The sequence below is a fragment of the Macaca fascicularis genome, chromosome 17, assembly GCF_037993035.2.
Source record: "Macaca fascicularis isolate 582-1 chromosome 17, T2T-MFA8v1.1".
In the NCBI taxonomy this organism is placed as follows: domain Eukaryota; kingdom Metazoa; phylum Chordata; class Mammalia; order Primates; family Cercopithecidae; genus Macaca; species Macaca fascicularis.
Window position 1 is genome coordinate 100,508,325 of NC_088391.1, and position 72,089 is coordinate 100,580,413.

General features: G+C 40.9%; 1 long non-coding RNA gene across 1 annotated transcript; it reads right to left on the bottom strand.

The window, feature by feature from the left end:
- Positions 1–8,013: 8,013 nt before the first annotated feature.
- Positions 8,014–37,368, bottom strand: LOC135968045 (uncharacterized). The gene is made up of 2 exons (XR_010582474.1): positions 37,186–37,368; positions 8,014–8,274 (listed from the first exon to the last, which is right to left on the bottom strand). It is a non-coding gene; the product is annotated as an uncharacterized lncRNA (long non-coding RNA).
- Between the last annotated feature and the right edge of the window lie 34,721 nt (positions 37,369–72,089).

Here is a 72,089-nt window from a genome sequence, read left to right on the forward strand (position 1 = left end):
ATCTGGTTGGCAGTAGTCATTAATGTTGAATCATTTTAACTTAATATCAGCTATAAATGTCCATTAATGTCGAAAAAGATGGTCAACCTCACTAACCTATATCTTCCGCAGTAGATTTTTTATATATTATAAACTCCATGTAAAATGAAAGTTATATTAACTCTAAATTTTGCAGGGACATAATTATTCAAGGATGCCTGGAAAACTACACAAGATTCTCACAGGATGAATATGTATTTATCCTGAAGATGCCCTTTTTATTAATGTCACATATAAAATTTTAGTCCAATTACATGCATAGCCACCTAACATGCAAGTGCAATATAAAAATCAAAGTTTATTTATAAATAAAAACATCAATAAGATAAATACGCTCCAACATTATGTTTGAATTTGTTTAGAATTTCAAAACTGTTTAATTATTCTTTTTTGGAACTGGGGTTACAGTTAAATAATGAAAGTGGTATGCAAATAACATATCATGTATTTTTCCTAATCTCTGTGTCCATAATTAAGGCAGATATAATTTACATTATTGTAATTTTTATGCAATTTACATTTAATTACATACACATGACATATGCTTGTAATTTACATACTATGCCAGTGACTTTTAAAATCTGTTTTAGTTATCTATTACTGTATGACAAATTACACCAAATTTAGTGATTTAATACAACAATAATCATTTATTATCTTTCATACTTTCTCAGGGTCAGCACTTGAGACACAGCACGTCTCCGCTCCATGATACCCCGGACTCATCTGGAGCTCGGAGGCTGGGGCTGCCATCACCGGAGGTTCCATTCCCTGGCAGGCAGGGTGGTGGGTACTGGCTGAGGCTGGGACACTGATTGGAGCCGTTGTCTGGGATGCCCACACATGGACCATCCACATGGTCTGGGCTTCCTCATGATAGAGTGACTGGGTTTTGCCTAGGTGGTAACTCATAGAAGAATCAGAGAGAAAAGTGAGCATATTGCCTCTTCTGACCTAGCCTCAGGATCATAGAAGAATCAGAGAGAAAAGTGAGCATATTGCCTCTTCTGACCTAGCCTCAGGATCATAGAAGAATCAGAGAGAAAAGTGAGCATATTGCCTCTTCTGACCTAGCTTCAGGAGAGACGGGGCATCACTGTCCCCAGAGTCTCCTGCCCGACGCACTGCGAACATGAGGGAAGGTCACTGAACTCCACCTCTCGGTGGAAAGTTGTCAAGAACACACTGTAAAGATTCGTGAAGCGGGATATATATTTGTGTGACCGTTTTGGAAAATACACTCAGCCATGAAGTCTACTTGGCTATTTACTAGCTTTAGTACAGTTACAGATGGAATGTTTGCGTCCCTCTCAAATTCACATGTTGTTGGCATCTTAACGCCCAAGGTGATGGAATTAGGAGGTAGGGCCTTTGGAAGGTGAGTAGCTCATGGGGTGGAGCCCTCATGAGTGGGATTGGTGTCCTTATAAAAGAGACGCAAAAAGGAGCCCTTGCCCTTCTACCACGTGTGAACACAGCAAGAAAATAATGTGTCTGAACTAGGAAGTGGCCCTCACCAAATCTGATGGCACCTTGATCTTGGCCTTCCCAGCCTCCAGAACTTGATAAATAAACTTCTGTTGTTAATATGCTACCCAGTTTGTGGTATTTTGTTACAGGAGCCTGAACAAAAACACACACAAATACTGAATAAGCTTTTTATCTTTTCCAATAATAATCAGAATTTAAAATCCTTCTTCCATTGTTTCGCAACGTATTTCTATTACCAAACCAACTAAGATTTATGATCTTTTCTATTCTGTAAAAATCCAGTTGTATAAAGGTTAATAAACAGTATTTCTGAATTAAACATGAAGTTCTTGCAGCAAAAAATTCAAAAAATTTCCAGAATCTAGCAAGTTAAATAAGCATATGTAGAGTGACTTTAGCCTAATTTTTTTTTTCCAAAGTAAAATGGAAAGGATTTAAAGTTATGTTATGGGAATCTGCAGCTGGTAGGTAAATGTACGGTTTGGGGAAGTGGTATGACACATTGTGGAAAAACCTAGAAAGAAATCTAGAATATTGCTAGAGAGAGAAGGGAACCCTTCTGATTGATAACAAATAGACTAGCAGGATGATGATTTTCTATGGTGTACAATACTCAAGAGTCCAGACAGTACTGGAAAAGAAAGCTGCCAGGAGCTTAAGATCAAATTAATGTCAGATGATTTCAAAAAGGAGGAAGAATCTTTACCTGAAATTCACACACCTTTAAAGGTACATAAAGAAAATGTTAGAAACTCTTCCAGAGTTTCTTGTGAAGTTTCTAATGTGATCTCTGTATGTTAGTTTGTAGTGAAGTTTCTCATGTGAAGATATCTGTATATTAGGTACCAGGGCTGTATTACAAATCACTTCACAACCTCTTCAGAGCAGGTCCTGAGTATTTGGTCGGGAGGCTGGCCAGCATGGCGCTGGACACGTACCCACTGGCCAGGAGTCCTACGTGGGTGCTCCAGCAAACACCCGCTTACCAGGATTCGATCTGAGAGTCAGAAGTGACCTCAGGCCAGGTACGGTGGCTCATGCCTGCAATCCCCGCACTTTGGGAGGCCAAGGTGGGTGGACCACTTGAGGCCAGGAGTTTGAGACCTGCCTGGCCAACATGGTGAAGCCCTGTCTTTACTAGAAATACAAAAAACAACAACAATAACAACAAACAAAATCAAAACAAAACAAAAACCAAACCAAACCAAACCAAACAAAAATAGCCAGGCATGGTGGTGGGCGCCTGTAATCCCAGCTACCAGGGAGGCTGAGGCAGGAGAATTGCTTGAACCCGGGAGGCGGAGGTTGCAGTGAGCCAAGACTGTGCCACTGCACTCCAGCCTGGGTGACAGAGTGAGACCCCGTCTCAAAAAAAAAAAAAAAAAAAAAAAAGGCTCTGCGCGGTGGCTCACGGCTGTAATCCCAGCACTCTGGGAGGCTGAGGCGGGTGGATCATGAGGTCAGGAGATTGAGACCAGTCTGGCTAACACGGTGAAACCCTCTCTCTACTAAAAATACAAAAAATTAGCCGGGCATTGTGGCACGTGCCTGTAGTCCCAGCTACTTGGGAGGCTGAGGCAAGAGAGTTGCTTGAACCCCGGGGGGGGGGCAGAGCTTGCAGTGAGCCAAGATTGTGCCACTGCACTCCAGCCTGGGAGACAGAGCGAGACTCCGTCTCAAAAAACAAAAAACAAAAACAACCGAAAAGAAATGACCTCAGTACATCACCGGCTCCAGTCCTGCCTGGATAGGTAGGTAGGGGATTCTTGGATTCACTTGCGCAACAAGGCGACCATGTATTAGAAGCATGAAGAGATGTGCTCAAAAATCCCACAGAAAAAGAAGTTGTAGAATCAAACCTATAACCCAGATCTGCTTCCTTCTGGTATTAATGCCATTCACTCCATTCATCATGCTTCAGTATAACGGAGACACGGTCCACTTCATTCCCCTGGCGTTTGGATAGAGGATGAGACGCCTTAAATTGCAGGTCAGCTCTGCCACCAGCACGCCACATGGCCAGAGGGCAGGGCAGCTCCTCACCCGTGGAAGGGAGACTCGTTAGGTTCACACCAAGGTTTCTTCTCAATTCTAAATTCATGAGCTCAGACACTACATCTTTTCCATAGAGTGGGTGCTAAGACAGACACGGCCACACCTAGAATGTTCAGGTAGAGAAGCCACAACAGCAAGATGGTCAGGAGCGCGGCAATGTCGTTGGTGATCTGCTTTGCTGCATTGGAGCTGTTGGGCGAGGCAGGGGCTGATCACACACGCAGCCAGGTCAAGCAGACACAGGGACAGCACGCTGACGCGAAGACCAATCACCCATCACAGCATTTTCACGGAAATGTGTCAGCTTGGCGTTTTGTGACCTCGTGTCACTGCGGCTGCTCACGCCATGGGAGCTCTCAGGGCCTCTGATCCCCAGTATGATGACGTGAGGGGCTGCGCAAGGAGGTGGCCGGGGTCAGCAAGCAGGTCACCAACAGGGGAGAGGACCCTGCCACTGGGGCTGGGTGTTTGATGGGTTCTAAACACAGATCGCAGGAAACAGCAGCAGCTGAGTGATCTAAGGCCGGTTTCCCTTCCCTGAAAGCTTCACGGCAGGTGTTATTTGAACGCCTCCAGCTACCACTCCGTGTGTGTTGTGGGCTGGTGTGGACGGAACTTTGCCCTCACGTGGTTATGTGTCCAGATCCTGGCAGCTTCTCTCACAGCCGCAGAATGTAAATCATGTGAGATACAGAACGTCACACAGAGCTCAGAATCCCTGGAGGAAAAAAGACATGGCCATCAGAAACCACTCAAAGAGAAGCCCCAGAGAAGGTGCCACGTGCAGGCGGCCATAAATGACACCCGTGAAGGGAGACGGAGCCTTTCTAAGCTTGGTCTAAAGGTCGGGGGTTGAAAATAGGACCAAGATTTCGAGTAAAGTTAGCTTAGTGGTTATGTCACATTCCTTCTCCCCGAGAAGGAGCAACAGGCATGACTAATGGGCGCTGGCAGATTAAACCAAGACGCGTTCCCAGCGCTGCCCACACCGCATCAGAACACGGCTCCACGCTGACTAAGCATGTCATTCTAGGTACATTTAAATAAAATTCAATTTATAGTAAATCTTCATCATACATCTATTTTAAAATGCTGATTCTTAAAAAAGAAAATAAGAATCTTCACTTCAACGTGTTCAGTGCTTCCCGATCTGTCCTATCTGTTCCCATTCTTGGTTAAACCAGGCTTTCTTCATAACCTGCACTCACCTTTGAAGTCAAGGCTCAAAATATTGTATATAAAAATGTTTTATTGGTGTTGCTCAATGTTAATCAAGCCATCAGTTAGAGATGCCAGGCACAAAATTAAAATGCCACCCCAAATAAAATACTTCAGAAGATTTTAATCTATCAAAGCGTGCGTTAAACATTTGTTACGTTCAAGACACCATGCAAAACACTGCAAGAAACGGAGGTGGAGGCGAAGTTCGCAGACTAAGGAGGTGAAATGAAGGCAAACCCAAGAGCTCCATATTGAAGCTGTATCATGCGCATTGGAGTTGTTCTTTCTTAAAGCTGCTTCTGTGGACAATGGGGTCACTGTGTCTCAGCTCCACATTTTACCCCAGGTAGGTCCTTCGAGTCCCTGTGGCTCTGAGCCATGTAGTAACTGCTCTTTTCCATGCCTGGGGGCAGCAGATTCCTTTTACCAGCAGAAAGAAACATGATGCTGGGGAAGCCTGTGCTCTAGAATGAGCCACGACCAGAAATCTGGGTGTTTGGGTCTATATTTCTACCCGGAGTGACCTCCGCTTCTCTCTACATGAAGGGCCAGCTGAGAGGCTGTCTTAGAGAATGTCGGCTGGAACATTCTCCAGGGGCTGCGTTTAGGCATGGCAAGGGCACGTGGAGAATTTCACACTGCAATGCCAGACCAGACCTGTGAGGCCACAGACTTTGAGTGGCTCTAAGGAAAACAGGTTACAAACACACAGCACAGGGTCCCTAGGAGTTCAGCTTTAAGTCCAGCTCAAATATTAGCAGCAAACAAGGTAGAGGCAGCAAAAGGATATTAGCAAGCAATATCACATAAGGGTGACCATTCATTGTCAAGCTTAGCTGAAGGTTACATATCCTTAGTTTTTATTTTAAGTGTTTGTGTCGGAGAGGGGAGCAGTGGGCGGTGGGGGACAACCCCGAACGCAGTTTGGAATGATACAGAGTGGAAATAAATGAATACAGAGATCTGTAGGTCATGGATCAGAAAGTATGAGCTAAGCTTTACATGGACTTAATGGGGCAGGGGTAGTGGAGCGGTGGTATTTCCATCCCCTCGCAGAAGTAATAGGCAGGCTGTCCTTCATGACACTGGGGTTTAGTATTATTTATCTAGATGTAATATTCAGCTGAAAAATGGGATAAACATACAAGTTGTATTCTGGTTTATTTTGAAACAGAAAAGTGCAGTGATGTTACAAAAATAGTCACTTTAATCAGGAGCTTTCATTTCCTTGCTAATGATGGGGTGTACTCAAATGCATGAATAAGAGATCTGTGAATTTATCATTTTGCTCCATGCCTCCCTCAGAGCCCATTATCTAAAATTGGTGCAGGAAGCAAACAGTGTCATGAAAATAGGTTAACCTAGTAAAATTTAGTTAACTGTACATCTCTTCTGAAACTTTGGCGTGTGCACACATGCCCTGGGGATCTGGTTAAATGCAGATTCTGCTTTTGTAAGTTTGGGTGGGGCTTAAGATTCGGTATCTCTAACAAATTTCCTGGAGATGCCAACGCCCTAGTCCATAGACCGCAGCTTAAAAAGCCAGGCAGTAAAAAGGTTGATGACTTCTGTTCCACAATCCCAGACTGCGCACTTACACTGCGGGGCAGGTGCTATGTTCAGATCTAGTACCACGAAGATAAGCAAGACCGGTTCCTGACCTCGAGGGACTCGAGGGGACAGTTTTGCTTTTGTGAGTTTCATGCTGGACACAGGTGCACAGAGGTCACTATGGCATGCAGGAGAGAATGGGCTGAGGTTTGTCTTGCACTTTGAAGAAGCATTTCCAGAGTGGGTTCAGAATGCAGTCAGTGACGGAAGGGGCGACTTAGTCTACGGTGTTTGTATTGACGGAGGCAGCCACTGAACTATCCTGAGATGCTCCCTTAAGCCTCTGCATGTTGATAAGAACTCGTCCAAGGCAGCCAAGGCCAATGCTGTGTCTCTTAAGTGGCTTTAAATGTCACAGATAGGATGTGATGGAGAGCTAGAATAGAGGCGCTATTAATAGAGAATGTGTCCTCGCATCAGTAGCTCAGTTCATGTGGTTCCAAATAGTTTTTTTTAAAGAAAGGATTCCAGCCCACACTCTCCTACTTACCAGGGTCTCAGGAATTGGGACTTGGAGACAAATGATTTACGCCCCCCACAAGCTGTGCTTCACAGAGGGGGGCACCCCTCTTCCTGGATCAGACCTATCTTCACCCCCCTGGGCTGCCTTTCACATCCTCCCCCACTTCTACGTTTCACTGGACAAAGCACATCAAAATGTGACATTTCTTCCCAATAGGAATAGAAGTTTGGCTTTGGAATTAATGTCACCATTATATCTCTTTTTTTACATATCCATTTTTTAACACAAATATTTTATAAACTGATTTTTGAGTGCTTATCAGTTCTCTTATAATTTTACAGTTATTATTGTTAGAATTTCAAAATAGTGAAAGCTTCGCTGCATATATACATAACTTAGGCTGACAAATTTACAAAAAATATGTCAAATATTGATGATAGGAAAACTGTAGCTAAGTAATTCTATTGATTCTACACATGAGGATGTTTTGTGTCTGGAAAACATAGGTTTGGAAACATGAAAACATCTCTTCATATAATGATAAACGTGAGAATGTCACGTTTTAAAAGAAAAATAAACATTTAGTGTCGGTGCTTTTTTTTTTTTTTTTGAGACAGTGTCTCGCTCTGTCGCCCAGGCTGGAGCACAGTGACCGGATCTCAGCTCACTGCAAGCTCCGCCCCCCGGGTTCCCGCCATTCCCCTGCCTCAGCCTCCCGAGTAGCTGGGACTACAGGCGCCCACCACCTCGCCTGGCTAGTTTTTTGTATTTTTTAGTAGAGACGGGGTTTCACCGTGTCAGCCAGGATGGTCTCGATCTCCACCTCGTGATCCGCCCGTCTCGGCCTCCCAAAGTGCTGGGATTACAGGCTTGAGCCACCGCGCCCGGCCTAGTGTCGGTGCTTTTTTAATGTAGATGATCAACGTGAAAAATCAACGTGGTGGCAAAAAATGTGGGATATCTGCAGATTGCAAAAAACATAGAGCATCCGTACTAAGGGGGCCATGGAAAATAAAGGGAAATTACTACAATACAAGACATACAAGTTAAAGCTGGGTCAGGGACTCAGCCATGACTCACTTTCAGGTTCATCCGCACACCTGTTGGGTATAAACTACAGCTTTAACTGTTGGTTGACTGCAGATTCAACATCAACACGGTTGCCCTTTTATTTCAAAGACTGAGGGGTAAACGGGCTTGAAGTGACACTTCGTGGGTCTGGGCCACCTCCCAGCTCTCAGAGGCTCCCTCCACCGTCCCCTCCCAGGCCCAAGGCCCACTAGGCTTCTCCCAGCACTGCCCATAGTAGACAGAGTCCCCACGGCCTCCCAGGGCTGTAGGCTGTCTTCACTGTCTGTCTCTCAGTGGGTTCTCCACAGCTTCAGTCCTTTACCCTGCAGGGAGAATAAAAATAGTCTGATGAACAAATCCAGTCTCATAACAATGATATAGTTGCTTCAATAAACATATCTTCCCAAGTACCATCTGCATTAAATTCTTCCTAGCTCTCAGGACAAGATTAAATATCATTTATATAAAATATATTGTATAATATGTTATATATTATTTTATATGATATTAAATGTAATAGAAGAATGGCAACAACAGCAGCTATCTATTAATCCAATGGTTCCTAAATAGGTACAGTTCAGAATCACCTGGTGTCTTTTAAAAGCTCTAAGAGTCAAACTGTAGGCTAGACCAATTACATCATAATCATGGGAGTGGTCTGAGACACCCTCCCTAGCATTTTCTGAAGATCCTCGGATGAGCTTGGGAATCAAGGCAGGAAGCATTTACCCCAGGGCCTTGGCGTGGTGTTATCTATACGCTTCCATTTGACTGGGGGTTTTGGTCAAGTTCACTGGGATGGTCAGAGATGACTTGGCCAGTCTGACTCCAAAGCCACACTCTCTGCTATCCTTGGGAGTAACATACGCTTAATGTAAAAGGTGGATTTGGCTGAGACCACTTCAAAGCAATCCAATGAATGGATGTTTTGGAATGAGGTTTGCTTTCTGGCCTGTCTCAACAATTTACAGTTCTTTCAACAAGACTTATTGGGAATTTATTGTGTGTCAGGTCTGACCCTGGAGAGACAATGATGAAGAAGACAGGATTGCTTCTCTCCAGCAGCTCATAGTTTACTAAGGAAGATAAAAATAATTAGAAAACAGCGTGCTTTGTGCTGTGTGCTGAGGCCCTGCGAGACATCCTTTATGGTTGTGCCGAAGACTGAATAGAAAGGCAGAGGCTTTGCAGGGCAAGAAGGATGAAGAGATGGGGAAGTCCAGACAGCAGAAATAGAACATATGTGAGGTTGTGTCCCCAGGCTCAGAAGACCGGAGTAATTCTTTGCAAAAGGAGATGGGACCACAGTCATGATTAGGCAAGGACTAGAAGTTTCTAGTCTTGGGCAAGAATGCAAAGGGCTTCATCCAAGGGGAAACTGGGAGACGTGAAATATTTTATGTTGTTTTACTTCTATGCAGAGCAACACTTTACTTAATGAGTTTTTACAAAGAAAACTTAAAACACGGGGCCTCTGTTGGTGGATGGAGTCAAGATGGAAGATGACAGAGGCAGGGAACGCTGAAGACCATGAATGCTAAGGGCCATGAACACTGAAGACAGACAGTGAATGCTGAGGATGGTGAATTGATTTTTTCTTATTCCTGATATGAGAGCAGCCCCACTGCTGGTGACAGCCATGGAAGATATTAGTGTCACAGATCAGCATGCAGTCTGTCAAAGTAGCTTATGCATCTAATCTAATCCTCCCAACAACCCTATAAGCTAGGTCTTATTATTATTATTGGTGTCTCTATTTTACAGATGAGGAAAGTGAGGCACACACTGGCTTGTCATGACTGCACAGCTAGCAAGAGGCAGTGGGATTTACAGTTATGCGCCTGATTCCAGAGTTTTGTGCTTCTGATCTTTACATTTATACAGTCTCTTGCTTTTGTCTGGAACGTGCTGCTTAAGCAGATAATGCTATCAAGATTTTAATGGCCTTTTAAAGAGAAGCCAGATTTTCCTTCTCACGTTTTTAGTTCTTTCCTTAATTATTCCCACAACATATATATATGTTCTATCATTTCTGATTAACAAGAGCTGGAAAGAATTTAATTCTCTGCACGGTAAAAATGACATCAGTTCTGAGGTTTTAACATCTATAGAGTACATAAAATTGCTGAGAAAAGTTTAATTCACTTCCCACTTAGTTCCTCTCAAAGATGAAGGATTTCTTGTATCATCGTATTTCCTTGTATTTCCTCAGAAATACATGATTTCACAGAAACCTTAAGGTTTTTTCCTTAAAATAAATTCAGACTTGATTATAACAATCTAAGTGCACAGTGGGGATTAAATAATATATTATTTCTGATGAGAAGATACGCTTTTCCTAGAAACATTTGAATTAAAATAGATTTTCAATTCCTATTTTCAAGAATTTTTAAAGGACTGACTAGTAAACATAAAAATTTATCTTTTTGTTTTTTGTACAATTTGATTCTTGGCTAAGAAGCGAGAACTTGAAGTTCTCGTGTTTCCTACTTCTTTAACTAGTGTAAGTTTAAGTAACCTCCTCCACATTAATTAAATGTTGAACATTAAATCTCAGCTTCTACTTTGCTCAACAGATGATCTCTAAGACCTCTTAGATGCTTTGAGTACATCTTTCTGTTCATAGACAAAACCTGTTACCAACAAAAATTAAGGAACACACCAAAAAAGACTGCTTTTTCCCCCAACTTTAGTTTTTTGTGCTAGGCTTAGGATAAATTGCGTACTATGGATAAATTGCATACTATCAATAGGTAGCATGATTCGTGATTAAAACTAAGAACAAAATATGTTAAGAAAACAGTCCTTTTAAAAGTAGGTGTTTGCTCACGGTCTCTGCCTAAAAGCTCCTTGATCTGATAAACAACTTCAGCAAAGCTTCAGGATACACAACTAATGTACAAAAATCAGCAGCAATCCTATACACCAACAACAGCCAAGTTGAGAGCTCTATCAAAAATTCAATCCCATTCACAGTAGCCTTAAAAAGAAAAAAACACCTAAGAACAGAGCTAACCAGGGAGGTGAAAGATCTCTAAAATGAGAATTAAAAAACACTGGGAATGGTGGCTCATGCCTGTAATCCTAGCACTTTGAAAGGCCAAGGCGGGCAGATCACGAAATTAGGAGTTCAAGACCAGCCTGACCAACATGGTGGAACCCTGTCTCTACTAAAAATGCAAAAATTAGCCAGGCGTGGTGGTGTGCACCTGTAATTCTAGCTACTCAGTAGGCTAAGGCAGGAGAATTGCTTGAACTCAGGAGGCAGAGGTTACAGTGAGCTGAGATGGTGCCACTGCACTCCAGCCTGGGCGACAGAGCAAGACTCTGTCTCAAAACAAAACAAAACAGCACTTGGGAAAGCAATCAGAGATGACACAAACAAATGGAAAAACATTCCATGCTCATGGATAGGAAGAATCAATATTGCTAGAATGGTCATACTGCCCAAAACAATTTATAGATTCAATGTAATTCCTATCAAACTACCTAACATTTTCCACAGAATTAGAAAAAGCTGTTTTAAAATCTATATGGAACCAAAAAAAGGGCCTGAATAGCCAAGAAAATCCTAAGCAAAAATAACAAAGCTGGAGGCATCACATTACCTGACTTCAAACTATACTACAAGACTATAGTAACCAAAACAACATGGTACTGGCACAAAAAAACAAACATATAGACCAATGGAACAGAATAGAAAGCCCAGAAACAAGGTCACACACCTATAATCATCTGATCTTAGATGACGTCAACAAAAACAAGCAGAAGGGAAAAGACTCCCTATTCAATAAATGATGCTGGGATAACTGGCTAGCCATATGCAGAAGACTGAAGCTGGACCCCTTCCTTACATCATATACAAAAAACAACTCAGGTGGATTAAAAACTTAAATGCAAAACCCAAAACTCTAAAAACCCTGGAAGACCACCTAGGCAATATCATTCTGGATGTAAGACCAGGCAAATATTTCATGACAAAGACACCAAAAGCAATTGCAACAAAAATAAAAATTGATAAATGGCACCTAACTAAATAGCTTCTGCATAGCAAAAGAAACCATCAACAGAGTAAACAGACAATCTACAGAATAGGAAAAATTACTTGCAAACTATGCAACCAACAAAGGTCTAATATTCAGAATCTATATAAAAAAAAAAACTTAAACAAATTTACAAGCAAAAAGCAAACAACCCCATTAAAAAGTGAACAAAGGTCATGAACCGACACTTTTCCTTTTTTTATTATTATATTTTTATTATACTTTATGTTCTAGGGTACATGTGCACAACATGCAGGTTTGTTACATACGTATACATGTGCCATGTTGGTGTGCTGCACCCATTAACTCGTCATTTACATTAGGTATATCTCCTAATGCTATCCCTCCCCTCTCCCCCCACCCCACAACAGGCCCTGGTGTGTGATGTTCCCCTTCCTGTGTCCAAGTGATCTCATTGTTCAATTCCCACCTATGAGTGAGAACATGCAGTGTTTGGTTTTCTGTTCTTGTGATAGTTTGCTGAGAATGATGGTTTCCAGCTGCATCCACGTCTCTACAAAGAACACGAATTCATCCTTTTTTATGGCTGCAGAGTATTCCATAATGCATGTATGCCACATTTTCTTAATCCAGTCTGTCACTGATGGACATTTGGGTTGGTTCCAAGTCTTTGCTATTGTGAATAGTGCCGCAATAAACATACATGTGCATGTGTCTTTATAGCAGCATGATTTATAATTCTTTGGGTCTATACCCAGTAATGGGATGGTGGGTCAAATGGTATTTCTAGTTCTAGATCCTTGAGGAATCACCACACTGTCTTTTACAATGGTTGAACTAGTTCACAGTCCCGCCAACAGTGTAAAAGTGTTCCTATTTCTCCACATCCTCTCCAGCACCTGTTATTTCCTGACTTTTTAATGATTGCGATTCTAACTGGTGTGAGATGGTATCTCATTGTGGTTCTGATTTGCATTTCTCTGATGGCCAGTGATGATGAGCATTTTTTCATGTGTCTGTTGGCTGCATAAATGTGTTCTTTTGAGAAGTGTCTGTTCATATTCTTTGCCCACTTTTTGATGGGTTGTTTGTTTTTTTCTTGTTTGTTTGAATTCTTTGTAGGTTCTGGATATTAGCCCTTTGTCAGATGAGTAGATTGCAAAAATTTTCTTCCATTCTGTAGGTTGCCAAACAGACACTTTTCAAAAGAAGACATACATGTGGTCAGCAACCATATGAAAATATGCACATCACTGATCATTAGAGAAATGCAAATTAAAACCTCAATGAGATACTATCTCACATTAGTTAGAATGGCCATTACTAAAAAGTTAAAAAGTAAAAGATGCTGGCGAGGTGGCAAAGTAAAAAAGCCTGCTTATACACTGCTGGTGGGAAAGTAAATTATTTCAGCCATTGTGGAAAGCAGTTTGGTGATTTCCAAAAGAACTTAGAATTATCATTTGACTAAACAATCTCATTATTGGATATATACCCAAAGGAATATAAATTGTTCTACCATAAAAACATATGCATGTGAATATTCATTGCAGCACTATTCATAATAGCAAAGACATGGAATCAACCTAAATGCCCATCAACAATAGATTGGATAAAGAAAATATGGTACATATACACCGTGAAATACTACACAGTCATAAAAAAGAATGAGCTCATGTCCTTTGCAGATACATGGATGGATCTGGAGGCCATTATCCTAAGTGAACTAACACAGGAACAGAAAACCAAATACTGCAAGTTCTCACTTACATGTAGAAGCCAAATGATGAGAACTCATGAACACAAAGAAGGGAACAACAGACACCTGGGTCTACTTCAGGGTGGGGGGTGGGAGGAGGGTGAGGATCAAAAAACTACCTATTGAGTACTAGGGTTAGTACCTGGGTGATGAGGTAAAACTACTTATTGAGTACTAGGCTTAGTAACTGGGTGATGAGGTAATCTGTACACCAAACCCCAACAACATGCAAATTTCCTGTATAACAAACCTGCACATAGATCCTGAATCTAAAGTAAAAGTTTTAAAAAAAGAAGTAGTCGGTTGCTTCTGTCAGGTAGTTTGAAAGCACCAGAAAGATATCCCTTACAAAACCCTCTTCCCAAACTGGAACCATTGTGAGAAGTATCATTGCTCCTTGGCAGGATGACACGGTAAACTAATTCACACAACTGTGTCAATGAATTTCCAAACACAGAATTCCCGATGGGAGAGGGCGTGGCGTACAGAAGTCCTCGTCCAATGAAGTGTACCCAAACCAGGAGGCTAAAGCAGATCAGAAGCACTGTTAGAAGTTTTTTGGTTTTCTTGGAACCATGATTCCACAGCCAGAAAAGCCAAGATCTGGACACGTTTAATCTCATCTGTAGACCCAGAAAATCTGACACAGGTCTCGGTTAATTTCGAAAGTTTATTTTGCCAAGGTTGAGGACGTGAGCCCGTGACACAGCCTCAGGAAGTCCTGATGACATGTGCCCAAGGTGGTTGGGGTGCAGCTTGGTTTTATACATTTTAGGGAGGCATGAGATATCAATCAAATACATTTAAGAAATACATTGGTTTGCTCCGGAGAGGGGGAACAACTCAAAGGCGGTGTGGTGGGAGGGTGGGGGCTGGGTGGGTGGCAGTGGGAAGTTGCTTCCAGGCTATTGGTAAACTTAAACATTTTCTGGTTGACAATTGGTTGAGTTTGTCTAAAGACCTGGGATCAATAGAAGAAAGGAATGTTTGGGTTGTAATAAGAGGTTGTGGAGATGAAAGTTTTATTGTGCAGATGAAGCTTTTAGCTAGCAGGCTTCAGAGAGAACATGATGTAAAATGTTTCTTAAAGTCTGTATTGATGTTAATGGCAGAGAGGCATAATGAGGCTTGTCCCACCCCCACTTCCCATCATGGCCTAAACCAGTCTTTCAATTTAAATTTTAAGAGCCATGGCTGATGAGGAAGTTCATTTAGATGGTCGAGGGACCTTAGAATTTTAATTTTGGTTTACACATTCAACAAAAATCTACTGAAGACCTACACTAAGCCAAGTGCTACTCTCCAAGTTCCAGGGGCTGGAAGTTGGATGATGAAGACAAATGGGGTCACATTGCCTAATGCTGCACCCTCACTCGGGTTGCTTATTGTATTAGTAAGGCAGGGTTCTCTAGAGGGACAGAACTAGTAGGATATATTTTTGTATATGTATATGTATATTAGTTCTCCTATATATATAGTTCTCATATATATACATATGTATATATCTATATATATGTATACACACATATATACATGTATACACATATATCCATATGTGTGTATATATATAAGAATTATATATAGGAGAACTAATAGGAGATATATATATCTCCTATAGTTTATGAAGTATTATTATTAAGTATTGTATATATACTCCTATATATAATAGGAGATTTTATATATATAAAACTAATAGGAGATGCACATATATATACTCCTATATATATTTTATATATATATGCCTATATATAATAGGAGATTATATATATAAAACTAATAGGAGATATATATATTTCATATTAGTTTATTAAGTATTATTAAGTATTATATCTCCTATTAGTTTATTAAGTTTATTAGTTTATTAAGTATTAACTCACAGCATCACAAGGTCCCACAATAGGTCATCTGCAAGCTGAGGAGCAAGGAGAGCCAGCCTGAGTTCCAAAACTGAAGAACTTGGAGTCTGACGTTTGAAGGCAGGAAGCATCCACCACAAGAGAAAGATGTAGCCTGGGAGGCTAGGCCGGTCTAACCTTTTCATGTTTTTCTGCCTGTTTCATATTCACTGGAAGCTGATTAGATGGTGCCCACCGAGATTAAGGGTGGGTCTGCCTTTCCCAGCCCACTGGCTCAAATGGTAGTCTCCTTTGGCAACACCCTCGCAGATACACCCAGGATCAATACTTTGCATCCTTCAATTCCATCGAGTGGACACTCAGTATTAACCATCATATCCATGCACCCCTGATGTTAGATATGGCCACGTGACAAATTTTGGGAAGGAACTGTCCATAGCTATAAGCTGTGTCCATTCTAAGGAAATGGATTTAAGGTCTGGAGCAGAATTCTCCATTTGGTGTCTTCTACTGCCGTGCCAGTGGCTTTCGGGTGGTGCAGGAGAAGACGCTGGAGCATCCGTCTGCCTGGATTGCTGCATCAAAGTCTGCAGGGCAGTGACTCTAAAGAGTCACCCAGATTCACGGAGGGCTTTTCCTGAGTGAAATAAGCACCTGTGGCATCCAGCACAGAGATTCTCAGGTGATACGTCCCTGCAGCGTTACCTAGACTGTAGCGCTGAAACTCCAGACGAAGTCCTGCCACACGAGGTCTACTGCCTAGTGTGAGACAGACGGTACAACGTCAATGAGACATGATGTCATATTATGAAGAAATAAGTGCCTTAGAAAGTGGAGGGAGGTGGCGGGCCAGGGAGACTCAGTGGGCTGTGTAGATATGATGTTGAGGGGGAGTTTTTTCAGTAGATGAGATATCTGAAAAACAAACAACAAAGAAGGTGCTTCACGAGAATAAAAAGCATTCCAGGGAGAAGAGCTAGTGAAAAGTCTCTGCATCTGGATTAGCTTGGCCGACGTGAGGGACAGAGGAAGGTGCAGGGCAGAACGAGGTGAGCCTGGGGCACTGTGAGATGAGGCAGGGATGAGGCGGCAGGACGTCGCGCAGGTGACGGTTGGAATTTTCATGGGATTCCAAGTACAGTGAAAAACCAGAGCGAGGTCTGCGCGGGGCACTGGGCCATCTTGGTTGTAGAGCTGTGACTGTGGTGTGGAATAGAGAGTTCAGGGAGCAAGAGTGTGAAGAAGGGGCCCCCAAGAGATCCGTGTGGATGTCTGCAGTGTTGGGAATCAGGAAAGCAGTAGTGGGAATTGTGGGAAGTGTTCAAATTCAGATACTATTCTGGAATTAAAGCCTTGCCAATGACTTAGATGTGGGGTGTGAGGGAAAAAAGAGAAATTAATATTGACTTGCAGTGTTTTGACCTAAGCAGTGTTTTGACCTCAGCAACTTGGAGAATGGAACTGGTATTTATTAAAATGGGAAAGATCTAGATCGAAACAGGTTTCGATGTTAGGGCTGGGGGAAAAGAGAAATCAAGAATTCTCCCTGAAATACATGCATGCCTATTTTAAGATATACATGTAGAATATCAATTGGACAGGTATTTGCACATATAGTTCAGAACTCAGACCAAGTGGTCAAAGATAGAGATAGAAAGACTTTTTTAAAAAAGGCTGGGTTTTGTGGCTCATGCCTGTAATCCCAGTACTTTGGGAGGCTCAAGTGGGAGGACTGCTTGAGCCCAGGAGTTCGAGACCAGTCTGGGCAACATAGTAAGGTCCCATCTCTACACAAAAACTTAAAAAATAAAATAAAATAAATTATCCAGGCATGGTGGCATGCACTTTTAGTCTCAGCTACTTGTGGGGCTGAGGTGGCAAAATGATTTGAGCCTGTGGCTGCAGTCAGCTGTGATCATGCCACTGCACTCCAGCCTGGGTGACAGTCTTAAAAAAAAAAAAAGAGGAAAGAAAGATAAAGAAAATAAAGAGGAATGAAAAGAGTGAGGGAGGATAGATAGGTGGCTAGGTTGAGGGATGGATAGGTGGATTACAGAACCTGTGGCATCTAAAGCCACAGGCATGGATGGGATTCCTACAATATACGTAGACAGAGAAAGTGAGAGAGAAGAGCATTGGGTCCCAGGGCGCTCTTAGGTGTGGACCTCAGGAGCAGGAGGTGATCCTGCAGGACAGATTGGAAAGCAATGAACAGGAAGGTAAGAAAAATACCCAGGTGAGTCTGTTGCTTTGAAAGAAAGCAAGGAAAACATTTCAAGAAGGAGAGAGTGATCAATTGTATCAGAGATGACCAATGGGTCAGTAAGATAAAGCAGAGAACGAAGCTTTGGAGGTGTGTGATGTCCTAGGAAGAACTCACCCATGGAATGTGAGGGATTAAAAACCTAACTGGGTGAGTTCAAGAGAGGCTGAGTGTTTGTTGTTGGGGTAGAAACACTTCAGTTTACTTCAGTTCAACCCAACACTTCGGAAAACTGTCTAATAGTTTCTTTAAAATGTTAAAATACACCTCTCGTGTAATCCAGCCATTCCATGCCTAGGTATTTACCCAACAGAAGTAAAAACATATGCTCACATAAAGAACTGTACACATATGTTCACAGCAAATATATTTGTAATAGACCCAAACTGGAAGCAACCCAAATGCCCCTCAGCGGGATAAGTGAATTGCAGCACAGTCAGCATCACTTAACCAGAGGGTAAGCTCTGGGAAATGGGTCATCAGGCGATTTTGCTGCTGTGCAAACGCCATAGAGTACGCTTACACAAACCTAGATGGTATAGCCTGATACACACCTAGGCTATAGGGCAGAGCCCATGGTTCCTGGGCTACAGACCTGTTGAGCGTGTGGCTGTACTGAATACTGTAGGCAACTGTAACACAACGGTATTTGTGTACCTAACCATAGAAAAGGAACAATAAAAACATAATATAAAAGACAAAAATGGTACATCTTTATAAGGCTTTTGCCATTAAGGGAACTCGCAGGACTGGAAATTGCTCTGGGGGAATCAGCGAGTGAGCGGTGGATGAACGTGGAGGCCTAGGACATTACTGTGCACTACTAGAGACTTAGAAAGACTGTGTACTCAGGCTACACTAAAGTTATTGAAAAACATTTTAATTTGTTGAGAGTAAGTTAACCTTAGTTCACAGTAGTTTTTTTTAACTTTCTAAATTTATTTATTTTTATTTATTTTTTTAGTTTTTGAGACAGTCTCGCTCTTTCACCCAGGCTGGAGTGAGTGCAGTGGTGCAATCTTGGCTCACTGCAACCTCCATCTCCCAGGCTCAAGTGATCCTCCTGCTTCCGCCTCCCTAGTAGCTCGGATTACAGGTGCGCACCACCACGCTCAGCTAAATTTTTTGTATTTTTGGTAGAGATGGGGTTTTACCATGTTGCCCAGGCTGGTCTCCCACTCCTGAGCTCAAGTGATCCGCCCACCTCAGCCTCCCAAAGTGCTGGGATTACAGGCATGAGCCACTGAGCCCGGCAGTATTTTTTTTTTTTTTTTTTTTTTTTTTTTTTTTTTTTTTGAGACGGAGTCTCGCTCTGTCACCCAGGCTGGAGTGCAGTGGCCGGATCTCAGCTCACTGCAAGCTCCGCCTCCCGGGTTCACGCCATTCTCCTGCCTCAGCCTCCCAAGTAGCTGGGACTACAGGCGCCCGCCACCTCGCCCGGCTAGTTTTTTGTAGTTTTAGTAGAGACGGGGTTTCACTGTGTTCACCAGGATGGTCTCGATCTCCTGACCTCGTGATCCACCCGTCTCGGCCTCCCAAAGTGCTGGGATTACAGGCTTGAGCCACCGCGCCCGGCCCCGGCAGTATTTTTAAACATTTTTTTGTCTCCTTTGTGATAACACTTAGCTTAAAACAAATTGTACATCTGTACAAAATATTTTCTTTCTTTATATCCTTATTCTATAAGCTTTTTTCCTATTTCAAACTTTTTTTTGAAAAATGTTTTGAATGTTTTTGTTAAAAACTAAGACACATACACACACACACACACACACACACACACACGTGAGCCTAGGCCTACAGAGGGTCAAGAGCATCAATATCCCTGTCTTTCACCTCCACAATTTGTCCCACTGGGAGTTTGTCAGGGGCAATGACAGGCATGGAGCTCTCATCTCCTCTGAGAACAATGCCTTTGTTTTTTGAAGGACTTGCTGGAGGCTGTCATACATTTAACTTTAAAAAAAAACCCGAGCAGACATACAGTCTAAATATGATAAAAAATATGGTATAGTTAATACACATGTCAGTAACAGTTTATTATCATTATCAAGTATTATATACTGTATATAACTGTATATGCTGTCCTTTTATGGGACTGGCAACACAGTAGGTCTGTTTACAGCAGCATCACCACAAACACATGAGGAAGGATGGCATTAGGACATTACGATGTCACCAGGGGATAGGAATTTTTCAGCTCCATTATCATCTTGCAGGACCTCCATTATATTTGCAGCCCATGATTGACTGAAACATGAGTGCATGACTGTATTGCCACACAATGGAATGCTACTTACAATAAAAAGGAATAAACCAATGATATGTACAACAATGTGGATGAACTTCCAAATAATTTTGCTGAGAAAAAAGCCAAACAGGCACAAAGGATTAAATACTGTGCATATATACAAAATTCTAGAAGACTTCAAGCCAATTTCTAATAAAATCAATAAGACATTGGTATCTGAGATAAAGAGAGGAATAGACTGCAAAGAAGCACAGGAAGCTAGAATTGTAGACATTCTGATTGGTGAGTATTGATAGCTCATTGTGGTTGTAGTTTGCATTTCCCTGATGACTAATCGTGTGGAACATTTTTTATATGCTTATTGGCTATTTGTATTCATTCTTTTGTAAAGTGTCTCTGCAAACTTGCTGGTATTTTTATTGGGTTGCTTACCTTCTTAATATCGAAACATAAACATTGCATTACATATTCATGCAATATTAATAGCACAGAAGTGTATTTCTTCAAAAAAAACAAAAAAAGTTTTCAAGAGCCAAACTTGCAACATTAGCTCTGTCTCCCAGACTCTTTGTCGGGTATCGAAATACTATTGCATTTAGGGTGTTTCCATATCAATAAACTCTTTCTAATTTCCCCTATAGATGTACATTATAAATATAAATATATGTTATATATAAATATATAATTAGATATATAAGATATAGAAATATAAATAAATATATTTTAACTATATAAATTTTCTTCAGGGACAATAAAACTTTTAATTGCAAGGTTTCCTTGCTTCCCTGGCACATTCACACTTGCTCATAGAGTATTGTATTTCAAATGCTCCTCAATTTTATTGGTTATTAAGTTCAATTTTTTGCTGATATTTATGTATTAGGCTAGCCTTCATTTATAGAGAGTGTGTGTGTGTGTGTGTGTGTGTGTGTGTGTGTGTGTGTGTGTGTGTATGAGCACACATGTGCACCAGGACAGTATCTTCCACAGGTTTTGATATTGTAGTTTTTGCCGAATTTTTTTTTTTTAAAGAACACTTGTTAAAGATCTGTAATGGCTTAAGTAGCACTGGAATTATTCTTGAAGGTTAAAAGGCATTCACCAGGGAAACTGTGTGGACATAGAATTTTTTCAAGGGGTAGCACATTTAATAGAGACAATCATGGAAACATGTATATTGGTAGGAGGTTTAAATAATGAAATAACGCAGGTAAAGCTATCATACTTCAGAGTGAATCCCAGTTCATATGTATCACAAGTTCAGAAAATCTCCCAGTGCTGGGAGCTACCTTTTGCCTTGCAAATAAATCAGAAAGATGGGAGATTAAGAAGAACGCTATGTCATCACACACTACACCGTTCTAAAAGTTTTATTGTTCTTGAGAAATTTTTAAGAACGAGGAAAGATTTAGTGGGAAATGATGGTATTGACAATTAGCCTTTGTTATGTTGTTCCTGGCTATCCTTTGCGATTGAGCTGATGACAGGGCCATCTCAAGCAGAAGCACTGTTCATATTTAGCTTTAAACAGAACATAAAATTAAATTGTGTATGACTTACTTTTTGTGACCTTCCATGATACAGCTGTATTTTTCTGAATTTTTAGTAATTCCTTAAGGCTTTTCCTCTCACAGCATCCTTCCTTCACCTCTCTAGGTTCTCGGTGCCTAACATTTATTTGGGTTTTATTCTCTAACTCTTTGTCATTACATATTTTTTATTACTAATGCCAAAGTCCTTTACTTGACCTAAAAAAACTCAAAGAAGCTGCCCACAGAGAGCCATCAGGGGAAATACAGAATCCCTTCCCTACCAGCTTTGTGGATACCTGCTATCCCCTCCAAAACTCATGTTGAAATTTAATTGTCACTGTAAGAGTATTGGGTGGTGGGATCTTGAAGAGCTGAATCGGTCGTGAGGACTCTGCCCTCACACATGTGGGTTAGTCATCTCTGGAGTTCAGCCTCCTTTTGCTCTGTCTTGGGTACTCACTTCCACCTTCCATCCTTGCACCATGGGATGACCCTCATCCGATGCTGGCACCATGCTTTTGAACTTCCCAGTCTCTACCACCATGAGCCAAATACATCTCTTTTATTTATAAATTACCTAGTCTTTGGTATTCTGTTAAAGCAGCAAAAAATGGACTAAGACAATAACATTGCTGAAAATAGACTGACCTAATAAACAGAGGAATTGAATTAGCAACTGACATAATTAGAACACATGCAGACACACACAACTCATTCCTTCTAGAAAATAACACTGGCCATTAACCTGTGATCCAGAATAAGCTTTAGTGACCTCAGACAGTAAACAACTCCAGTGTAGCAACACGAGTGACTGCCTGTGACTCTCTTATTTATTACAGCACAAGGGACAAGAGTGTGTCATGGTATAATTGAAAATGCTTTCCCATTGGGCATTCATCAACATGTTATTAAAATCTTGTTAAAATATTGTTAGCTTGTTTAAGTTTGTCAGGTTTTATAAGCTCCAGATTTGGGATTTGTCTAAGTGCAGTGGAATGTTCCCCCATTTATAATGAACAATCATGCTCCCAGTGCCTTGTGGATCCATGGTAAACTAAAATTAATCTTTGTCTAACAGCGTTAATTAGGATGGTATTTAGACTGATGTCTTTCAACACTCTTGGGACCATGACTTACTCATAGATCCTCTGGTTGACACAAAAAGCTATCAACTCACATTCCTTTACACTTTTTAAGTTTAAAGATAATGTCTGTGGCAGGTGAAAGATGCTGTGATTTTAGCATGTTACTTGTGAAAACTCACAGGATTTCCTAGATAGTACATAGATATCACCCTTCATAGCACTCCACGTTTACAATTGGAGGCATGACAGGCTTAGGGCCAAATTGAGCCGCTTTCCTAAAAATCCAATGTATGTCCAGAATCACATATAGGGCGATGGCAGACAATGTAACTCATTAGCACAAAGTCAAGGGTTACTTGGGAAAACAATGTTCCTGAAAGGAAAATTATACGTGATTCCACTCTTTCCTCTTCCCCATGTCAATGTACTTGCCTTTATTGGGTCAGAGTTCTGATGCATCCTCTGTTGTATCACTTAATAAGCTGGGTACTGAAAGCTATAGAAATGAGTAGCTATACCATAAAGAAAACAGAAGCATGCAAACACCCTTGGCTAGCCCAACTGCATGCTTGGAAGAGCATGGAGGAAGTAACTGCAGAGTACAACTAACGTTAATGTGGCCAAGTGTGGTGGCTCACGCCTGTAATCCCAACACTTGGGGAGGCCGAGATGCGCAGATTACCTGAGGTCAGGAGCTTGAGACCAGCCTGGCCAACATAGCGAAACCCACCTCTACTAAAAATACAAAAATTAGCCAGGTGTGGTGGAGCACGCCTGTAATCCCAGCTACTCGGGAGGCTGAGGCGGGAGAATCACTTAAACCCTTGGAGGCAGAGGTTGCAGTGAGCAGAGATCGTGCCACTCTACTCCAGCCTGGTCGACAGAGTGAGACTGTGTCTCAAAAAAAAAAAAAAAAAAAAGAAAGAAAAAGATAATTTAATGTAACAAATGAATTGTTTGGTGAAGGTGTCTGGCAGAAGAAGGGAATACACCAAAGAACAGCATAGGAATTATTACTGAAATACAGAAATGCTGTGGATTTTTGCCAACTTTCCAGAAACTTTATAAGCTGTGAGGTTTATAAAAAGCATAGTATGTCCTATGCTTCTAAATTTGTAACTAAACATATCAATAAAACTGTCCAGATAGAATTTGCATTCTTGCTATGGCTCTTAAATATAAAATATTAGCATAAATGCACATAAAATAAAATATACTTACCTTATTTTAAAGTCACATTTTCTTTTTCAGTCAGGACTTTTGCTGACATTAATCTACAGGTAGAAAATGCTCTGCTATTCATTCCATGCGTGTTTCTAATTATCTTACAGATATTGGAATCAGAAACTCAGACTTTCCTTCTTTCCTCCCTCCCTCCTCCTCTCCCCTCCTTCACCTGCCCTTTTTCCTTCCTTTCCTTTCGTTTCCTTTACTTTCCTTCCTTCTGTCCTTCCTTCCCCCTTCTCTTTATCCCTCCCTTTCTTCCTTCCCTCCTTCCCTTTTTTCCTCCTTCCCACCTTCCTTCCTTTCTTCCCTCCTTCTTTCTTTCCCTTTTCCTGTCAGTAAACCCACTCACATTTATTTAATACCAACCACAATGAGTGATTTCCTGACGTCAAGGTATTCATTAGACAACAAATTATTTTATGTTAGTTTTCAAGTAACCATTTCATGGAACCAATGTCATTTGATAACTATTTGACACTGAACAATGTTTAAGTATATGTCTAATGAAAGGCATTTATAATAGAAAATGGGATTTTCAGAAAATCTACCAGGATACATGTCATTAGGAATGAATTCTAGCTAGCAGTCTCTGAAACAGCCTTCCAAGACAGAGCAAAAGATGGCAAAGAATAACACTTATCACACATACCTAGGAAAAGAAATTCTATCCATAGAGTGCTAATCTGAGAAACCAAAATGAGATCTTCCCCACGCTTTCTTTCCTGCACGGAACAAAGCAAACTGCCAGACCAACAGCGATAAGGAGACCTTGTTCTCTCCTCCACTCCCTGCTCCCTGCTCCGAGAACAGGAAACATGGCAGCCAATCCTGTCCTGTAGGTGAGTGTTGTTTTGAAGTGACAAACACTGCACAGCTGCCTCCCACACCAACACAGCACCACAATCACTATTCTTCATATTCTTATTATGTCTGCATAAAAATAAGGAAAACAAAGACCCCATAACAGAACCCTAAGTTAGGAAGGAGCTTGGAGGTGTGGGCGTGCAGGGAAACCTACTCAATTTCCAAGGAGGAAAGTGCTAGCGGAGGAGCAGGGGCAGGGTTGAGAAATTCCAGTGGGAACGGAGCGTGTTCTGATGGTTCAGTTATTAGAGGACCCACTGAGGGACTGAGAAGACCCTCTCTACAGAGCACCCCCCATGAACACCTGGCCATTGTGGAAACAGAGCCGGCTCCACCAGCTCCCGCTGCTGGTGTGGAGGGCAGCACTCCTTCTCAGTCGGAGCTCAGTCTACACTGACTTCTGGCAAATCCTGGGTCTGAATAAACCGCTCTTCAGGATGAGTGCATGCGCATGCACTCACAAATAATACACGGGAATCACAGGAGACACAGAAATGGAGGCCACCCCCTAAACTGTCAGAGGAAAGACGTACTTCTGAAAATCTACCTACTATAACACCTAGAATAATGCTTGCTGTTTAATGACCTTAATAGCATGCAAGAAAGTTCTCCAAGAAACCAACGGAAACATTCATGAACAAGAAATGAAAAATTAAAATAATTCAAAAGTGTGACAAAGCCAAGTGCATCAGTATGAGGAAGAGTAACTGAATTGATACCATAGAAAATAAATCAGTGATGGGCCGGGCGCGGTGGCTCACGCCTGTAATCCCAGCACTTTGGGAGGCCGAGGCGGGCGGATCACAAGGTCAGGAGATCGAGACCACGGTGAAACCCCGTCTCTACTAAAAATACAAAAAATTAGCCGGGCGCGGTTGTGGGCGCCTGTAGTCCCAGCTACTCGGGAGGCTGAGGTAGGAGAATGGCGTGAACCCGGGAGGCGGAGCTTGCAGTGAGCCGAGATCGCGCCACTGCACTCCAGCCTGGGCGACAGAGCGAGACTCCGTCTCAAAAAAAAGAAAAAAAAAAAAAAAAAGAAAATAAATCAGTGATGAGTGATGTGGAACAAATTTGAAAACCTCTTCCAGAGTGCAGAAGAAAAAGGCAAAGCAATAAAGAATAACAAATATATTACCTTCGTGCAGGGCAGAGAATGAAAACATAATCAAAGAAAAAGGCTTGGAAGTATAGATTAAAATACAAAAAGAAAAATTAAAGAAAATAAATCTCTAGAAATATTGAATTTTTATTATAACATAAAGAAAATTGCCTTAAGCGTTCAGGTCATAAACAAGTTATTTTAAAAGGAAGAAATATCAAATTGAGCTTAGATTTCTTTTTTGCCAAGTGATGCATTTGAAGGCAATGGAGCATAGAGCTACAGAAGTGAGTAGCTACATCATAAAGAAAACAGAAGCATGCAAACACCCTTGCCTAGCCCAACCGCATGCTTGGAAGACCATGGAGTAACTGCAGAGCACAACTAACGTTAATGTGGCTGGGTGCAGTGGCTCACGCCTGTAATCCCAGCACTGTGGGAGGCCGAGGAGGTCAGGAGTTCAAGACCAGCCTGGCCATCATGGTGAAACCCTGTCTCTACTAAAAATACAAAAATTAGCCAAGTGTGGTGGCACACACCTGTAATTCCAGCTACTCAGGAGGCTGAAGCAGGAGAATTGCTTGAACCCAGGAGGCGTAGGTTGCCATGAGGCAAGATTGTGCCACTGCACTCCAACTGGGGCAACAGAGCAAGATTCTGCCTCAAAAACAAACAAACAAACAAACAAAAAACCCAAAAAAAACAGAGTATGTAATAAACTAATACTGAGGGTGGTAGAAATAAAACAATGGGTGAGAATTAAAGCAATTACAAAGGAAAGCAATGGTATAATGTAACACAATTTTGGGACATACAAAAAAAATCAAATGGGACTGAGGTTATTTAATATTGATAAAGGGAATAATCTAAACTGGAAATAGAAAAGCTATGAATTTTAATGCATCAGAAATATAATATCAAAACTTAAAGTAAGATCTGTTAGGAATTCAAGGAGAATGTAATATAACTATAAATATATATGTTAAGTTCACATGACTCTATATATTCTGACCATTTGAAAACTGGATATAATTAATAAAATATTACATTTAAAGTTCCAGCCTCTGAACCTGAATTGCCACAGGAACTCTGAAGAGCAGTTGGGCAATATTTATTAAAATTAGAAATGTTCATATCCATCAGTTTCACAATTTCACTTCTCAGTGCACACCTTAGGGAATACTTCTACATGTTCAAGAGAAGAGACACGTTAGAGGATCACTACAGCAGTGTTTACAGCAGGAAGAAAAAGTGGAAAACAACAGAAACAGCCCTCAGTAGGGAATGAATAAAATGCAGAATATGCTGGACTACTTACTGTGAAGAAATGTTAAAATACACAGATGACCTAAATTGGCATATACCTAACACATGCTACTGAGCTCTGGGTGTTAGAAGTTAGCAATCGAACTTCATGTAAGCATCAAAGGGGAAGGTGGCATTGCCTACAGGATTTAATTCTTGTTCTGTCTCTTATGCAGAATGTATACATCTATTACATGTGCAGTTATTAAAAATACTCATCACTATTTTTCATCCTGAATGATAGGAATATGCATGATGGTTTTATTATGTTTTATGTTTCCTTTTTGCAATATTCTCACTTATGAAAGCATACAACCGGTGATTAAACATTATAATAAGTAATTCTTAGACCAAAAGGAAATAAAAACTAGAGTTACAGATTATTCTGACAATAAAATATTGAGACTACAAGGTAGTAACATTTAAAAGTTGTGGCCAAAGCCGTTCCCTAAGGCAAAAATCTCACCCTTAAACGTTTCAGTTATTAAATGTTAAAGACACACAAATAGGCCGGGCGCTGTGGCCCAAGCCTGTAATCCCAGCACTTTGGGAGGCCGAGACGGGTGGATCACGAGGTCAGGAAATCGAGACCATCCTGGCTAACACGGTGAAACCCCGTCTCTACTAAAAAAATACAAAAAACTAGCCGGGGGAGGTGGCGGGCGCCTGTAGTCCCAGCTACTTGGGAGGCTGAGGCAGGAGAATGGCGTGAACCCAGGAGGCGGAGCTTGCAGTGAGCTGAGATCCGGCCACTGCACTCCAGCCTGGGCGACAGAGCGAGACTCCATCTCAAAAAAAAAAAAAAAAAAAAAAAGGAAGTATGACTGGGAAGCCTCAGGACACTTACAATCGTGGAGGAAGGCGAAGAGGAAGCAAGTATGTCTTAGTATGGTAGAGGAGAAAAGAGAGAGAGAATGGGGAAGTGCCACACACTTGAAACAACCAGATCTCCTGAGACCTCACTCATTATCATGAGAACAGCAAGGGGGATATCCACCCCCATGATCCAATCACCTTTCACCAGGCCCTTCCTCCAGCTCATTGTGAGATTTGGGTGGGGATATGAATCCAAACCTCATCAGGAGGCTTGCCCCATGGAGAGCGAAAAGCCTGAAGAGTAATATGTAACAGAGGGAGAGAGTTCCAAACACATTCAGTTGCTCAGCAACTGGACCTAATCCCGCTCCATAGCAGTGGCTCTCAACAGGGCTGATCTGGCAATGTCTGGAGACATTGTCACAATTGAGGGGCTTGCTGGTGGCGTTGAATGTGTACAGGCCAGGATGCTACAACACATCCCACGGTGCACAGGACAGACCCCACAACAGACATATCTCAAGCACCAGGTGTCGGCAATGCTGAGGCTGAGATGCCCTGATCTACAGGAGCACCAGACTGGCCCACCTTGGAGCGTGTCAGGGAGCATTCACCCTGACTGCTCCTCCTCAGATCATCTGCTCTCAGCAGCCTTAGCCTTCTGCCATTCACAGTTTGGCATAGAAGGAAGAATATATTATTTGGAGTCAAAAAAGCTATGCTTGAGCCCTGGATGAAATACCCAACACCTGGGCCTCTGTGTCTTCTCCTATGCGGGTAACCTAACATCTCAGATCCAGTTTCCCTCCCTGGCGACACAGACCCAAGCCCATTTAGCAACCAATGTTGCTGTGAGGAAAACACTTAGCTCCTTTATCCAATATGACATTTTTGGGGTTCAAACCCTAAGCAATCCTTGCTATCATAATTACAAGAGTCACATGTCTGGCTGTGTAACCTGGGGTCTATGGACTCTGAAGATGGAATTGCATTTTAATACAAGAAGGTGCTTCTCATCCTATATATCTTAACGTATGCATTTACAAACATTACCTGCAATGGGGTCTTTACTCATCACCAGAAAGTCAAAGGGAAGGCACAGCCCCCTCAAATTAAGAACTTTTGGATGCCTGCATAAATGTATTGTAGAGGTTTACTACTGGAGTAAACCTCTCCAGTTTCTGGGCCCGGAGTATAGTGTAGAAACACTACTTGTGTACTGTATGGGTACATACACGTAGTGGAGGGTTTCTACTCCAGGCCCAGACACTGGAGGTTCACAGAGACCACTGCCCAGTTCTTGGCAACTCAAACCTTGGCCCCTACCTTTCTCCACTTCCAGGTCTCTGACCCTGTTTGGCCCCACATCTCAGCTCCTGGTGACCTGTGGGTCCCCCTTGTTGAAACAGGTTGGGCTCACCTGGCTGCACCAATGTTGACAGCGTTTTCCAGTCACAGAGCTCAGTATTTGCCCAGAAGTGCCGTCTGCAGGAACACAGGCCATTGCTGCTTGCCTGGACACTCCATGACTGTCCAGCTGGGACTGGCTGCCTCCAGGCTGGCCTCTCCACTGGTGAGCAGTGTCTGCACCCCAGCATGATGTTGGGCACATGCTAGATGCTTCATAAGCATTGGTTCCCCATGTAACACCCACATATCCCAGTGCACTCGACTGGAATTGCTCTAGAATTCCAACCAATTCCAGCCTATCCTTCAGAAATTAAGCTTGAAATACTTTCATAACTTTCTAGTAACAATTCCTGTTTGCCTAGACTCAAAACTGGCAAAATTGGATCCCCTTTTAAAAGATGGATACCTACCTACACTATCTGATGGACTAGAAAACAACTAACAAAAAGTAAGTACACATTTGAGAGCAAGGTATAACCCAAAGGTAGGTGGAGGGAAAATGGGAGTCAGGTAGGTGCTGAAGGCCAGAAGAAGAGGCTTCAAAGCTTTCCTTGGAGAGGGAACCCCTGCCCCCTTCATGGGCATCGTCAATAACCAACAGCAGGTTTGACTTTAGCGTTGCCACACCTGCCCCATGCTCTTCTCCAAGGAGAAGCATGTGGCTGCCTGGAGCGCCAGGGTGCATGCCGTTTGACAATGTTCTCATTTCCCTTTTGGTGGCTGTGCTTTCAGCAGTGTCCCAGATCATAGGCTGACTTCCTCCAAAGTGCTGGAGGGGCCGCTTTGGACTTCTTTGATTTTTGTCTGGCTGCTTTCCACCTTATCTTACTCACAGGCTGCAGTTTCCAAAACTTTAGGCATTTTCTGTTCTGCTTCACTTGAAATATTTAGTCTGGTCTCTGAGAGTTATCGTCCCTGTACTGCTTCTTCAGTGCATGCTGATATCTTTGGCAGAACAGAAATCAACCATCCGATAGCTACAGATGATAACCAGATTGGTAGATCACTTTCTACATTGAGACTTTAAGCAACATTTTTTTTTTTCCTATTTCGTGATGCACTTTTGGATGTAGGTCTTTTTCCCAGTTCTGAAGGTAGCTAATTTGCCTTGGATCACCCCCAGTACCTAATTTCTGGAGTCATTCTTGCATTAGACTAGCAAATTATGAAAGGTCTAAGGAAATCATGTAGCTCTACACAAGAAAATAGTCACATAGTGTAGTGGCTAAAAGCATAGCCTCTGAAGTTAGATTGTGTTGGGTTTGACTCTGTATTGTGTAAAACTAAGTAAAATGTTTCCATTTTTTATGCCTCAATTTTCTCACAGAAAGTTGGAAATAATAATAGTCTGTATCATATAGGGCTGTTTTGAGAATTAATATTTGTAGAACACTTAAGATAATACCTGGCACACAGCAAGTACTATGGAAGTGTTTATTAAATGAGGCAAAACCAAAATGCATTAAAGAGAAAAAGACATTGCCGCTGGTTAGCGCTGCCTGAGGTCAGTGCAATGTCTGGGATGGCGGCTCCATTTAAAAAGGGAAGTGTTTCACGTCTGTCATCCCAGCACTTTGGGAGGCCGAGGCGGGCAGATCACAAGGTCAGGAGATCAAGACCATCCTGGCTAACATGGTGAAACGCTGTCTCTACTAAAAGTATAAAAAATTAGCCAGGGATGGTGGTGGGCACCTGTAGTCCCAGCTACTTGGGAGACTGAGGCAGGAGAATGGCGCGAACCCCGGAGGTGGAGCTTGCAGTGAGCAGAGATCTCGCCACTGCACTCCAGCCTGGGCAACAGAGTGGGATTCCGTCAGCTAAAAAAAAAAGAAAAGAAAAGAAAGGAAAGGAAAGGAAAGTGCTGCTGTGAGTCTCTTCTTTCATGTCAATGATAGGGTAGGTTTTTGATGTCTGTGAGTGATACAAACAACTGATAAATAACGTGCAGATGGAAGTATAAGATTTTCAGATACAACCACAAATGTGAGGGTCAATTCATAATAAAACTTTCCCCTTAATTGCCTTTAAATGCACTATGATATTATTAAGAACATTCAGGAGGCTATCTCTGAATGGAGTCAACTGCTTTCCCATATATTGCAATTGCAGTCTGTGTCGGCAGCCAGACCCATGGCCAAAGGGATGAAGAGAGAAAGTCTAGATCCCATCAGATATCTTTCATATTTCATTCCTGCCTTTAGCTGCAGTGGATTTCAGGGTGAGATCTTTGTACTATATGGGTACATTAGTTAAGCAAGATGTCAGTCTATATGATAATTTTAATTGGGGGTGGCCAGTGTATATTTTTACTTCTTTGTTTCCCTGTAGTGCATGCTATGGATGCTCAGTGAGTATTTGCTGATTGACTCACTGGCTGCAGTGAGTATATCCTCTAATTTATGAAATTCTACAAGATGCATTTATACATTATTCCAGCTAATGAAGACAATGAGGGCAAAAAGAGGCAGGGGAATTGTGGGGGAGAGCTGAGCATTGGCTGGGTCTTGGTCACTCTTTCTGCAAGCTCCAGTTCCCAGTGACTTCATCAAAGCAGGAATTTGTGTAAGTTTAACTTGCTGTTGGAGGGTGCACCATGAAGCTAAATGCCTCCTGCAAACAGGTGTGTGGCTCTGTCTTCATCTCCAGACATTTACTGAATGCTTTCTGTATACCTGCCTCTGAACACAGATGAGGCCCCTGTTCCCTCACACTGTGATATTGATCCTTCTGCATGGTACCCTTAAAAATGCTCAACAAGTCTTACACATAACTTGCCTTACATTCAACAATAGATATAAGAGAGTTTAAAAAATTAGTTATGATCTCAGTATCTATTGTTACAGCTTTTGTCAGATGTATTTGGTACCTAAATGTGATTGCTTTGCTTTACCAAGTACCTAACATAATAAATTTCAAAGGACAGCTCTTAAAGATGGCATGTGCTTAATTTGAAAGTAACAACTATTATGAATGTATCTTCTATTTGCATTCTAATTTCTTTAACATCTTTCAAAATACAGCTTTTGCATATATATGTATATATGTGCATATATTATATATGTATATGTATATATGATCAATGTGATAAGACTATTCGCCAAACACAAATCCCTTTGTTGAAATTATGGGTTCTTATTTATGAAATTCTAGAAAATGCATTTATGCATTATTCCAGATAATGAAGGCAATTAGATAACAAAAGGCTAAAGAATGAGAAAGCTGTTAAATCAACTCCTTAGATTAATGATCTGCAGCAGGATGCTTCCCAAGGGCCACATCAAAGCATAAGGAGACTTGGATAGATGAAAGATATATTTGCATATGATTTGTATGTAATTTGTATGTCATTAGCATATATGTGCTTGGCTCAAAAGTCTTGGGCAATTTTCAATTTAAAAATGTTCCTTAAGGTTGTCATCTCCTCTTTTCTATGCAGGCTCATCCAGTCATGGGTGCAACAGCCCTGTATGAATATTATATAGTGAAAAAGAAAGATACCGAATCAGCCAAAAAGGTAATGGAGGCAGCATTATCACTCAGAATTTTTTGCAAAGCCATTAATAGCCTGGAGTTTAGAGAACATCTTCTTAGATGAGTCAGAAGGAAGGAAATGATACCTCTAACTTTGCCTTGACCAAGGGTATCTAACATGGCCACCAAATCACTTATACCTACAGCACAAGGAAGGTCAAGATTTTGAGTTCAAAAGTTCAGGGATGGCCCCAGGAAACATGGAAAATCCGTGTTTATTGTCTCAGGGCACCCCTTCCATTTCAGTATCCCCATCCTTGCAGCCATCAGTTGCTTCCCTCCCACCTTTGTTAGACACCGACAACCCTTGCTCTCTCTGTAGCACTAACTCTTCACACAAGTAAAAACCTGACGTCATTCACTTGCACCTTATTATAAACTTGCTAACAGTTCGTCCATTCAAGGATATCTATGGAACACCTACCTTTTATTCACTCTCACTTATTCTGAGTGTTTAAAAGATATTTCTCCAAAGAGGATATACAAATGACTGGCGAGTGTATGAAAAGCTGCTCCATGTCACCAATTAGATGGAAAGTGTAAATAAAAGCCGCAATGAGGTATCACCTCACACCTGTCAGAATGGCTGTTACTTTTTTTTAAAGACATGTTTTGGCAGGGATGTGGAGAAACTGGAACCCTTGCACACAGTTGCTGGGAATGCAAAATGGCACAGCTGCTACAGAAAGCAGAATGGAAGTCCCTCCGAAAATTAAAAATTGAACCACAAATGATTCAGCAATCTATTTCTGGCTGTTATTTATCCAGAATAATTGAAATTGGGATCTCAAAGAGATATTAGCACTCCTACGTTCATTGCAGCCTTATTCACCATAGCCAAGATGCGGAAACAACCTAAAAGCCTGTCCACTGACAGACGAATGAAGAAAGAAAATGTAGCATATGCATACAGTGGAATACTATTCAGCCTTTAAAAAGAAAGAAATCTGGGGCTATGCAACAACACAGATGAACCTTGTGGACATTATGCCAAGTGAAATAAGTCAGTCACAGGAAGACAAATACTGCAAGGTTCCACTCATATGAAGAACCAAAAACAGTCAGACTCCTAGAACTGAAGAGTGGGTTGGTGGTGACCGTGGGCTGAGGGTCCGGGTAAATGGAGATTTACCAGTCAATGGGCATGAAGTCTCGGTTATGCAGGATGAAAAGCTCTAGAGATCTGCTGTTTACAACACTGTGCTTATAATGAGCAATACCGTATTGGATGCTTAAACATTTGTCAAGAGGGTAGATCTTCATACCAAAGTAAAATAAAATGTAATAGAAAGGAAAATATTCCAACAGCTATGCCAGAGGCAGAGACCAAATCTGAGGGGCTGGGGAAGGGCTGTGCTGGGGAAGGGAAAGAGAATGACGGCAACACAGTGGTTCACGGTGGTGTGCTGTGAGTGGATTGTGTTCTTCCACATTCACATGTGAAAGTCCTCACTCTCTGTACCCAGAATCTGGACGTGAGGGCGAGATCGCTGGGACATCTGTCTCCCCACTGATCACTAGGCTTGCTCAGCTGATCTGGCTGGCCAGGCGGGTATCCGTTTCCTCCCTCACTCTGTGTGCGTCCCTCCCAAAGCTGCACGCTCGGTCAAAGAGGACAACCATCCCCAACAGAGGAGGACCAGTCTTTGGTCAAGGGTTTACGAGTAGCTGCGCTCCCCTGCTAGAACCTCCAAACAAGCGCTCAGTACCCAGAATCTGATCTTATTTGAAGAGAGGGTCTTTACAGAGGTAATCAAGTTTAAATGAGGTCACGAGGATGAGCCCTCATCCAATCTGACTAATGTCCTTAGAAAAAGGGGAAATTTGGACACAGAGATATTCACAGAGGAAGAGAATTGAAGCCTCAGGGAGAATTGAAGCTTCAGGAAGAGACTTGAAGTCTACCAGCACAGGAGAGAGGCCTGGAACTAATCCTTCCCTCATGGTGCTCAGTAGGAACGAACTCTGCCAACACCTTGATGTTGAGCTTCTGGCCTCCAGGACTATGAGAAAATGGTTTCTGTTGTGTAAGCCACTTAGTTTGTGGTGTGTCGTTACAGCAGCCCTAGGAAGCTGACACAGCGAGTGAGCAGGGTTCTAGAGAAACAGGGAAAGCAACAGTTAACTGTCTTGGGGAATGAAAGAATGCTTCACTGAGAAATTCTGGAAAGAAGACACTATTATGCCCCAAATGCCGCTCCTTCTTGGATGTTATACTCATGCCTCTTAGGTAAAATGTCTGGATTTGATAAGCCAGTTATGGCAGTATTTACCAGAGAGGACAGAAGGCACAGAAGGTTCAGGGCTCGTCTGAGCCCCTGCACCACATTCTTACTTGGTGGTTTGTCTGTCTTTTTGGAAAAGCCTGTCTCTGCACGCACAGCTGATCCACGAGTCCTCGGCCTGGTGTTTGTGGTCCTCCTTCTTGTACCTCACAGGGCATCCTCCTGCTCACACTTTTCAGTGGGCATTCGGTGATCTGAAGCAGGGGTTTTCCCTGATCACGTGTTTAGTTTGGGTTCCCCTGGAATCGGATGCTGAGACAACAGTCTAGATGCAAGGGGCTATTGGACAGGTGCCCCAATTCTGCAGGAAAGGGGGAAATGGCACAGGAAGAGGGCTGAAGGGGGAGGAGTCCAAAGAAGCATGTTCTTATGGCCTTCACCACCATGGGTAACCCAGCCTTTGCTCCCCATGGAAACTCTGGGAAACGATGCAAGTCCCAGGCTTCAGGGTGACTCCACCTGAGGGACAGTGGAACTGGTATGTCACTGGGGTTTAGCATCATTGCTTCAGGGTGGGAGTAGGGAGGTAATTACCTAGCTTAGGATCAAAGCAGCTGTTTTGATCACAGAAGAAAACCTTCAGGCACAGAGATGCAGACATCATGGGAAGTCAGCTGGTGGCACTCACAAGGCAAAATGGTCACCAGTTCCTCACCCCTATTACTTGCCTTTAACTTTCATATTTCCTTATGTAAACCCATTTAAAATATGGGGTTTTTTGGCTAGATTTTTTCTGACACTTGGCTAATAAGCATTTTTATAAATAACATAAATATTAGCATATAAACGTAAATAATAGCTAGGATAAATCATGACAACTGGTAATGTGTTTATCAGAAGATTCAGAGGTCTTTCTTATTATCTGAATCCCATTCTTTTCCTACTTAAGGAGACCCATAAATATTGATTCCAGGTTCAGATGTTTGGGCCCTGCAACATAATAGTGAAATTAACCAGCTTCAGAAATAGTAGCTGCAATTTACAGTATAAATATCAGTCCCAAAACTCTGGTTTTGGGATTTACTGTAGTAGGGTCCTGAACCTCAGCAATGGGTGTACCCCAGTTCTCTTGATCAGGATGAGCAATGCTCTTGCACTGGAAGGCTAGCAATACTACTTAGCAATGCAGAGAAACTAAACACCAGTGCAATAATTCTCTCTTCAGTAGTGGTTACGTTTCTTCTATGTGCCAGGTAAAATGCGCTACCACTAGCATTACCAAAATGAGTAAGACACAGTGCCTATTTTCAAAGAACTCGTGCCCTAAAGAGAAAAACTACAAGAACTTTTCTGTCACAAAATTTGAAGTCATTCCAAAATATGCTACAGAAGGAGAGGAGCTAACTCATTAATTTAACCAACTGGAATGCTATTAAAATATTTTATTTCCCCATTCTTTTGTCAACTTGTGTCTTATCTAGAGGGTATAAACAAGCACAGAAAGGAGATTGAGTTCAAGTGGATTTTAGTTACATAACACATATGGGAGGGTGGAGAACAATACTGGAAAGCTCAGAAATTATATACATACGTATTTCTTTTCAATGCTGGGACTGGCCTGTTTGATAATTTTCATTTTGACTAGATTTTTAGTAAATTTGATTTCCCTTTAAGGGTTTGTAATCTTCATCGGTTTTGTTTCTCTAATTTTTATTTCTTAGATCAATTTTAAGAGAAATACTTCTGTATAAAAATACTGTACAAGTAAATTGAAATCATACTGTGCAACTTATTTTATAATCTATGATCAATCCACTGATAGCTGTTAGTAATCTTTGTGACTTTCAACATTCTGTTTAGTAGAAATGTCAAGCCTCTTTGTGTCCCGTCTATAAAAAATATTTTTTTTTCACAGTGGCAAAGGCAAGTATAATAAAAGGCCACTGAGAAGAATTGTTTCCACTCCAAAAAGTAGCGCACAAGAAGAAGAAATTGGGCATGACTAACCGGCCAACTGTCTCCTCCTCTGAGTGCCTCGCTTCTTCAAGGCCAGCTCTGCCCCTTGGGATCTGCCAGGTCCTGGCTCGGCTGTGCCCTGAAACTCTACCAGGCTTGCCAGGAAGCAAGCCTCCTACTGGAACATCCAGTAGAAGCTGAGCTACCCTCGTCTCACTGGGAGTGAGTTAGCTCACACATAATCCTCAGCGCCGTGTCTTTTCATCATGCCTGCAGCTGACTCCAGTGTGGCAACTGGCAGCCACGCCTCCCTGTTCCCTGGTGGCGCCCATCATCTGAGTCTGCATTTTCCCCAGAGCCACTCGCTTCACTCAGGCTCAGAGTGACACATCATGCTCTTGGGAGGTGCTCTGTCTCCCCCGCTGCCTGTGGACGCCGCGGGTGATTGCCGTGATGCTCACATCCTGGCTGCAGTTGTTCATAAACAGATTATAAACCAGCCCAATCATTCACAAGGCACTGGTGCAGATGGCTTTATGACTTAGAAGTGTGATCTTTAAAATACCCCAGAAGGCATGGAATTTGCATTCCTGATGTGGATTGGGGATATTAATGTGGTCGGGTCCAAATTCTCAGAGCAATGCCTGCAGTGCCCGATAGACGTGAGAAGAGGTTCTTACTTACTTCACGCCTACTGCATGGAGTAAGTCAAAGCACAAGTTTATCTGCAGTGTCAGAGGCCTTGGGCTTGGTTTATCACCTAGTTCATAGTGAAAACAAAATCTCAGTCAGGTAGTGTTTTTATTGCTAAATTAGGGAATTTCTAACTTAAGGCATTGGTGTTGCTCTGATGGGATATTTGGGAGTTCTGTTAGTCATTTTCTTATACTGTTCCCTCAAACATCTTAAGCTTGGACTTGTAATTCATACTGTACTTGCATAAACGTAAGACGGAAGTGCTCTAGGTTATACCCCAATGTAAAAGAACCAAGTATATTAAACTTCCTGTTTCAAAATACATAAAACTAGAAAAAAGCAAACATGAATTTCAAAGGCTCCACCACGGTCTCCCTTAAAATGTGAGCTCCTCATTTGTACTTAAAATGTAAGTTGGTTTCATAAGAAATTATTTGTCTACACGTTCAGTAATCTAGCTACAACATGAAGAACCTGACACACAAGTCGAAAAGAGAAATGCAGTCCAGTCGCGGTGGCTCACGGCTGTAATCCCAGCACTTTGGGAGGCCGAGGTGGGTGGATCACCTGAGGTTAGGAGTTCAAGACCAGCCTGGTCAATGTGGAGAAACCCTGTCTCTACTAAAAATACAAAAATCAGCCAGGCATGTGGTAATCTCAGCCATGCAGGAGGCTGGGGCAGTAGAATTGTTTGAACCCAGGAGACAGAGGTTGCAATGAGCCGAGATCACACCACTGCCCTCCAACCTGGGTGACAGAGCGAGACTCTGTCTCAAAATAAATTAAAAAAAAAAAATGAGAAATGCAAGTGTTCATGGCACTGCCTTGTTAGTCGGCCAGATAGTCAGTGCCGAGGAAAGGAAAGTGATCTATATTAAGAGAGATGTTTTGAGGGAGACAGCTGCTGCTCATATACACAAACATATAGCTCACAAGGACAGTGAAAACAAAACCAAAGCGGAAGAAAGAATTAAAGGCCAAATCACCAAGTCTAAACCCTTGAACCAACGAGCATCTTTCTCAGTGAGGTTTCTCAAAAGACTGCCACAATCTGACCTTTGGACGGGAGAAGGAGCTCTACCACGGAAGGGATGAGACCCAAGCTAGTGCTGCCATTTCTGTGTGGCTGTGACATCCTGCCTCTCAGAACCACATTGCAGGAGCTGATCCTCTCTGAGTTTATTGTCATGACCTCCTTTCCAATACCAACATCGCATCACCAGGAAGAAAATGACCTCTCACTTATTTTCCATTGAGAGTAATAGCCCATGCTTTATATTTTAAGGGAAAAGAATGCAAATTCAGTGAGTAGATGTGCCATGTAGCTCTTTAAGTAAAGTTGCTTTGAGTAATTTTATCCCAGCCCATCACATTCTGATGAACTGAAATAACAGACACATTATTTTCACCCTTTGCCAGAATTTTTGTGTGACAGAATGTGATAACAAAGAATGAAATGAATTAAGTTTACTTCTTGCTTTCAGGTTGGTGAAGGGAAGGAGAAGATGGAAACTCTTCCCCTTTGGTTTTTGTATAGGGGTTGATATACAGTGTGCTTAATGAATGTGTTCAGTTAATTAACTAATGAATGTGAAGTGGGATTTATCAAACTTGAGAACAATGATAGCCTGAGTTCTTCCACTTTCTCTGGTGCTGGGCTCATCATGGTAGAAGACTAATGACACCCTGGAAAACACACATCCGAGGAACCGTCCTTGGAGGAATTTAGTAAAGATGTGTTTGCTCTTTCTGTGGTCTTTCAGATACTGGATTTGTGCCACTAAGAATGTGACACTTCAGGCTATAGTCCTCAATGCCATAGATGTCGTGCCCCCTTTCTTTTGGTGCCCAGGTTTTTCTGCCTGATGCTGGCAGGGGCTCTCCCCACACCATGTGTTCCACCCCCAGCTTGGTGATCTTGCCTTCAGAGAGCTCCCAACGCAAACAGGGTAAGGTGCTGGACTTCTTGTTAAACCCACATTTCAGTAAAAGCCTTTATAACTCAGAGGAATGCATCTTTGGGGAAAGTCTTAAGTGAACGAAGGAAATATTGAGCCCTTGACTCACGTTCCACAGCCAGGTGTCCATCTCCCATAGCTGGAAACTTGGTCTGTCCAGTTGGCAACATGGGACATAGTTTCACAGGGATGAATGAACGGTTTTCTCAGTTCAGTTCCAAAGTGTTTCAGTAACACCAGGACATTATTTTGGAGGATTAGAAAAAGCTAAGTAGGAAACATGCTTTGTGTACTAATCATCAATTAATTAGTATTTGGTTCACTAAAGGATGTTCTGCTGCCTAGAAGAGTGTCTCACCACCAAGAAATAGGAAGAACAAACTATGGACTTGGTGTTTAAAAGAGGGAGGTACACGCAAACCTGGATTCTCTTATCTTCCTACCAATGTATTTGTACCTGGTAACCAAACTCGCCATACATTCATTTTAGAAGTTAGTTCATACTGACTTTTTTTTTTTTTTTTTTTTGGTGCGGGGATGGAGTCTCACTCTGTCATCCAGGCTGGAGTGCAGTGGCACAATCTCAGCTCACTGCAACCTCCGCCTCCCAGGTTCAAGCAATTCTCCTGTCTCAGCCTCCCAAGTAGCTGGGACTACAGGTACATGCCACCACACCCAGCTGATTTTTGTATTTTTAGTAGAGACGGGGTTTCACCATGTTAGTCAGGCTGGTCTCAAACTCCTGACCTCAGGTGATCCACCTGCGTCAGATTTCCAAAGTGCTGGGATTACAGGTGTGAGCCACTGTGCCCAGCCTGTAGTGACTTCTAATAACCGAAATTTAACAATGTCAGGCCTACACATTGGAGACTCCCAAAAGGACACATAGAAAGTAAGTACCTTGTAGCTGAGTGTATCACTATGTTTAAAAAATAACAATCTCAGGAATTAAGGACTATCAGTTTACTTGGGTACTAGAAAAACTGACTGAGATTTAGTTGGGGGCTGTGAAGCCCAACATTTGCAGGATCCTAATCTGAGAGTGTCAACAAGCCCAACTTCTAAGGACGAAAGAAAGTATTAGGTTGTTGCAAAAGTAACTGTGGTTTTTGCCATTAAAAGTAATTAATGGTGAAAACCGCAATTACTTCTGCAACGACCTACTACTGCAAGTTTAGTAAGAATTCTCTGCAGGGAATGTGAAAAAGACAGAGCCTTCTCAGTTTGCCATGGTCAAACTTATCTCCATTCATTTCCCTTATGTATAAGTTTTTCTACTTTTCAGATCACCTAAGAAAGACCTTAGATAATGTTTCTGACGATGGCAGGGGCAATGACAAGCTGAAACAAACTTCGACTGACCTTCGTTCAGTCCGTGGAACTTTCTAGCCTCCAAATCTTTGTCTAACAAAGACTGTCAACTTCAGGAGAGAGAACACACAAAGACAGTAAGAACAAGAAATATTGAAGTTAAGGGTGCCTTATTTCATCAGGGATAAAAATTGGCAGCCAGGCTAGAAAATGTGCTCTTCACCTTACAGTAAGAATATCCAAAACTGGTTAAAAAGTATGCTTAGAAATACCAATCTGCTGGCAAACATGCTGTCTAGATCCTTCTGATTCTTGGTAACAAGTGGGAATTTAGTGAACAACTTAATTCACCTGTGTCTCTGCGCCTGCCACTCCAAGGTTTTGATGAAAATGGAAAGCCCATGACAAGATAATCATATTTTATTTAAAATATTGCATTGGTAAAGGAGTACTGAAATTAACAACATCTCTTCATTCTCTAACATTTTCTGGTATTTTGAGTTAAAAAAAAAAATGCATGCCTCTGAGTGAAAGAGCCACAAGTATAATAATAGTGATTTGGTAATTCTTAGCAAAGCATTTTTGTGTCATATTCATAAATTTGCTAAGTATATGACTATAATGACGAGGTAATGAGTCACTTTGCAAGTCAGGATGCCACACTCTTTGCTATCAGCTAAACTGAAAAACGTCCTGATTGAGATGGGAGCTGATAGATAATTTAAAATAATTTGATGATAGATCACTATGTGATTTTTTGCATACAACTTGAAAAAGGTTTAAATAATTGAGTGAAATTTTCATAATAAAACTCCTTCCAATTCCAAGTACTAATTTATTTGAACAAAATATCTCAGTTCTTCAATCTGCGAAAGTGAAAATTAGGAATTGAATTAATGCCAAGCCCTGTTTCATTCTATCAACAAATAATATTCATCTGTGGTTATTTAGACTACTTGACAAAAAACCCAAGACATATTTCCAATACCTTTTACTTTTTATGTTTAATAGTGATACATAAAATTTTATATTTATGTTGTTTTGATCAATTTCTACAGTTATTAATTATAACTAACTCAACTCGGAATAAAATACAGAGCACTATGGTCACAGGAAATGTGCTAGAGAATATAGAGTTTTTAAAAATTTTATATATGGTTTTTAAAAGAAGTATATAAGCTGATCAATAAAACTTTAGATGAAGAAAAAAGTCTGTGGGAAAGTAAAATTGAAATAAATAACAGAATAATGAAACATATTCTATTTTCTATTATTAAAGAACTTGTTCATTTGCCTTTTAAGTGGCTTCTGGTGGGTATCAAATTACTGGGGCATTAAGATTCCACTGGGTTTATTTTTTTAATGATGTAACACTTTTATTTCAAAATGTTAACATTCACAATGAATCAGAAAGATAATTCTTCAAACAATTTAAACTTTTGAACAACATGTCTAGCTATCATCTTTAAAAAGAGATGTAATACAGAGTTTTTCAAACTTCTTTTATGGTTAGCAAGAAATGTTTAAAGTCACTACTTTGGAATATTGTGTGGTAAAAGGTAAGGAATTGAATCTTTACTAGGTTGTAGTTGATGTCTTTCTCTGTCTGAGGCATCACATTCGGCTGAGAATGTAGTATGATCTTAGAGTGCTATTCACTGAAGGAGAGGAAGTAGGAAGCTTTTATTTTCTTTTGAAGAAATTCTTTAAGAAACTGACTTTCATTTCTTATTGAGAGATTGCCTTGGCCTTAGGAATCAGGGTCTTTCGCCCAGGCTGTGACCTGCCGTGAAGAGGCTGCCCTTGCCTTCCTGGTCTCCACCACCCAGAACTACTCCCCGTGTGATTATCTCACACATTCTGTGAATGTAATCAGAGTTAACATCAGGAAAACAGGGCTCCTCTCGTGGCCATGGAACTCCATCGCAGCTAGCAAGCCATAGTCCGGACCTGGGGAGTGACATGTTCAGGGATACAATTTCCTCTACAGTGTGAAGGATGATGTTCTTTCTATTGTGTGAGCAGTATTTCCACTGAAGAAATGCATCCCTTTTATTAATGATTTTCTGCCATTTAATTCACAAGAAAAAAAGTCTCAAGATATAATAAGCCACCTTACATAGGCAGACTATATTCAGGTAGAGAACAAACAAACCATACAAACAATTGGAAGTTTGTTTCAAATAAAACACTCTTGGAGGTACAAGAAGAAATTTTAACACGTGTGAAAATAAAGTACAAGAAGAAATTCCAGTACAAAACCAGTTAATAAAATGTAAAGTGAAAAAAGATTTACCTTTGGTCATTAAGCTTAAGCAGCAGCTGTTATCTGGGGAGATTTTGCAAACGAGGCCTAAGCCCTTTAGCGTTACAATAAAAAGTGCTATAAATCACCCTTTGAAAACTTTAGTAATTATGTGGGGATTTTTTGTTTTTGCAATAGATGTTGACAGTTAAAGTAACACTGTTAGTACAGAAAGATGTTGTAAAACTTCATGTTTATAAAACAGTGACTTAGAGGTCAGATAAACAGCTGCCCACATTTATGAACTTGAAATCTCCGTACCAGGCAAGTCCTAAGATCTAATTATGTACAAAAGAAAACAAAAAACACAATTAGCATGTTTCTAGTACAGGTGCGTGAAGCTGTGTAATAATATTGTCTGATGCTAAGTGGTGAAGACAAAAGGATAACACAGAGTAAAGGGAGAGAGGATGACAAGGGTATTCCTGAGAAGTATTGGTCAGGAAGGTCTAACGGGAAAAGAGATAGAAGTCTCAGGTACAAATGGTGAAGTCATTTTTCATTTGGTTCTGAAACCTCAAACACAGTAAACAGAGGTAGATTAAAGTTGAATCTAAAGCCAAATGTTTTTGAAGGGATGTTGATACCTAATTTATTTGAAGTCTAATGGTCATTCAAGACAGAGGCTGACTCTGAGTTAAGAAATTAAAAATAAAAATACTGTTGAATAGATAGATCGATAGATGTGTGATAGGACAAGCATAGTAAAATGTCAATGGTGGGACATTAACATCCCCGTCATATCTGGGTGTTGGATATAGCGGCGTTCTCTATTAAATCCATTCAGCCTTTTGTATGTTCATTTTATAATGAACACTCATGTTAGAAAGACTTATATTTCTCAAGCTTAGAAACATATTTCAGGTCAGAACAAGTCATAATCATTAAAATAGTTACTAAAGTTTGTCAAATTTGCTTTAGTATTTACTTATTTAAATCTTATCTCACATAGTTATCATCTTTTAAACTAACTTAGTAATATTGCCTGTATTAAGTTCTGATTTTGTCTTAAAACAGTAATATGAGGTAAACAGTATGACATGAGTATGCTAAGGTCTCTTTCAGTTAAACACACGTATGAATAACACAGGGATACCTAGATTATGAAAATATCCATTATCTGTGTACTAGGTAGAAATATAATTTCATGGAAAGCACTTATAAAACAAAAACCACAAAAGTTTGAGTATTAAATGCTCATTTTATTTGTAAGTTAGTGACACAAGTATTAAAAGCCCTCTTCTTGAATATTCAATTAATTACGTAAATTTAACAAAATAATAACCAGTTGGGTTCAATAACACAGGCTGGCCCTGCCTTCGTGTTAAATAGCATAGCTCTAAAAGTCTCCCAAATATAGATCATTTCTGGAGCAAACAATATTCCTCCTCCAAAAAGAGATTAAACATTTAAGGTTGTGCATATTCTCGGCTATTCAGGAGATGACAAGACTAGAAAGTGAATAGGATCTTTCTAACTTTAGAGTAAGATAATGGCACTTTAAGAAAAATGACTCTCTGAATGTTACAACCAAAGCTGATTTGTATGAGAAACTTCCCTCATATTTCTTTTCAAATTCTCTTAAATGCAGCATGAAAAGTAAACAAAATATTTCAAAAAGAATGGGATGCAGAAATGTCAAGCTTTGCCAGACCAGAGAAGTAATTTCTAAGAATCAAAAGTTACATACAAAATGAATTACAATTTTATCATACAGAAAGGAATTGGGCAATTTCCCCTCCTCACCTCCCCTCTTGTATTTTTACTAGGGAAGAAAAGTCCTACAACAAAGAGCTCCTTTCTGAGGTATCTAGGACTATTTGTTTCCCCACAGCCTCACTCCACCCCATTGTGTCTATATTTACTCAATTGCTTCCATTTAGGCAATGATGGCTGTTGGAGAGCACTTTCCACTGTGGGTGTGAAGCTGGCAGAAAAAGGTGCTGGGTTTGGAAAGGCCACTGGAGCAGTGCCTTCTGGAATTGGTGCCATGTTAGTTCATTATTTCTAGCAAAAGTCTACCTCATATTAATCAAAAATAAATTCTCCTGCAGATTAAGATGACTGGCCTACAGAAATAGGAAAGCACACCTCAGTGAGGCAGAGAGTGGATGACTGACTGATAAACACCAGAGACTTGGCTAAGCAGTGTGGACGTATTAATCCAAAAATTTTAGGGAACTTAAAATTAAAACAAACAGAATGGTGTACAAATATTGTGCCCTAGTTAGTGAGTTTCTTTTTTATGGAAATGTGAGTTAGCAATTCTGAAACTAGTTTTTGTTCAAAGACTGAAGAAATAAGGAAATGTGTATATAAGTAATGACAGCCAGGACTCTGTCAGAGAAATGAGTTGCCAACGAAGAAAGGGGGAATGCTCAGATGAACCCCATCATATCTCATTGGAATCAAGGGCATGAACCACCACACACAATTTGAAAGGGCTCTCAATGTCAAATCTGGACTAATGTGAACAATAAAATTGGAAGCCTAATGTAATCATGTCAATGATTACATTAAATATAAATGGCCTAAAAGCACTAGTTAAAAAAGATTATCAGACTAAAGTTTTAAAAACCAACTGATTCTATGTTATCTATAAGAAACCTACTTCAAACATAATGATATAGATATATTCAAAGTGAAAAGATGGTAAAATGATGTGTCAAGTAAACACTAATTAAAAAATGAGAGTAGCTATAGTAATATCAGAAAAATTGAACTGCAGAACAAGGAAAATGGCTAAGGATAAAAATGAACATTATATAATCATGAAAAATAAATTAATCCAAAAGCAATAATACTCCTAAGTATGTATGCATCAAACAAGAAAGTTCCAGAATACATGAAGCAAAAACTAAATAAACAAAAAAATGGACAAATCTACGCTCATTCTTCAAGATATCAACAGTCTTCTTTCAGTGGTTGTTAAAACAAGTAGACAGAAAATCAGCAAGGATAAGAAGGGCCTGTACACTACTACTGAACAAATTTATCTCATTGACATGTATAGACTTTCCATTCAACAAGCAGAATATGTATTCTCTTTCAGAACACAGAGAACATTTATCAAAATATCATATTCTGGGCCATAAAATAAACCTTAACAACAATAAAAGAATTTAAATCATACAAAGTTTTTTGGCCATACATAATGAAGCTATAAATCATTAACAGAAGATACTTTGGAAACACTCAAATATCTAAAATTTTAGCATCACACTTTTAAGCCTTTGGGTCATGCAGAAAGCTTCAAGGGAAATTAGAAAATATTTCAAAATATATTTATTTGAAAATGCAACAGGTGGGATACAGCCAAATTATAGTTTAGAAAGAAATTTATAGCATAAAATGTTTATATTAGAAAAGTCCCTCATCAATTATCTGTGCATCTACCTTAAGAAATAAGAAAAAAGAGAAAATCAAACCAAAAGCTAGCAAAAGGAAAAGTGATAATAAAGTAAGGTGCAGAAACCATTGCAATAATAAAAACCTAAGAATAATAGAGAAAATCATTGAAAATAAAAGCTGTTTCTTTGGAAAAAAGAATAAAATTGATAAACTTCTAGACAGACTAAGCAAAGGGAAAAAGAGAAGACATGAGTCATCAGTATCGGAAACAAAAGCGATTATATCACTACGGACCTTACAGACATTAAAAAGATAATAAAGGAACGCATCAATCTGATAACTTAGATGAAATAGATCAACTCTTTGTAAAATATTACAAAAACTCACTAAAGAATAAATAAATAACCTAGTTAGTGTTATGTCTGTTAAACATATTTTATATAGTTAAAATTTTACAATAAAGAAAATCCCAGACCAAGGTAGTTTTAAAGGTAAACTCCACCAATCATGTAAGGATGAAATAATGCCAATTCTACAAAAATTCCTGTGGAAAATAGAAAAGGACACTTATAAACTCATTTTTTGAGGCAAGTATTACTCTGATACCAAAAGGAATCAAAGATATGAGAGAAGAAAATCATAGCCCAGTACTCCTCATGAACATAGACGCATACATATTCAACAAAATATTAAATCAAATTCAGTAATATATAAAAGGGATAATACACGTCTGTAAAACTCTGGTGCAAAAATATTTATAGCGATTTTCTCTATAATTGGCAATAACAGGAAACAACCCAGATATTTTCAAACGGTCAGTGGCTAAACAAATGATAGTACATCCATAAAGTAGATGTACTGTTCAGGATAAAGCAGAATAAACTGTCAGTGCATACAGCAATATTGATAAATCTTAAACTCGTTTTTGCTAAGTGAAAGAAGCCACATGCAAAAGGCTATATTGCATGTGCCTATTTATATGCCATTCTAGAAAGAGCAAAACTATAGGAATGGAAAACAGATCAATTGTTGGCAGGGTTAGGGGTCAGTGAAAGGCTTGACACTAAAGAGGGGCACAAAGGAAATTTTGGGGTGATGAAACTATTCAATATGGCACCAGAGTGATGGATACATTACTCCATGCATCTGTCTATACTCACAGAACTGCACATGAAAAAGTAAATTTTATGGTATGTACATATAAATTAAATAAAAATATAACCTATGACATACAGCTAGAGTAAGAAATATTCATAGTCTCAAAATTATGTCAATGGAAATTTAAAAACCAAAATTAAATACATTAAGCATTCAAGTAAAAGGGTTAGCAAAAAAAAAAAAATCAAAATTTATTGAAGGAACATGGATAAAAGCATAAAATAGAAAAAGAGTACAGCCAAAGAAAAAAATTAAAACTTCCCTGAAATTACAGTAATATTGATGAACCTCTCACCTAATCAGGGGAGAAAAAGAAGAGGAAACCATACAGACCAAAATTAGAAATGATTAAGAAGAAATAATCCTCGAAACAGAAAACTCTATTTTAGTCAAGAGAAGCTACTTATTGTTCCATAAATGTATTTTTAAAATTAGAAAGGTTGGCTATTTTACTGAGAAGTCCAAGCAGAACAATTTCCTTAGAAGAAATAAAGAAAAATTCCACCCATAAAGAAAATACCAAAACACTACAAAACAAAACAAAAGGCCTGGATTGTTATTCAGGAAAATTCTACCTAAACATTGAAGAGCAGATGATTCTAATGCCATTTAAGCTGTTCAAAACCATTAAACAAAGAAAAGAGTCTTTCAAATTATTTTCATAAACCCTGTAAGAAATTCACAAAAGATAAAGATCAATAACACTTACAAAGGCTGACAGAAACATTGTGAGTAAAATATTAACAAACAGAAATCAACACATGTTTAAAAATCATGAAACGTACATTTTATTATAAGAATGGCTGAATGCCTCTAATTAGGCAACCAATTAATATTCCTAATTTCCAATTAAGAAACCAATTAATATTACCACATGGATGGCTCAGCATTAGGAAGCATTAATATTGTCTTGCTAAAAACTCATTACTACAACGTTGGAAAAGCATTTGAAATTAAATTTCAAATTCCTAATTTTTAAAAAGACAGTTACACAGAAATCAACAGAAAATATCTAAACATAATTTATACATATACAAGTACGTAATATGAAATGTGTAGATCAAAGTCAGAAATGAGACAAGGTTGTCTACTGCCATCACTACTACTTAACTACTTTTTCTTTGTAACTTTTTATTGGAGGTCTTAACTAATGAAATTAGAAAAGGAAGTTAATTCTGGAACAGTTGAGAGACAGGGGAAAAAATTGTACAGGCATGCTCTATACGAGAAATGTCAAAAATTATCACTGAGTTTTAGGTATGAGAATGTTATTGTGGCTAAATGGAATTTTTTCCCCAAATTTTAAATGGATCCTGAAGTATTTTACAGCACAATGTCATGGTGTTTGTGACTTACTTTAAAGGATTTCATCACAAATGTGGAACAATAAACGCATAAAAATAAGTATATATATGTTAGTATATCCTTGATCTACATAAAACAATTCTGGAAGGATATATGAAAACTAATAATGGTGGCTACCCGTGGCAGCATGTTTTATCTTATCTTGTCTTGTCTTATTTTATTATTTTGTTTTGGTGAGGGGACTGAGGTGATGGAGAAAGGGTGTAACGAAATGTTCAAAGGTATACTTTTTCACACATTGATTTAAAATGTAGTGTTATTCAATAAAGTACACATTTTTGCTATTAAAATACAAAGAAAACTTCTTCAGTCTTTAACAGATCAAGAGGTAGAAAAAAATAAATTTTTAGCACACCTGGAAGATGTGTTATAATGGTAATTCAAATAATATTGTTCTAACTTTGTCCTCTATAAAAAACATGTATTCTTTTCGAGGGTACACAGAATATTTACAAAAATTAAGTATGCATCAGAGCACATGTTTAAAAAACCCTCACTGAATTTCAAAAGGCAGAAATTATACAGGCCAAATACTCTGACCACAGAAAAATAGAATGAAGCTGTGTTCAAAGACAGATTCATATCCGTAAAAGCTTTTATTATTACACAAGAAGAAATGAAAACAAATGAAAGCATTCACTTCAGGAAGTTAATATAAGGAAAACAAAGCAAGAGGAAGGAAATAATTTTTACAAAAAAAAAAATTGATGGCCAAAATAGAATAAAACCAGATTTGATATACACATCTAAGAGCCCTTTCATTGAGGCCAAAAAAGCTAATTAAAATGCCAAACATCTGGCCATCTCTTTAAGAAAAACGGGAAAATACAGATATACAAAATAAAGAATGAGAACACAGCTAGGTAGAAGATTCAATTAATAATATGGTAAAACCTCTCACAATAAAGGTGGTTAACTCCATGATAACACAGTTGAAAATCTTGCAGAAATGGGTGAATCACTAATAGGAAATGGCAATTTTCCAAACCTATTGAAGACTAAGTATACCATCTAAATGTACAATGATCACAGGGGAAAAATAAAATGAAGAATTATCCAAGCATTTCTTCCAAAAATGGTGCCAAGCCCACAGTTTTTTGGGCTAAGTTCTTTCCAACTTTCAAGGAACAGATAATTAGTACGCTATGTAAACTGCTGTAAAGCAGAGGAAATCGCAGGAAGCTTCCCAGCCCACTTAACAAAGCCAGCACAGATCCGATCCCAAAACCTGACAAAAGTGGCACAAAAAAGAAAATGACAGGCTATGAATAAGCTTATTAAAATTCTAAATAAAGCACTAGCAATTTCAGACCAAGTCTATATTAAAATGACAATAGTTCATGATCAAATAAAATTATTCAAGGAGCACAAGGATATTTTAATATATCACATTAATAGATTACAAAGAAAACCATATAATCATCTTTAAAATGCCCATAAAAAGGCATCTGAAAAAAAAAAATGCAATATCCATCCCTGGGTTAAAGAAAGAAAATTAAAAAGGACCAAAAAATCTTTAGGAGTCCAGGATCAAAACGCTGATTCTCTAATATTGTACCATTATGCAGACTTCCTTAAATTTCAGCCTACAAGCCACTTACATGAGAATTATCTGGGTGCTTGTTTAAAAGGTAGGTATATATGTAGCCTTTTCTGTTGAGTCACTTATCCATTGCCACAGACATCCTGTGTAACACACCACCCCCAAACAGTGGCTTAACACCATAAGCATTCATTTCTTTTGTGCTCTGTGAGTGGAATATTTAGGTGAGATGTTTCCTGTGACCCTGGCCTCCTGGCTTACAGGAGGAGGGCTCAGCTGGCTGTAGCTGATCTGGTGGTGCGGCTGCAGTGACCTGGGCTCCACACTCCTCCTTTTCACCCTGGGGACAGCCACCTCGCCTGGGCATCTTCTCGTGGGGATGGCAGAGATGCAGGATGGCAAGCACCTACCAGACATCTCTTTCAAGCCTGTGCTGCTACTACATCTTCTGACATCCGATGGGCCACAACACGTCACATGGCTAAGCCCAGTGTTAAGGGGCCGGGTCAAGCATGTACCTGGTCAAAGCCCATTTCAACTTGCAACAGGAAAGGGTATGGACAAAGGGGCAGAACATCAGGGCCATATCTGTGCTTTCCAGATTTTCTAACAATTCTCATGTTACTTTTGAAATAGTTTTTATTTAAAAAATTAAAAATTAAGTGCATAGGTTTGAGAGACATTATGTATGTGCTACTGTGGGAGAGACCACAGCCTGGCAAAGTATCTAATCTCAATGAGAGATAGAAAACAAATGTGGGTTTCTCTGTTCATCAAAAGGGAAAAAATACAAGAAAGAAAAAGAAATACCCCCCAGAGCCAAAGGGACTGGGGCAATTGCGACGTGTGCTGGGAGTGAAAAGTGAGCTAGAACAATATTTTTTACATTTCAGTTTGTCATTGACTATTGGATCAAGGTAACAATTTCGTGGGCCGTAGAAACTTTTTAAATTTTTTATTTTTTAAACTTTTATTTTAGGCTTGGGGGTACATAAGAAGTTTTGTTACACTGTTAAATGTGTGCCACGTGGGTTTGTTGTACATACTATTACATCACCCAGGTAATAAACTCAGTACCCCATAGTTATCTTTTCTGCTCCTCCAGCTCCTCCCACCCGCACCCCTCAAGAAGACCCCAGTGTCTGTTGTTTCCTTCTTTGTGTTCATAAGTTCTTATCATTTAGCTCCCACTTATAAGTGAGAACATGCGGTATTTGATTTTCTGTTCCTGCGTTAGTATGTTAAAGACCATAGCCTCCAGCTCCATCCATGTTACCACAAAACACATGATCTCATTCTTTCATATGGCAGCATAGTACTCCATGGTGTATATGTGCCACATTTTCTTTATCCAGTGTGTCCCTGATGGGCATTCAGGTTGATTCCATGTCTTTGCTATTGTGAACAGTCCTGCAATGCACATGTGTCTTCATGGTAGAATGCTTTATATTCCTCTGGGTATATACTCAGCAATGGGATTTCTGAGTCGAATGGTAGTTCTGCTTTTAGCTCTTTGAGGAATTGCCACGCTGCTTTCCACAATGGTTGAACCAATTTACACTCCCACCAACAGTATATAATGGTTTCCTTTTCTCTACAACTTTGCCAGCATCTGTTATTTTTTGGCTTTTGAATAGTAGCCATTCTGACTGCGGTGAGATGGTATCTCCTTGCGGTTTTGATTTGCATTTCTCTAATGATCTATGATATTGAGCTTTTTTTCATATGCTTATTGGCCACATGTATGGCTTCTTTTGAAAAGTGTCTGTTCATGTTATTTGCCTACTTTTTAACGGTGTTGTTTTCCTCTTGTAAATGTAAATTTCTTATAGATGCCGGATATTAGACCTTTGTCAGATGCATAGTTTGGAAATACTTCCTCCCATTCTTTAGGTTGTCTATTTACTCTGTTGATAGTTTTTTTTTGTTTTTTTTTTTTTTGTTTTGTTTTTTTACTGTGCAAAAACTCTTAAGTTTCAGTAGATCCCAATTGTTAACTTTTGCTTTTGTAGCAATAGCTTTTTGTGTCTTTCTCATGAAATCTTTACCCATTCCTATGGCTAGGATGGCATTGCCTAAGTTGTCTTCCAGGGTTTTTATAGTATTGGATTTTATATTTAAGTCTTCAATTCATCTCGAGTTGATTTTTGTATATGGCGTGAGAAAGGGGTCCAGCTTCAATCTTCTGCATATGGCTAGCCAGTTATCCCAGCATCATTTGTTGAATAAGGAGTCTTTTCCTCATTGCTCGTTTTTGTCAGCCTTGTCAAAGATCATATGGTCTTAGATGTGTGGCCTTACTTCTGGGTTCTCTATTCTATTCCATTGGTCTATGTCCTTGTTTTTGTACCAGTACCATGCTGTTTTTGGTCATTGTAGCCTTGTAGTATAGTTTGAAGTCAGATTACGTGATTCCTCCAGCTTTGTTCTTTTTGCTTAGGATTGCCTTGGCTACTCAGGCTCTTTTTTTGGTTCCATATAAATTTTAAAATAATTTTTTCTAGTTCTGTGAAGAACGTCATTAGTAGTTTGATAGGAATAGCATTGAATCTGTAAATTGCTTTGGGCAGTATAGCCATTTTAATGATATTGATTCTTCCTATCCATGAGCATGGCATGCTTTTCCATTTGTCATAAAAATATTTTTTAAATGAAGTAGAAAATAGTAGAAAATGTCAGAGTTTATTACAGAGTGGATGTAAATATCATAGTGAAATATCTTCAGTGATGCATTGTAAATATCTGCTTTCTTCTTAGAAAGACTTTGCAATAGAGGAGCCCTAAAAGTAGGTTCGGGAAAAGGAGATGAAAAGGCCACACTTAGGCTATGTGTAGGAAGATGTGGATAACATGACCTATGTCCTAGATTAAATCTGGTAGAGTTATCAAGGGAATTCCCTCTAATTCTCAAAAGTGTTCCAGTTTAGGCAATAAATTATACGGTCACCCTCAAGATACTCGGCTCAATTCAGCCAATGTTAGTAAGGGCTTTAGTGCCTATAGACAAGAGTCAGACTCAAAGATTTACCTAGAAGAGAGCCCCAGGAATGCGACGTGGGCTATGGATAAGGGTTTACACAGTCGTGTTATCCTGAAGTGCACGGCTATGATGTGTAGTCTTATGTGTCAACATGTCAGGCTCAGGTGCCCAGTTATTTAATCAAAATGAATCTAGGTGTTGTTGTAGAGGTATTTTGTAGATGTGGTTAACACCTATAGTCATCCTACTTTAAGTAAAGAAGATCACCCTCTATAATGTGAGTGGGCCTCATCCCATCAGTTGAAGGCCTTAAGAGTGAAAACTGATTTTTCAGAGAAAAAGGAATTCTGCCTCAAGGCTGCAGCATGAACTCCTGCCTGAGTTTGCAGTCTGCTCTCTGCCTTAAGGATGTTGGATTTGCCAGCCCCTACAACCAAGCGAGCCAATTCCTTAAAATAAAATCTCCATCTCAATTGATCTGCATGTCTTCCTCTCTGTCTATACATCTGTATCTATCTATTCACCTACATCTCTACATATCTAGATCTAATGCCTTCATATCTAAATCTATCATCTCCTATTTATTCTGTTTCTCTGAAGAACCAATATAATGGCTGAGAACCAAGGCATCACCTGGAGAAGAGGTCTGATCTTGCAGGGATTCAAGTGAAGAGAGTGAGCCCAGGCCTAGCTACGTTAAGAGGTGAATTAATGAGACTAGAGGATGGTCACTGGGGTCCCAAGGATGGAAGGGACATACCAGTTATCAGGCCTAGAGCTATTGTTTAACTCTTACAGGGCTAACAGCACTAACAAGATACAGTGCTGGCATGAAATCCACACTTGTGCTTCTTCGAGGTTCCATGTGGCCTGTACCCTGACAGTTTCTCATGCTATAGGCAACATGTTGAAAAGCTGGGTGTGCTATGTGTGAGAAATAAGGCATGATGGATGTGTGTATTAGCAAGGGTTCTCCAGAGAAACAGAGCCAGTAGGCGATGTGTGTGTGTGTGTCTGTGTGTGTGTGTGTGTGTATATATATATATATATATATATATATATATATATATATATGAGAGAGACAGAGAGATTTTAAGGAACTGTCTTGTGCAATTGTCAGGACTGGTAAGTCTGAAATCTGTAGAGTGGACCCACAAGCTGGAGATTCAGGTAAGAGTTGATCTTGCAGTCTCGAGTCCAAATTCCACAGGATGGCAGAACAGAAACTTAAATAGGATTTCTATGTCTCGGTCTTGAGGCAGAATTCCTTCTTTTTCAGGAAATCTCAGTCTTTGCTGTCAGGGTTTTCGACATTGACTGAGGCTCACCAGCATTATGGAGGGTCATCTACTTTACTCAAAGTCTACTGATCATAGATATTAAGCGCATCTACCAAATATCATCGTAGCCACATCCTGGCTTGGGTGAAGCTGACATGTGAAATTAACCATTTCAACATCACACGGACTTTGGACCTAGGCAGACCTGGAATATGTACATACTAGCTGGGTAATTTGGGCAAAGGTCACCTCTCTAAGCCTGACTCATCTCATCTCTAAAATGGGAGTAATAAGGCTGACCTAGAACAATGGTGGAAAGAATTCATTAGACGCTCAGTAGGTTTTGTTATGACTCCATTAACTGTGTTGAGGAAGGGCAAAGTGTTGGTGGAAGAGAAAGTAGGGAGAGCCTGTGAGCCCAGCAAGTAGCTCCAGGAGGAAGCTGTAGCATGAGAGTGGCTGCACAGACCCCAAGCTGGAAGATGGGGCACCTACTGAGACGTGCCCCTGGGGCCTGTCCTACTTGGTCACAATTCCACCAGCTACTAAACAAGTGCACGATTACCATCTGGAGTTGTCAGCCTCTGCCTGTAAAAGAAGGACTGCTCTCAATTGAGTCAGTTGAGGACACCAGGCTTCTCTCCTCTTTGGTGCCTCTCTCCTGTAATTCACACACACAGCCCTGTTGTTATTACCTCATCCCAGGGCATGTGCCTGACACTAAGGAGTACTGTTTAAGCCTTAATTCCTTTATAGGAATGGCCAGTTGTCTGAAACACAGTGTTTTCCTAGGAAAGTAGGCCTATGAAACAGGTCCTATTACAGCACCTCCAGCCCGGTGTGAATGAAAACCAACAGAATTCATAAAGCAAATGAAAAATGAAATTCAGCTGCTTCAACTCCCTCGGCTAGGATCGAAATACAGGTACAGATGAATTCCTCGGATGACGCACAGCCAAATGTGACTAGAGTGTTATGATGTGTTTCTTAGGTCATAGCTGACAGGTTGCCAGGATTGCATTTGTGAGAGCAAAGAGATCAGCATTAAATTTCTTTCCCGTTATGTAACTGCTTTCACTTAAAGGATTACTTGTTCCCATACAAGAATGAGCCATGTACCTCCTTATAAAGTGTCCATGCTATCCCGCAAAGTACAGACCTGACTATGGATTTCACATGGACGCATTAGCTGCTTTAATTGATGAAAGAAATGGGAAACTGCCTTCTCTTTCTGACTACATTCAAAGGCTCCCCTTTGCTTTTAGCTTTCTGGCCATTTCATTTGATTATAGAGTAATTCTGAGCCCCTAATAATACCATCAATCAACAACATGAAAGGCATGACTATAGATGACCATGGAGCCCCCTTTTAGTTCCCTGACACTGATTTTTCCTCTTCTAGCTAGTTGAAAATAATTCTTGAAAAAACATTTCAAAAGGAAATCTTTTTTTCCCCAAAGATTCCAAACAGGATGTTATTACTGCTTGTTCTGTTACATTAGAAAACTTTATTAAAACCACCTTTCTCTAGCCTTTTAAACAGAGAAGCATGGAGCAAATTTGGCAAACACAAAAATACTTCTGTAATGATGAACAGAAATACATGTGCATTTGTAACATGAAGCATGCTGTTGTGTTTCTAATATCGGACTCTCTTTCTATACATTATTCTCTTAGTTTCATGAAAAAATAGACCTTTCATCAAATTGAGATTTATCGCTAAACACTTGGAATTCTTGCATCAAAATCAAGGATTGACTTCACTTCCACCAGACAGCTTCCACCTTCCAGTCTGGGTGATTCAGTATCCACATTTGCTTTATTAAATCCTGTATTCACTAGTTTGGTGGCAAACAAGGACTAACTTACTTCACTAATTTGTAAATTGTGATTCCAGACTGTGTAACACGGCCTTGACTAGGCTTCCCAGGCTTAGAGCAGCCACGTACGTGGCCCCTCTCTGAGACCTCACATGAAATTCTTCATTTATTTTCCATGATTGCCACTTTATTTGAGCTCATAGCCCTGCCCTGAATGAGTCTTTGATATATTGAGAGTTAACCTAGTGTATCATTAATAACACTGAGTAGCAAGCAACCACAAAACCCAGCAAAATGCAAAAATACATTTTTTTTTAGCTCACAGTTCCATGGGGTTCTGTGATCTGGGCTGAGCACACCTGTGTGCTTCCTGTGTGGCCAGCTGGGGGTTGGCTCACCCAGGATGGCCTCCGCTGGATGACAGGGACTCGGCTCTGCTCCACGCATCTTTACTCCTCCAGAAGACCAGCTCAGACACAGACGCAGCAGCCAGGACAAGGGCCGTCCTAACCACCCAAGGCTTTTCAAGCCTCTGCTTATATGATGGTGGCTGACGTCCCACTGGCCAAGAGAAGTCACATGGCTGACTGAGAGTCAGAGGAGGAGAAAACTGCAAAGTGCATTGGGAAAAGACTTGGACACAGGGAGTGGGGAGAATTGGGGCCATTTTTGTAATCTACCACACTTGGTGCCTACAGTCAAGCTTAAGAAAAGAACAGAGTGATGTGCAGGCTCAGAGGAATGAGAGAAAACAATTTATGTCTCCCCCGAGCATCAGGGAAGGCTTCCTGGTGGAGGTCACAAGTTGGATACACATCACCACATCATAGATGCCATCCTCCAAGAGCTGGTCTCACTCTGAAATACTAAATGGCAAGACCCCTCCAAAGTCATGCCCTCACTTATGCTACACACACCCGCTGAGTTCACCCAGACTTCCCCACCTGATCGTTCAGCTTTCTCTTGTTTCTCTGCAACCTTGGGGCCCTCAACTCCCTCTTGGTCCATCCCTCTGATGCTCAGGTGCAGCAGAACCCTAGCTCAGGGTGAGTCCAATAATCTGCCTCCCCTAACTTGGACGCTTTGGCCTCCTGGAGAAAACTCAGAAAACCGAGGATGAAGTTAGGAATTACTGCTAGCCTGCAACGTCAGCCTGCCCCTAGGCCACATTTAACAATCCCTTTACTCATGTTGGGTCACTTCCCTGCCTACCCCAAGTGATTGTGGAAAACTTTCACTCACATGGCAAGCTCCCCACTGTTCTCTTTATTTACCTTCTTGACTGGCAAGGAAATGGGTAATCTATGTCAGCCTCATTGCAAATTCCCACCCGCCGCATACAACGTGAGGTAGCCCCTTCCTCCCTCGCTCCCCCCACCCCCGTCAGTCTCAGAAATCCAGACCCTTCTCTCATTCAAGAACAATCTTTTCAGCCTTCTGTGTCTTCAGAGATATTTGTTCATCAGTTACCCTGTGTCTCTCCTCTATCACTAATTTCCTCTTTTTTTCTTACTCCTGCCCCCCAATTTATAAACTGGCTCTCATCCTAACTAAACAAAATAAAATTATATGATTCTATGTCTGCTCCGTGGCTATTGCTGTCTCTTCCCTTCTTTTATTGGCCAATGTATTAAAACCCAGTCTACACTTTGTTTCCACTTGCTCCCTAGTCATTTACTCTTCAAACCTTGCAACCTGGAGCACACCTCACCTTTCCTTGGAACTCCTGCCGCAAAAGTTGTCAATGATCTCTTTATTTTCAAATCCCAGGGATGGTTTTCAGTTCTTATCTGTCTGGTCATATCTGCTCCTTCAATCCTGGGTACTTGGAATTTCCCTTGAACTTGAGAAATGAATTTCCTTTCATCTCCTTGAGGCTCGTGCCTGCTTTTTCTCTCCCTCCCTCCCTGATTGCTCTTTTCCTTGTGCTTTCCGGATCTGTCTCTGCTGATCCATTTACCTCTGGGGTTTTCTAGAGAGATCTCACCACGGCAGACTGCTTTTCACATTGCTTATGTGTTTCACAGGCGATCATTCATTGCTTATGAACAAAACTACTTGCAGTTTACTGTCATTTATATGTAGGTGACATTCACATTTCTATTTCTAGTTTAAACTTTCCCAAGTTCTATAACCTTGTCTGTTCAACTGTTGGCTTACTATACGGACAGAGAAGCCACAAGAGTCTTGCCGTCTATACATCCACAACTGAACTCTTCATCTCAGTTCACCTCCTGCTCCTCCTCCTCCTCTTCCTTCTTCTCCCCATGCTTCATCCTGCCTCTCTTTCTCTTTCTCTTCCTCCTCACACTCCTCCTCATCTTCTTCTACCTGCCCTTGGTCTTCCTCCTTCTCCTTTTTCTGTGGTTACAACTAAAATGCAAATCTCATTGTCCTCTTTCAGCCATATAATTTAATTCTAAATTAACGTGCTTTGAATGGAGAAGAAATTTTAATGATTTTGAAAGTTAATCCTCGGTCGTTGAACCTTTCTGAACATCTCTCTAAAGCAGCAAGTTCGCATCAGTGTTGTTAAGGATGATTAACCATCCACATGTGCTGTGTCTTGATTGCATGAAAACCAGCTAGACCTATTTCCTATTCACCATAAGATTACAATTAAAGAGAGACAAAGTTGATAAAACTATGCATAACATTTAAGTGACTACACCATCAACACCAAATGGAAATGAAGAAACTGAATTGTATAATCATTTTTGCATTATTAATTCCTGTGTGGTCAAAAGTACAGGCGAAGCTAGACGAGGTGGCTCACGCCTGTAATCCTAGCATTTTGGGAGGCCAAGGCAGGCAGATCACTTGAGGCTAAAACTTGGAGACCAGCCTGGCCAACATGGCAAAAACCTGCCTCTACTAAAAAGACAAAATAATTAGCCAGGCATTGTGGCACACCCTTGTTATCCCAGCTACTTGGGAGACTGAGGCTAAAATCAGCAGCTTCAAAGTTTTGCTGAAAATATATTTTAATCAAGTCCATGGGGGGCTTTCCAACCTGTAGACTGGGGATGAGGAGAAAATAACCCAGAGGCTTTAACATACAGGTGCAGACCTAGGTGAAGAGCCTCAGGAAAGTTAATTCTATACACAAAGGATCCCCTGACTTAGGCTTTTAGCAAGATGAGAAATTCATGGGAATGGGCTCATTGACCCCAGGTGATGGTAAACCCCTTATTTCCTTACTTGCCTTCTGTCAAGAAGATTATTCATCAGATTGGAAGGATAGAAATGACCAAAGTGAAAGGAGAGTCCAAGCCTCAGAAATGGGCTGGAGGAGGCCTTTGTTGGTCGGAAGAAGCACTGGGGCTGTCAGTAGGATTCGGGGAAGTCTCAGAAAACACTGTGATCATGGAAACCCTAAGACAACCTTTGAGACAGCTTAGAGAAGAAGAGATACCAAGAAGACTGGATTTGAATGAATGTTCTTCCAGTTTTCACAAAGAAGAGGTGGGCTCTGCAACTTGTAGTCCAGAACAATCGGCTTTTGTGTTGTGTGCGGTCCTAGGATAGGTGTTGGGGACCAGGAAGCATCTGCTGAAAGGCATGTGAGGAGGGCCATGCTGATGAAAGCAGGAAGGGAGAGTGAGCCCAGCCATGGTCATCCTGGCCTGGGAGAGCCTAGCCAATGATGGCTCTGATCCCACTGTCCAGGGGAAGCTGGCATCAGTGTCTAACAGACCCATTCTTCTGGACAGATCAAATACAGAGAACAATGATGGCATTGCCCAAGCCAGTGTCTGTCTGCTTTGAGGCACGTTACCAAGCCAGTACAGAAAATACTGAAATGGATAGGCATTTTTCAACCCGTTATTCAAGCTTTTTTTTTTTTTAAATCACAAGTCTCTCTTCCAGTTCTTTCAACAAACTGGAATATAAATTAGAAAGCTAGGTATAGGTCCCCATGGAAGATATGAAGGGAGGCTTCAGTGTGATTACATGGATATTCAGAGTCTCAAGCTAGAAGTCTTTTGTAAGGATCATTTCAGATATCACTCAGACAGATATTCTAAAAGACTTAATTCTATAATCCAGCTACTTGGCAGCACTTGAGGTTAAGTACTAGGACTGCAGCTTTTGAGTCCATAAAAATCAAGATCAAGGCCCCAGCATGTTCTCTGTCTGGTGAGGGCTTGCTCTCTAGTGGTATTTTCTAGTTGCATCTCACAGGGTAAGAGGGGCAAACAAACTCCCTCAGGCCATTAATCCCATTTGTGAGGGTTCTACCTTCATAACCTAATCATCTCATAGACTCCACCTATTAACACTATCACGTTGGGGGTTCAGTTCGTATGAATTTTTGGGGGACACCAAATTTCAGACCATGGTAGGTAAGTGGAAAGCTGGGTGGATGGACAACAGATAGACAACAGCTGGAGCCCTGGAGAGAGGTGTCTAGTGGAACGGCATAAGACTCCGTCACAAGCACTGTCCTGGTCGCTAGGGACGTTTTACATTTTTCTTGTCTTGGATGTTGACCAAGACAAGAATGGTGTAATGAAAGGATGGTGGCTAATGAAAATTTTAGATAAAGTTCTGGAAGGAGAAGCCAATATTCTGAGTCAATAATCCAGAAAGGCTAACATCGTTGACGAAATATCAGACAAAATTAAAACAAGATAAATATAAAAATCATGCATTAGAAGTTGAAGATTAAGAAAGCCATTGGAAAAAAGAGAGATAGGAAATATTTGGATTAACAAAAGTTCAAAGTTCAAATGAAGAAGAACTGATTCAATTTTATTGAATTTCAAATAATCCAATGCTATATTCATAGCTGTCAAAATAAATAATTGTGTTGAAACACATGTTAAGAAACATCATGGGCTGTAATAGAAGAAAAAAGACCTCATTTAAAAGAGCAATACAGCAAAGATAATGCCTAAGAATGTGAAAGATCTATATTAGAAAAATTTTTAAGCAAGTCTGAATTACACAAATAGAAATATGAACAGATGCAAAGGTTTACCTTGTAGAAATCTCAATATCAGAAATGTGCTGTTTCTTCCTAAGTTAATTAAAACCCTTAACAGAATATCAATACAATACCAAATATCAATATTTGAAATAGACTATATAATTCTTAATTTCATATTGAATAATAATACACATGAACAGTCATGGAAACTGAAAAGACAAAAGACAAATTTGAATTATAAAAACAGAATCAAGGCCCTTCAATTTCCAGACTTTAGCCAGTTTACAGACCCAGAACCTCTTAAATGAAAGGGAGGCCAGACCCCCTTGAGGAAGGACCCCACTTCATTACTGACAGTTTATACAGTGAATCTTTCTCCCTTCCTTCCCCAAAGAGACCTCCGGCCTTTTATCAGAGTAACTGTGCATTAGGAAAAGGGAAATGATCAGACATTTCGGGGACTCCTGGACACTGCCTCTGAGCTGACGTTGATTCCAGGGTACCCAAAATCTCATTGTGGTTCTCCAGTTAAAATAGGGCCTTATGGAAGTCAGGTCATCTATGGAGTTTTAGCTCAGATCTGACTTACAGTGCATCCAGTGGGTCCCTGGACTCATCCTGTGGTCATTCCCCCAGGGCCAGAATGCATAATTGGCATAGACATACTTAGCTGGCAGAACTTCCACATTGCTCCCCTGACTGTTAGGGTGAGGGTTATTACGGTGAGAAATGCCAAATGGATGCAACTAGAGCTGCCTCTACTTAGGAAAACATTAAATCTAAAACAATATCGCATCCCTGGAGGGACTGTGGAGATTAGTGCCACCACGAAAGACTTGAAAAACACAGAGGTGGTGATTCCCACCACATCCCCCTTCAACTCTCCCATTTGGTCTGTGCAGAAGACAGATGGATCTTGGAGAACAATGGTGGATTATTATAAGCTTAACCAAGTGATGACTCCAATTGCAGCTGCTGTACCACATGTGGTTTCATTGCTTGAACAAATTAACACACCTCCTAGTACCTGGTATGCAGCCATTGACTTGGCAAATGCCTTTTTCTCCATTCCTGTCCATAAAGCCCACCAGAAGTAATTTTCCTTTAGCTGGCAAGGCCAGCAATATACTTTTACTCTCCTACCTTAGGAGTATATCAACTTTCTGGCTTTGTGTCATAAACTTATTTGGAGAGAACTTGATCACTTTTTGCTTCCACAAGATATCACACTGGACTATTAACATTGATGAGGTTATGCTGATTGGATCCAGTGAACAAGAAGTAGCAAATACACTGGACTTGTTGGTGAGACATTTATGTGCCAGAGGATGGGAAATAAATCTGACTAAAATTCAGGGACCTTCTACTTCAGCAAAATTTCTAGATCTGTGAAGCCTGTCAAGATCTTCTTTCTAAGGTGAAGAATAAGTTGCTGCATTTGGCCTCTCCTACAACCAAGAAAGAGGCACAATGCCTAGTGGACCTATTTGGATTTTGGAGGGAACACATTCCTGAACGTTTGACTGTGGGTCGTCAAGTCACAATACGACCTGAACCGCTTATCATGAACTGAGTGCTTTCTGACCCATTTAGCCATAAAGTGGGTCATGTACAGCAGCATTCCATCATCAGATGGAAGTGGTATAGGCTCGAGTGATTAGGCTCGAGCAGGTCATGAAGGCACAAGTAAGTTACTTGAGGAAATGGCTCAAATGCCCATGGTCTCCACTCATGCCATCCTGCCTTCTCTCCCCCAGCCTGCACTAACGGCCTTATGGGGAGTTCCGTATGATCAGTTGACTGAGGAGAAGACTCGGGCCTGGTTCACAGATAGTTCTGCACAATATGCAGGCACCACCGAAAAGTAGACAGCTGCAGCACTGCAGGCCCTTTCTAGGACATCTCTGAAGGACAGTGGTGAAGGTAAATCTTCCCAATGGGCAGAACTTTGAGCAGTGCACCTGGCTGTGCACCTTGCATGGAGGGAGAAATGGCCAGATGTGTGATTATATACTGATTCATGGGCTGTAGTCAGTGGTTTGGCTGGATGGTCAGGAACTTGGAAGAAACATGTTTGGAAAACTGGTGACAAAGAAATTTGAGGAAGAGGCATGTGGATGAGCTTCTCTGAGTGATCAAAAACCGTGAAGGTATTTGTATTCCATGCGAGTGCTCACCAATGGGTGACCTCAGCAAGGGAGGATTTTAATAATCAAGTGGATAGGATGACCCATTCTGTGGACATCACTCAGCCTCTTTCCCAGCCACCCCTGTCATGGTGCAACGGACCCATAAACGAAGTGGCCATGGTAGTGGGTATGGAGGTTACACATGGGCTCAGCAACATGGACTTTCACTCACCAAGGCTGACCTGGCTATGGCCACTGCTGAGTGCCCAATTTGCTAGCAGCAGAGACCAACTCTGAGCCTTCGATATGGCACCATTCCTTGGGGTGATCAGCCAGCTACCTGGTGGCCGGTTGATTACACTGGACGACTTCCATCATGGAAATGGCAGAGATTTGTCCTCACTGAAATAGACATTTACTCCAGATATGGGTTTGCCTATCCTGCACGCAATACTTCTGCCAAGACTACAATCTGTGGACTCACAGAATGCCTTATCCACCATCATACTATTACATACAGCATTGCCTCTGACAAAGGCTAAAGAAGTGCATCAGTGGGCTCAGGCTCAAGGAATTCATTGGTCTTACCATGTTCCCTATCATCCCAAAGCAGCTGGTTTGATAGAACAGTGGAATGGCCTTTTGAAGTCATAATTACAGTGTCAACTAGGCGACAATACTTTGCAGGGCTGGAGCAAACTTCTCCAAAGGTTGTGTATGCTCTGAATCAGCATCCAATATATGGTACTGTTTCTTCCATTACCAGGATTCATGGGTGCAGGAATCAAGGGGTGGAAGTGGAAGTGGTACAACTCACCATCACCCCTAGTGATCTACTAGCAAAATTTTTGCTTCCTGTTCCCACGACATTATGCTTTGCTGGCCTAGAGGTCTTAGTTCCAGAAGGAGCAATGCTGACACCAGCATTATATACTGATTTGTGGGCTGAAGCCAGTGGTTTGGCTGGATGGTAAGGAAGATAATCCATGAGACATCAGGAGACACAATGATGATTCCATTAAACTGGCAGTTAAGATTGCCACCTGAATACTTTGGGCTCCACTTACCTTTAAGTCAGCAGGCTAAGAAGGGAGCTACAGTGTTGGCTGGGATTGACTGAACCAGACTATCAAGATGAAATCAGTCCACAATGGAGGTAAAGAAGAGTATGCATGGAATACAGGAGATCCATTAGGGAGTCTCTTAGTATTACCATGCCCTGTGATTAAGGTCAATGGGAAACTACAACAGCCCAATCCAGGCAGGACTACAAATGATCTGGACCCCTCAGGAATGAAGATTTGGGTCACTCCACTAAAAACAAAACCAAAAAACAAACAAACAAACAAAAACATGACCTGCTGAGGTGCTTGCTGAAGGCAAAGGGAATACAGATTGTGTGGTCAAAGAAGGTCATCATCAGTATCAGGTACAACCACGTGACCAGCTGCATAACGGGAGCCTGTAACTGTCAGAAGGATTTCCTCCCTCTTTTGTTAAAAACATAGTTGTGCATGTATACACTTGTACTTAAAAAAAAAAAAAATCCTCATTTTATTTCCTTTTCATTTATCATGTGACATAAGGTTTATTGACTTCACATCAGTATTTAAGTATTGCTAACTTTATGTAATAGTATTTGGGTTGGGGACTGGTGGATTTCTGGTTGTACAAAGGATAATTGTACTGTGTTAGGCATAATTATGACCTTATTATTATCTTTATTTGAAGATTACGTATGATCTCAGGAGACGTGTGTGGGTTCAAGTTGACAAAGGATGGACTTGTGATGGTTAATACTGAGTGTGAACTTGATTGGCTTGAATGATGTGAAGTATTGATCCTGGGTGTGTCTGTGAGGGTGTTGCCAAAGATTAACATTTGGGTCAGTGGGTTGGGGAAGGCAGACCCACCTTTAATCTGGTGAGCCCCAGCTAATCAGCTTCCAGCGAACTTAAAGCAGGCAGAAAAATGTGGAAAGGTGAGACTGGCCTAACCTCCCAGCCTACATCTTTCTCCCATGCTGGATGCTTCCTGCCCTCGAATATTGGATTCCAAGTTCTTCAGTTTTGAGACTTGAACTGGCTCTCTTTGCTCCTCAAGCTTGCAGACAACCTCTTATAGGAACTTGTTATCATATAAGTTAATATTTAATAAAGTCCCCTTTATTAAATATATATATGATATATATCCTGTTAGTTCTGTCCCTCTAGAGAACCTGTCTGACTAATACAGACCTATTAGATTAACAAAGACTTTTAACTTTGATGTCACGCTGTGCTAAGAGAAGCCACCACTCTCATCCACTGCAGGTGGCCACGCGAATAAAGACAACTCTAAGACAGCATGCCAATATCTGTCAAATTTAAAATCCAATTTGGAGATTCCTCAAAGAACTTAGAACAGAGCTACCATTTGACCCAGCAAGCCCATTACTGGTCCTATATCCAAAGGAAATCAATCGCTCTACTAAAGAAACACATTTGGCCGGGCGCGGTGGCTCACGCCTGTAATCCCAGCACTTTGGGAGGCCGAGACGGGCGGATCACGAGGTCAGGAGATCGAGACCATCCTGGCAAACACGGTGAAACCCCGCCTCTACTAAAAAATACAAAAAAATTAGCGGGGCGAGGTGGCGGGCGCCTGTAGTCCCAGCTACTCGGGAGGCTGAGGCAGGAGAATGGCATGAACCCAGGGGGGCGGAGGTTGCAGTGAGCCGAGAGCCGGCCACTGCACTCCAGCCTGGGAGACAGAGCGAGACTCCGTCTCAAAAAAAAAAAAAAAAAAAAAAAAAAAAGAGACACATTCATTTGTACGTTCACTGTAGCACTATTCACAACAGCAAAGACATGGAATCAGCCTAGGTGCCCGCCAATGGTGGACTGGATTCAGAAAATGTGGTGGATATATATCATGGAATACTATGCTGCCATAACAAATAAAGAGATCATATTCTTTGCAGCAACATGGATGCAGCTGGCGACCATTATCCTAAGCAAATTAACACAGGAACAGCAAACCAAAGACCACATGTTCTCACTTATAAGTGGGAGCTAAACACCAAATACACATGGACATAAAGTCGAAATTATTTTTTTTAAAGTGTGTACCCTCTGGTAATGCAGGGATTTATCCTACAAATGAGCTGACACAATCCAAACTAAATAAAGTCATTTAGTTGCCATTTTTAAATAATAGCAAATAATTAGAAAAATCTAAAATTTGTCAAAGTCTCATGAAATACATCATGAATATTCATACAGCATTCACTCCAAAGCCAAAATAGAAAATTCTTTATATTCTAATATAGAATAATCCCCCAAATATAATTTTAAATGAAAAAAAGCAGGGGGCTTTTGCATATATGTAGAAGAGAACCAACAGAATATATATACACACACACACGTATATGTGTGTATATGTATGTGTATACAGAATGTATACCCATACACATACATACATACATACATGTATGTAGAGAGACAGGCACTTTAAGGAACCAGTTCATGTGACTGGAGGTGCTCATGTGGCTGTGGAGATGCAATAGGGTAAACATTGGCAGGGAAGGCCCTTTGGTTAAAGACCCAAGGAAGAACTACAGTTCAAGCTCAGCAGTCCAAAATGCCATCTGGAGGCAGAATTTCCTCTTCCTGGGGGAACCTAAGTCTTTGCTCTTCAGATCCTTGATGAATGAAGATGGATGAAGTCCATCCACCTGATGGAGGGTCATCTACTTTCCTCAAAGCCCACTGATTTAAATGCTAATCTTACCTATTAAGGACCTTCCCAGCAACATCCAGACGGATGTTTAACCAGGTAGCTGGGTAACAAGGCATAGACAAGTTGATACATAAAATTAACCATCACAGAGTGGAAGAAAACATTTATTTTTCTTGCTTATGCTTAAATACCCATCTGGAAAGAGATCTAGAGAACAACAGAGGCCACCTGCTTGGTGTGAAGGGGACTGGGCAGCAGAGAGCAGGGCAGCGCATACTTCATGTTGAACACCCAAAGACCCAAAGATTTTTTTTTTTTTTTTTTGAGACAGAATCTCACTCTGTTGCCCAGGCTGGAGTGCAGTGGCGTGATCTCGGTTCACTGCAACCTCTGCCTCCCAGATTCAAGCAATTCTCTGCCTCAGTCTCCTGAGTAACTGGGATGACAAGTGCCCACCATCACGCCTGGCTAATTTTTGTATTTTTAGTAGAGAGGGGGTTTCACCATCTTGGCCAGGCTGGTCTTGAACTCCTGACCTTGTGATTCACCCGCTTCAGCCACCCAAAGTGCTGGGATTACAGGGGTGAACCGCAGTGCCTGGCTGATTTTTTTTTTTTTAATTGTGAACTATTTCAAAAGTATTATTTGTATCAAAGTTAAATAAAATTTTTAAGTGGGAGAGAGAACAACTGGAATTCTTCCAGAAGAGAGAGACGAGGGTAATAAAACACCAAGCAGCATGTCAATGGGGATATTTGGCCCAAGACAGATAATGCACTCAGGCCAGTTATGAAAGCTGCCTCATATACTCAAAGAACTGTCATAAAAGAAAGGAAATTTGACTTGGTGCTGCAAGCCTCAGGAGGAAGGGGAAGCATTTCGAGGCATAGGTGGAAGTTATGAAGAGACAGATTCTGATTCAAAACAAGGATGAGCGTCTCCATAAATAGATGGTTCTGAAAAAGAAGTGGCTGCAGACTGCTCCTGTCCCATGGGGATCTGGGGAGCCTTCTGGCAAGGGGATTAAGAACAACCGAGGTACTGGATGGATCCAGCATTCCAAAGACTCCTCTCAACCATGGCATCAAATATTTCTCCTCCTTCAGGACTCTGGATTCCCTAACATGTGTAAGGCTCCTGGTCACGGTGCCTGATGACAAAGTGTCGGTGCCGAAGCCATGCACCCAGGGACCAGGACTCTGGTGCTGTCATTGTCCAGCTGCAAGACCTTGAGAACTTCCCCAACCTCTAGTTGCTCTAATCTGAGCATTACAGGGAGCTATTTTAGGGTGATTTGAGGGCCACTACATTAGAGGATGCACCTGAAACACCTGGAGGCGTCCTGAGGTTTGACACCATACATGTTGGCTGGAATATTTGTATGGCTCTTCTTATGTTTGTTATTTTACTAGTAGTAAAACTTTAATTGCCTTTTAGAAGGAGGAGGCTAGAACTGAGAATCTCCTGATATGCACATATGACTGGAGAAATTACAATAATGTATTTTTTAAAATATCCTGAGTGACATGCTGACGGGGGTCTTAAGTCTGTATGTGGTTACTGTGATAAGTGAGAAAACACGTACTCACAGTAGTTTCCAGCTCCTTCCATCAGAGGTAGAGACTTTTCCCCCTCTCCTTGAGCCTGGGCTAGTCTTGCTTTTGTTCCAGAAGGTGACAGAGGGACATTGCATGGGTTCTAGAGTCCAAGCCAAAGAGGGTTTGCAGCTCCACCTATGCACTCCCCTGGAACACTCCTGCCACCATGCAAGGGGCCCTAATCTGGGTCAGTGCAGCAGCTGGCAGCCACCACCAGCTTTAGATACATGGGTAAGGCTGTCCAAAATCCCCCAGCCCTCCTCAAGTTGAAACATGACTGGGACCACATGTATAGCTTGACAAAGACTCTCCTTGACCAAATATTAGTTGGGCTCCTCTGAGGATTCTCTTCATCTAGCCTCAACCTTGACCTGTTGGAACTGCAGCCTGTCAATTTTGTACCCCTGACTCCCACCACACACACATGAAGAGACTTGAACAAACACTAGCACAGTTTCTAACAGCTCAAGTCCACATTCCTAGGATGATGACACTGGCCTCTTTAAGTCCTGCCTGAGAAGGCTCAATGCTGCCAAAAGAATGTACTGTTTGTTCCAACAAGAGTCTGATTGCAAGCCCCTGACCTCCCTTTTTTAGAGGATTTACTTTAGAAAACTTGCAATTGTAAATATTTTTTCTATCCTTTTGAGAGGTAGCTTTTACAACCCAAGAACATCTTTTTCAAAGACTTGGGGCCATTTCTTTGAAATGTAATCATTAAAAAAGATAAGGCTCCTGTCTCACAGTCTCCCTGGGAGGGCAGAAGCCCGTCTTACTCTGTTTTGTGCTGCTATCACAGAATACCACAGATTGGGTAATTTATAAACAACAGAAGCTTATGTGGCTCATCGTTCTGGAGGCTGGGGAGTCCAAGATCAAGGAACCACATCTAGGGGGTGGGGGCAGCCTTCTTGCTCTGTATGATATGGTAGAGGGCATCGTATGGAGAGAGGGCATGCAAGAGAAGGGAAGAGCGCAGAAATCATCCTTCTATCAATAACCCACACTCATGATAACTAACCCACTAACAAGATAACTAACCCTCTCCCGAGACAGTGGCATGAATCCATTCACAAGGGCAGAGCCCTCATGACCTGATTAGCTCTTCAAGGTCCCACCTCTCAACACTGTTGCATTGGGGATTAAGATGTCAACACATGAACTTTGGGATTTACATTCAGATCACACAGAGCTTAACTTGAATGTGTCAATTAGCAAACACAGGTGGCCTAATTACATTTCCCAATTTTTCCCCAGTGTCCTCAGTAATTTTCTTTTAGCATGCCCCACCATTTAAACAGACCCTACCTTTTGTTTTGGGAGAATTGAGCTTAGTTTATACTGGAGTGTCTTTCCCCTACTGTGGTAGTCTAAATCAAAATCTATCTTAATATTTTCAATAAATGCTTGTAGAAATTTTTTCTTTTACAGCCTCTGGGATAGACCAGCAGAATGGCCCAACCAACCCACCAAATTATGAGATATAAATTGATTTAAGCCATTAAATATTGAGGTGATTTGCTATGAAATAAAGCCTAATCAGTACTTAGAAATGGTTACCTAAAAGTGAGCACTCCCATAACAAAAACCAAAGCATTAGCTTCGGGCTTGATTTGGCTGCTAGAGGCTGGAGAAGAGGCTAACTATATTAGGTAGTCGGTTTTGCAGTCAACTCACTGGCAAAACCATCACCTGTAGTAACTTAGAACATTCTTTTAGATGTGCCTAATGAACTCATGGATCTTATGGACATATCCAGAAAGAAAGTTGAAAGTTCCAATGGATTTCTCCTGGCTGTGAAGGAAAAGGGATAAGAAGACAGAGGTAAACTTGAGAAGGAAGTGTTCAGTTTTAAGGCAGAATTGGATAAACCACAAAGCCCAGAGTTTCCCAGATTTGAAAGTAAAATGGTAAAAAATTATCAAAGTTAATTGAAGTCTGAGGCCAAAATCAAATCAAGAATATGGGTATCAAGCAAGTGAAATATTTAAGGAAGTTCTCGGTAAACCTTCTCAGTTAGACAAATGGAACTTTTAAGAATCTAATAATTTTGAAGGTATTGGCCCACAGCAGTCTCACATGAAACCCAAAGAACACAGAAATCTTCTCAAAAAGTACGGCTTTTAAGGCATGGAATAAACACTCATCAGATTCAAAGGAATCCCACAAAGTTTTTAACGGAGTTGTGCTTTTGAAAACACCACTACTTGGCACAAAAAAAAAGGAGAGACAATCAAATGAAAAGAAGATCTTGATGCCCAAATTCCTGCAGACAGAATAAGCCACTGATCAGCAAACAAGGATGATTTCTTATGGAAAAAGAAGGGTATGTCAAGGGGTAGAGGGAAAAGTCCCAAAGATGGACTTTCTGTAGAGCAGCAGAAAACAGGAGCTGGATGGTCACATCCAGGGACTAGATCTAGGCTGTCATCAGGGAACAGTCCCTGCCTGGATTAAAGAACTGGATTTCAACCTGTGTTCAACTGCATTTCAGGCCACAGTGGCCAATACTGCCTTTCATTTCTCTGCTTTATGGAAGGGAGTGACTATTATTGTGATGCCGTCCATGCCTGTGGTGGACGCGGGATGCATATCCCAGATTCCCTTCAGGAAGAACTCATTGCCCCAGCTGCAGAGAGTGCTGTCAGCCATCAGCCTTCAGTCCCTAATCCTCCTGCATCTACAGAGAACTGCCTCCCATTGCTTGTTTTACTTTTATTTTAGCTTCAGGGTCCATATGCAGGATAGGGAAATTGCATTTCATGGGGGGTTGATGTACAGATTATTGCATCACCCAGGTGAAGAGCA